The following is a 72,089-nucleotide window of genomic DNA, read 5'->3' on the forward strand; positions in this document are numbered from 1 at the left end:
GATCGCTATAAAAATCTAGAGTAAAATCGTGGACTTAAAATTAAGACTCGTGTACAGTATCTGATTAGCAGGAACACCTTCAACAAACCAATGTAAAGAGGTTTTATAATATGCAATAGCTTTACATATGCTATGATAGCTTCTAGATTTTGCTACTCTTTTACTAAAAGTACTTACTGTGAATGTAGTTTCATTTACCAAGAACTATGCCATATTTGTTTTTGAACTCCTGTTCTTCCTTAGTTTTAAAGACCTAACATATTCTAATGAAATGGGCACTTTTAAAAAGAAAAATCTGAATTTTGAAGTAAGAAAATCTGTAGGAAATTGGGGCACTGGCTAGCTTTGTAATTCGTATTTCAAATGTGTTGCAAAACAGTTAAGGCAAAGTTTACTTTTCATTTCACCCAAGGAAAAACTGATCTGGGAATTTTTGCCAATGTCTCTTAATTCAGCAACATTTCTGTAGGGATATTTATATGTAATCATTCCTTTTCTGATAGTTTCCCAATAATGCATATACTGGTACCAGCTCTCTGCAGGTGGTCATTTTGTATATTTATCCGACAACTTTGTTGTTACTTCTTTTCTACTTTAGGAAAACCATCACTACCCCATTTGGGAAGGGTAGATGAGATTTTCAGTATGGCATATTTTAAAATAATTTTATTTCCAGTCTTGTCCTGAGTCAGTATATATATATATATATATATATATATATATATATATGTACTTAAATATTTAATGAGAAATGCAATTAAAAGATTACACTGATGTAAAGAAATTTGAAATGCCTGCATTTTTTCCATAATGCACATTCTCAGTGAAGGTTTTTTTCTTTTCTTTTTAAAGATTTATTTACCTGAAAGATGTAGTTACAGAGAGGCAGAGGCAGAGGCAGAGAAAGAGAGAAGTCTTTCATCCGCTGGTTCACTCCCCAAATGGTTGCAATGGTCAGAGCTGGGCTGATCCAAATCCAGGAGCCAGGAGTTTCTTCCAGGTCTCCCACATGGGTGCAGGGGCCCAAAAACTTGGGCCATCTTCTACTGCTTTCCCAGGCCATAGCAGAGAGCTGGATCTGAAGTGGAGCAGCCGGGACTCAAACCCGCACTCATGGGAGGCCAGCATGGTAGGTGGTAGCTTTGCCTGCTATGCCATGGTGCTGGCTCCTGTGACTGTTTTGAAGTACTGTCATAAAGAAAGCACTCATTATGTGACAGGCAGAGTGACTTGTGTGTGGAAATAAATAAGATGTATTTCTTGTCCTTAAAGGGCTCAGAGTCTTGTGAAACATTACTAAAAGCTAAACAATAGCACTGTGCACAAAATTAAAGGGAGCTCTAATGAAAGAACAAGTTCTCTGCCTGAGGTTATAGGAAAGACATCACATAGGTGCTGACATTTGGGCTGTGTCTTGAAGAGTGGGCAAGAGTATGAAAGGCAAAAAGAGGAAGGAAACATTAGAAGGAGCGAACATAGTGTTCAAATGTGATGCTTTGTGAAAAGACATGGTGTGTTGAGAGAACAGTGTAGGAAAGCGTTTTTTTTTTCTCTTTTTTTATTAGAAAAAGAGTGAAATAAGGATGACAGCAACAGTGTGCAGGATACTTTGAAAAAAGAGACTATAGAAAAAGAGAACAGATCAGAAATAAATGTGGGTGGGATAGGATGTGGATTTGGAATAGGGTAGTGGCAATAATGAACACAATAGAATGTTTTAAAAATGTTGCTTAAGTATAATTAACAAGATTTTATAATGCTCTTAAAAGAGGTTATTTGGGCATAGAATAAATGTTTCAGGGTAAATTTTCTATTTTATTTATGGTTTAAGATGACTATAATGTAGACAGTAGGCTAATATGAGAAATGCAAATTCTTCTTTCATTCACAGTTTCCAAAAATGGCAGTTTTCAAATATTTTAAAGGGATTATGTTTATTTACAAGGATGTCTGATAAAAGAATAGTAGAAAAAGCAAAGCTATTTCTGTTTAGTTTATGATTAGAACATGAGTGATTAGAGCATGAAATACAAAGACGACATGAACAAGAACGGTTTATGTTATCGTCCTCCATCTTCAGCCTGTTAACAAGTTTCAGATCTGGTCCTGTGCAATGACTTCTTCTGATGCCATACCCCTCAAAAAATTTTGAATTATTAGGCCTTGAAAATGAGTGTTTGTGTGTTAATGGGCTTAAAGTTAATGAATGCAAAAGCCCAACTGCTTATAAAAATATGAGGTAGAGATCTAACAGATATAATCAAATTACCAAGTGATCAAACTCAGAAAGCAAAGACAAAAGTAGTTATACTACTTTTGTAAAATATAATGCTGATTATAATAAAATATAAGATGAAGACATTATCTACTCTATGATTTTGCATTTCTAGAAAAAGAGAGATGTATTCATGCTGCATGCATTAGGCTGGCAAATAGGTAAAAATACAAAGGCTGAGCTCAAAAGCATGTCAGTAGCTTCACCATGTAACACCTTGCAGACTACATTAAAATTTGCCTTTTGTCCCGAACACATTAGAAATACTTACTTCTGGGCTGGTGCAGCGGCTCAATAGGCTAATCCTCCACCTAGCAGTGCCGGCACACTGGGTTCTAGTCCCAGTCGGGGCGATGGATTCTGTCCCGGTTGCCTCTCTTCCAGGCCAGCTCTCTGCTATGGCCAGGGAGTGCAGTGGAGGATGGCCCAAGTGCTTGGGCCCTGCACCCCATGGGAGACCAGGAGAAGCACCTGGCTCCTGCCTTCAGATCAGGGCAGCCCACCAGCCACGGCGGCCATTGGAGGGTGAACCAACGGCAAAGGAAGACTTTTCTCTCTGTCTCTCTCACTGTCCGCTCTGCCTGTCAAACCAAAAAACAAAAAACAAAAACAAAAACTTACTCTTTGAAGAATCCTTGTAACACAATTATATTCATGACATAAAATTAACACTCTGCATTGAGGTTAACCTGGTAGGTAGAGTCATAGTGAATGATGGAGAAACCAGTCAGAGATATTTGGTTTCCTTTTTGTATTTTGAGTTTTTAACCAATTTCCATGTCTCAATTTAGTATGATGATCTTGGAGATAGAAAATAAAGCTTGTATTTGAAAGAAGTTTGTAACAATAGATAGGAATTGGTGATGAATTGAAGATGGGGCAAGGAAATTTTTGAAAGTGGTTGAGGAAAAAGAATGTCAAGATTTCCAATTTAAATGACTAAGGCCAATTAAATTGGCAAATAAAAGAGTGGACTGCACCTCAATGTTTATTGCAGCTCAATTCACAATAGCTAAGACCTGGAATCAACCTAAATGCCCATCAACAGTAGACTGGATAAAGAAATTACGGGATATGTACTCTATAAAATACTATACAGCAGTAAAAAACAATGAAATCTGGTCGTTTGCAACAGAATGGAGGAATCTGGAACCCATCATACTGAGTGGAATAAGCCAGTCCCAAAGGGACAAATATCATATGTTCTCCCTGATCGGTGACAACTAAATGAGCACCAAAAAGGAAACCTGTTGAAGTGAAATGGACACTATGAGAAACAGTGACTTGATCAGCCCTTCTCCTGACTGTTGATGAACAACTTAATTCTTTATCCCTTTTAGTATTTTTTTTTGTTCTACTTAATACTATTGGTTGAACTCTGTAATTAACACACAATTACTCTTAGGTGTTTAAATTTAATTGAAAAGTGATCCCTGTTAAATATAAAGAGTGGGGATAAGAGAGGGAGGAGATGTACAGTTTGGCACATGCTCAACTGGACTTGGCCCAAAGGGTAGAATTAGAAATGTGCCAGGGGATTCCAATTCAATGCCATCAAGGTGGCAAGTACCAAAGCCATCTCACTAGTCAAAGTGATCAGTTTTAGCTCATAATTGATCATAATGATAGGATCAGGAGTCAAAGGCATCACATAAACAAGGCTAGTGTTTGCTAATACTAAAAGAAAAAATTAAAAAAGAGAGAATGACCTAACATGGGAAGTGGGATACATAGCAGACTCATAGAATGGCAGATGTCCTAAATAGCACTCTGGCCTCAGAATCAGCCCTTAAGACATTCGCATCTGGCTAAAAAGCCCATGAGAGTATTTCAGGCATGGAAAGCCAAGACACTCTGGAAAAAAAAAAAAAAAAAAAAAAAAACCTAAATGAAAGATCTCTGCGTGTGAGATCCCAGCAGAAAGAATGGGCCATCAAAGAAGGAGGTACCTTTCTCTGAAGGGAGGAGAGAACTTCCACTTTGACCATGGCCATGTCTAAATAAGATCAGAGCTGGCGAACTCAAAAGGCTTCTATAGCCTTGGTAACTCACAACAAAAGCCTCAGGTGATTACTGATGCCATAAACAAGTGTCAATTGTTAAGTCAACAACAGGAGTCACTGTGCACTTACTCCCCATGTAGGATCTTTGTCCTTAATGTGTTGTACTATTTGAAGTAACGGTATAACTAGTACTCAAACAGTACTTTACACTTTATGTTCAATATGGGTGCAAACCGTTGAAATCTTCACTTAAAATATACTAAATTGATCTTCTGTTTATAAAGATAATTGAAAACGAACCTTGATGTGAATGGCATGGGAGAGGGAATGGGAGATGTGATAGTTGCAGGTGGGAGGGATGTTATGGGGGAAAAAAGCCACTGAAATCCAAAAGCTATACTTTGGAAATTTATATGTATTAAATAAAAGTTAAAAAATGAATTACTAAGGCAGTATGGGGTTTTTCATTGAGTTAAGGAAAGATAGGAAATGACTAGGTAGGTGGTAAAATAGGTGCAAGAGTGTAATTTTTATTTTGGAGCTATTGGAATAGGGATAACAAGTTTATTAAAATGGCTAAGATGGAGACATCAAATTGTAAGTATTCTGTTCATATATAGTTTTCAAATAAAGTTTCCTAGTACAAATTTTTAGTATAAAAAGAAAAAATATATATGTATACCTTTGAAAAAGTCTACATTTTAAATGGACAGTTTGAACACATGAGGCAAAAAGAATAAAACGAGACAGGCAGAGGTTAATTCAGGAATGTTTTGGGTCATGGAAGCTGAGTTAAAAGACAGTTTCTAGAATGAGGGAGTGGTCAAATGAATTAATTACTGCCAAGAGACACATTATATATGTCCATAGTGGTTAGTGGTGTGTTCACCCTTGGTGGCCGTACACAGAGCTGTTTCAAGAGAACAATGGAAGCCAGGCTGGAGTTATTGAACAGAAAGTAAGAGATTAAGAGATAAATAATGCGATCTAAAGCAAAGTCTTTCATGGCTTCTCAGCCTTCTGGCTAAGATCATGTGTAAAGCAAAGTCTTTCAAGAATATCTTTGTTAACAAAGAGCAGAAAGACAGATGAGAGAAAGAAAAATATAGACTTAAGGGAGGATTCATTTGTGTGGTTCCTGGGAGTTAATTATTTCATCAGAAAAAAAAGTACTCTGTTTTACTACTTGTAAGAATGGCCCAATTGAGAGTAAGATCCTTCAGAAAACATGGGAAAGTGATATTCTTAATCAAAGACGGTAAAGAGAAAATAGGACAAATGGTAGGCTCCTGGGAAACATTCCCACTGGTAAACCCAAAGATTTATGAAACGAATGCAGTTTTGAAGGAAAAATGAAGCACAAATAAAATACATGAATCATAGTTTGTGGTTGGATATGTTCAATTCCAACCAATTTCATTGGTGTGAAATTATTAGTAAACCTGTCTGTGTCACACTCAAGTAAGAAGTTTGAAATGAATGTAGGCTAAAGTGGGGCTGGTGCTGTGGTGTAATAGGCTAAGCCTTTGCCTGTGGCACTGGCATCTCATATGGGTGGGTGCTGGTTAGTGTTCTCGCTGCTCTTCTTCTGATTTAGCTCTTTGCTTATGGATTGGGAAAGCAGTAGAAGATGGCCCAAGTGCTTGGGTTCCTGCACCCTTGTGGAATACCAGAAGAATCTCCTGGCTCCTGGCTTCAGATTGGCCCAGCTTCAGCCATTGTGGCCGTTTGGGCAGTGAACCAGCAGATGGATGACTTTTCCTTTGTCTCTCCCTCTCTCTGTCTATAACTATACCTCTCAAATAAATAAATAAAAAATTGGGACAAAAATTTCTATTACATTACCCTTAACTATCCTGTTTATGCTGATTAAAAAGTGTCATTTAGCTCTATAAACTATTCTACTTAGATATTCCATTGTTCTTGGATGTGAGTCTCATGTTTGGATGATTTTGGATGTGTCTTTGCTTGAACAGATATTAACACCTCTACCTACTGGTATTACAGCTTTGTATATACTCATCCAAGAGAGAGGTTTTCTCAAAGTTACTAATAAGGAGTCAAATTCTACTAAGGGAGCCTTGATTTAGCATGGGTTAGAAGCTTATTTTTTCAGTTAGAATGCAAATAGTTTGCCCTTGAGCAGAAAGAAATCTCCATGATTACAAGATCTCATGACTTGACGCAGAATATTTTGATAGACTCTAAGTATTATGCAAAGAACTCAAAGACAGACCTTACCTTTATTTTTGCTTTTCATGATATCTAGACATATCTTTTACCTTACAGTCAAGCAAAGAAGCTAGACTTTATGGATAAAGCTCTCTTGTACTCAGTGATTATCAACTAACATACAGCTAAAATTAGAGACAAAGTTGTAGATTGATATCTTCCAGGCCACTGAAAAGATATGGAGATGGTGAGGGTTTCCAAGAAAAAAAAATTATACTGGCAGTTCTACAGGACTGAGGAGGACTAACATATCCAATTATGGTTGACTAAACTGAATTGTCCTACAGGACAAAGGGGATATACCACATCACCATTTCTGAAGACAATAGATGCTACGGTTCAAGCTCAATTATCTTTTCAACCTATTCTCTAGAAGCAGATGTGATGTAATACAGATTCTACCTACACAGAGGCAGCACAATAAAAGTAAATCACTTGTTAAGATATACAATTGGGGAACTGCAATGCTCTCTTTGTTAAGGGATTTTATCTAAGGATCTCAAAACACAGAGGAAAAGGACCAAGGACGAATGATGGAAAGTGTGGAATAGAGTTTTCAGTCTAGCTGAACTGTTGATCAAGTGGTTTAGCCAGTAATAGTGCTCTCAGGGAAAGCTTGAGAGAGAAAAATCCAGCCTTGAATTTTTCAAGAATTATTGTAATCTCTGAATTAAAAACTTAAAAGTCATTATCCATCAGAGATGAATCTGGTTTTTTATATTAGAAGGAAGCTACATTGATGGTTTTCTGGGGGTGGTGATGTCGTTTACACATACACCTTTGAGTTTTCTTGCCAGATATTCTTGGCAGAATTGTCAAAACCTCACTTCACATTTGAAGGAGTACATGAGTCAAGCTGAAAGTTGAAAATGGCAGATGTGCTTATGAAGGACTTTTTAAATAGATATAGTTCAGCATCATTGGTTTGTATTTTCTACTCTGGATGCATTTCTCATCATAAATAAATGTTCAGATATTGACTGGTGTCAAAGAAAAAGTTGAAAAATTAAAAGCTTTTACGAAGATGTTTATAGCGGATTTATTCCTGATCGCCCAAATTTAGAAGCAAACAAGACACATTTTAGCAGGTAAATTGGTAGTGTATTATCCAGACAATTGAGTTATTATTCATTGCCAAAAGGAAATGAGCTAACAAATCAGAAAAAGACTTGTTGCTACATGAAACAAGCCAGTCTGAAAATGACACAAACTATATGTTTCCAACTGCATGACAATCATTAAAAGATAAAATAATGTAGAAAATAAAACCAGTATTGATTGCCAGGAGGATGGGGAAAGGAGAGACACTAAAAAATGGAAAAATCTTTGGGGGTCAGTATTGTGGCATAGCAGATAAAGCCACTCATATGGGATGAATAAGGCGCTCTAATATGAAATGCTAGTGTCCCAAGAAGACAGTGGCTTGATCCCCTGTACCCCAATGCCTGCTGCAACATAGATTTATTATCTTTGACAATGTTTCATGATTTTCTCTATGGTAGAACTAAAGAATACTATTTAAACAGTCTAAGATCTCCAAAATTTAATCCTAAATATGAAAACACAACAAATAAATGAGCTACTATATTATGTTCATTTGCTAATACTACATCTGATTCAATGAATGCTTTCTACCAACTAGCCATAACCAGTGTTTTTCACTAAACATACTAGTTTATGCAGGCTATTCTCATTTCCATGTTACCTGTACCTTATAAATATTATATGATTGTTTGTAAAATTATACTCAATTTGAGATAAATTATATCAAGATAATCTTTCATCCCTCTTTTGTAAGATAGGAATAATTATTTAATCATGAAATAGTCCTCATAAATATTTAGAATATATATTCCTCATAAATATTTAGTATGTTATATATCACATAAAAAGTGCTGAATAAATATTAGTATTCTCAGTATTAGGGGGCATTCCATCTACAAACTTTGCCAATGTAGACAACACTACAATCACACTGTTTTACCATGTAGATCTTGATCTAGACCTTGATAGTAAGACATTCTTTTTGCATGAATCCATTTGTATCATCATTTATTTAGTACTTTGCTTTTGTTTGTTGAAATCTCACTCATTTCAAAGCATAGATTACAGTTTTCTGAAGAGTAGAAGCTATATAATATTCAGTTTTGTATCCCTTAACTAATTAGTGTATCACCCCACATATGAAATAGTTATTGTAAGGTGTCCGATGCATAACAAATCTTCCCAGGCAGACGAATCAATTAATTCACAGGCTTTTATTGGGGTTCCGCTCCTGGGCGAGGTTCACCGGCCCCAACAGAGCAACAGAGCGGGGGCCAGGGAAGTCGCGCGTCAGAGATTGGGAGTGCTCCTTTTATAGATTCAGGGCATGGGGGTTAAAGGTTGAGGCGGGTCTGATCCTCATTGGTTGACATTTAGGCACCCGCAGGGACCTTGACAAGGACTTTTCTTCCCTGGAAGTACAGGTAGGAACTTTCCAATCCCAGAAGTGTAGGCCTTCCCTCCTTGAGGATCCCAAAGCTACCAGTTATTACAATAAAATCTCATAAAAATAACAGAACAATCTAGAAGATATTTGAAATTCTTAATTGGAACTTTAGCATATTGTCTTTAGGAATATACACAATTTACAATTTACAGATAATTCCAAGTATACTAACTCCTTTACTCTTTAAGATTTTTGTAAGGAGAGTGGTATCATTATTCTCAATTTAAAATATTTATAAAGTCATTAGGAAAATAAAGGCTCCCTATATTTACTGACATAAAATTTAGATAGTGATTAATTGTTATTTGCGTACTCCTTCTTATTATGTGTTGTGTTCCATTTTGGAAACTGTTAGAAGTGACTGAACTAGATCTCATAAATCCTGGCATAGTATCCTATCACTAGACATCTCTGTTCTCTCCCTAATAAAAGAGATAAAGAAAAACATTGTGCAATTTTTATGACATTAAAATCCAAAAAATCATTAGCTTTTTGTAATTCGAGGAAGGCATACGATATAGAACGTTGAGATGTTTAAAAAGTACTAAGGATATAGGAGAGTGTATAATTCAGGACACCAAACTAGCAATTTTATTATTGTTTAAGCTCTGGAAGTTCTTTTGAGCTAACACATGTATTTGGTCATTTGATATTAGGAAATGGCAGCACCAGGACTGAAAATTAAGTTCTGTCACTAATTCTGTTTACCCTTGGCTAAATCATCGCCAGTTCCTATGCTTCAGTCTTTTCAAGAGCAGAATGATGCTGTCAATATTCTTTTCCAGGCTAGCATACTGCAATTCTTTGAAAATGCCTTTAAAACAAAATGAGCATATAAATAAAAAAAACAGTGGATATAAGAATTAGTAAAATATATATTAAGTGTTTTAAATCTCAGAATGACTTGCTGCTACAGTTTCTCAAATTTACAAGAAAGACTTATCAAATGTCAAAAAGAGAGAACTATTGCTCGTAACACTGTACCCATAAAGATAAAGATGTTTCTTTGAGTTGAAACAAAGACTTCATACTTGTGTGATGATTTCCATTGTGATAATCTTACATAAAAATTTCTTGTACTGCTTCTCTCTGAATTACAGTACTTTCTTACAATGCATTAAAAATAGTAATTTTAAACTTGAATCTCCCTTTGGATGATTGAACTCCAAAAGCATCTATAAGACTCAGAGGCTGCCAGAAGGAATGCTGTCAGCAAGGAGGAAGATTAATAGTGGTAAAAGCCGTCCAGATTTGCCCTCTTATAAACTGAATCCTCGATGGTAAAGCTACCCCAGAATTACTGTTCCCATTATGTGGTTTCAGAGAGGAACCAGGAAAATAATTTTCAAACTCTAGCAAAGAAGTCTGGAATTTAAATTTAGTCAATATTGAGAAAGATATTAAACCATGTACATTTTAATTTGAATCACACTTCTGGAAGTAATAAACAGATTATGTTATTATGGGAACAGTATAGTAGTTTATCAAAATTTTATTTTGAGGATACTTAAAAATAGTCTTATCACAGCAGTCTCTAGTAACACGAACAGTGAGAAAATGCCAAGGAACATCTCTGTTAAAAAAAAAAAAAATAAATCTTTAGGGCTTCAGTGTGCCATATGCCACTGCAGAATCTGCAGCTTTCAGAATGTTCATGGCCAAGGTATAAATAAATACAGCTTATTCATTCCAGCTACAGGGATTTCTATTTGTAGTAAAGCACTTAGTGTGAATCCCCAGCTCCAGATTTGATCTTCTTTCACAGGCATTGAATGGAAAGATTCCGCCAAGTATCAGACAAGATCCTGTGAGATTTTAGCAATGCATCCTCGGGAATCAGTGAAGACTCTGCAGGCTGCTGCTACTTTTGGAACTGTCTTGTTTTTCAGAGCATTTTCACTGTAAGGCTGAAACATATGTGAAAATTCTAATGATGGTACATAACTCTCCTCCCTGTTTATTTGTTATTTCTGTTTCTCAGACTGCCTCAGGATAGCACACAGCTGAGGGAAGAGGAACACAGAACTGTTAACAGCTTGACTTCAAGGTAACAGACAAAACACTTGCTTTCACAATCTCCTTTGACATTTGATAGGAGTCAGAAGTTAGAGGAGGAGTGTGGAGAAGAGGAAAGTTTAGTCTTTTGTTTCCAGATCACATGAGGAGGTGACAAAAGAATGCTAACTCTTTTTTAGTCATTTTTACAATAAAATTAGGACTGATGGAGCTATTCATTGCTCTTAATTATATGCGCAAGCATCTGGTGATTAGAACACACTCATAAATTAAGATACCTTTAAATTATACAAATTAGACAATATAGGATATGCTCTGAATACTTTATGAAATTGATAAAGACAAAAATATGTGGAAAGTAATGCACCCATTTTCTAAGGTGGTACTATAAGATTTTAAGAAATGTATGTTGGAAAATAAATAAAAGAAATTATACAAACTAATAAAATATTGCAATATTTGTATGGTTAGAGGTGTTTGGAAAGGTAAATAGAGACAAGATTTAGATATTGCATGACACATTATTTTATTATAGTTTGACCTTTCAATTGTGAGACATTCGGCCTTTGCCATTTAGGGCCTCCTATTATCCATTTTTTTACTATTAAATCATTAAAAAAGAAAGTCAAATTTTCCCTTCATCATGCCATTCCAGGATCTAAGAAAAAAGCATGATTTTAAAAATGCATCTATAGCAAATAAATATTTTATTATGGACTTAACGTTTTAAGCTACCTGTGAAGTCTATTAGATATCTTCAAAAAGTTCACAAAAATTTATAATATGAAAAAGTATGCATGGATTTCTAAAATTGTTTATGCATAAAAATAAATTCATACCAATTTTTTTTTTATTTTTTATTTATTTATTTATTTATTTTTTATTTTTTGACAGGCAGAGTGGACAGTGAGAGAGAGAGACAGAGAGAAAGGTCTTCCTTTGCCGTTGGTTCACCCTCCAATGGCCGCCACGGCTAGCGCGCTGCGGCCGGCGCACCGCGCTGATCTGATGGCAGGAGCCAGGAGCGAGGGGCAACCGGGACAGAATCCGGCGCCCCGACCGGGACTAGAACCCGGTGTGCTGGCGCCGCTAGGCGGAGGATTAGCCTAGTGAGCTGCAGCGCCGGCCCACCAATTTTTATAACATATTTGAAAAGGATCTACTTTGAGGCACTAGGAATTATAACATAGCAGTTTGAAAAGAGCCTGCTTTAGAGCAAAAGGAATTTTCCTAAAAATGAAGCAAGAAAAAAAAAAAATCAAGTCAATGCTGAACCTTGGTTGGAAGTGTAATGAAATCACTGATGTTTTAACAACATTTATGGGGAGATTGCCCCCAAAAATCATCAGTTTACAAATGGATAACTCATTTTAAGAAGGGATGAGACAATGTTGAGGATGAAGCCTATAATGGTAGATATTCCACATCAATTTTAGAGGAAAGGTTTATTTTTCATGCCCTAATTGAAGAGGAGCAATGATTACAGCAGACCAATGTCCAATATTGTAGACATCACAAGTGGTTTACTTTACCCAATTTTAACTGAAAAATTATAGATGAGAAAGCTTCTTGCTCCATGGATGCCAAAACTGCCCAGATCAGATACAGACAAGAGCAAAATTTCAGTGGAAATGTTAAACAAGTGAGACCAAGATCCTGAAGTATTTCCTTGGAGGACTGCAAGAGGAGATGAAACATGGCTTTGCCAACATGATCCTGGAGACAAAGTGCAATCAAACAAGGGGCTATATGCTAAGCAAAAATGGACTGATCAGGAGCTCAGGTCATAGCAGTGGTTCTTTGGGATGCCCAAGTTATTTGGTTTGTTGACTTTACAGAGGGCCAAAGAACAATGATGCTGTTTACTATGAGAGTATTTCGAGAGAATGAGAGTGTTTTGAGGAAGTTATCCAAAACGATGACATTAGCAGAAAAAACATTCACGGAAATTTCATTAGAGTCCTTCTCCACAATAACAATGTTCCTCCTCATTTCCCTCAGTGACTAAGGGAAATTTTCTGATTGTTTTGATGGGAAATTATTAGACATTCACCTTACAGTGCTGATTTCTCTCCTTTCTTCTATTCCTTAATTAAAAAAGTTTTAATGGATATCCATTTTTCCTGTTAAAAATTTTTAAAAGACTGAATAGGCATGATTAAATTCTCAGGTCCTTAAGTTCTTTAGAGATGGAAAAAAATGGCTTATATCTAAAAAGTGACCTAAATTTGACAAAGCTTTTGTAGAGAAATAAAGTTTATATTTTAGTTTTTTTCTCTTTTAATTTCATGTTTTCCATGAACTTTTTAAAGCCCTGCAGTATTTTTTATGTTTTTATGTATGAGAGCAATTTAAAAAGTTCATAGAACATTATATTATGAAAAAATATGCTTGAATTTTAAAATGTTTTTTTATCAATGTAAATATAGCTTTTAATTCCATTATACCATTAACTTTTTTAAGGTCTCTCACTTACATGCTATACCTTCATTAATAATAAAGATGTACACTTATACAATTTTCATGTTTGCTTGGAATCTGGCAATATGTTGGCTTCTCATATGAATTGTGTGCAACTTATTACTTACAAATTTATACTTTAAATGTAACTAAAAATAAATATTTGGAAATTTTTAAATTTCTCTGTAAAATTTTAATCAAATATTTACAATAATTGTTTTAAAAGATGTATTTATATACTTAAATTATTGTTTTTAGTTCCAAAATTAATTTTATAAGGTGTAAATTAAATTTTGCTTCCAAATAGTTATTTAAGAAACATTCTAGATAGTATTTCTTTTGATAGATCCATCAAATAATTTGAGGAATTAATATGCTTCTGAATTTTGTCTTCCAAGATTCCCATTCCTTAAAATATTTTTGGAGCATTTGTTATGTGTGTATAGCACTCATCTCTAGCTAGTACTGTGACACATCAACTCAGTTAACCCATGACCCTTAATCATCAGGACACTGCATGGAGGAGATAAGAGGTGAAACTCAGCTCATAGTCCTGCCTTGTATAAATGCAGACCATTGGAAGGAGGATAGCAAACTACAAGTAAAATAGGTATTTCAGATATTGACACAGAGGAGAAGAGCTTCTAAAATTAATGGTTAGTAAAGTAAAGAGAATAACCAAAACTAATAAATTAACATGTCTCAAGGAACATATTAAAAAAAAATCTTCTCTGCACTCATCCTATAATTTTATTGCCTTTGCTGTGCCTGCCTTTCAATGCAAACAGACAACAATTTGGGGAGACAGTAGATTTAGGTTGCTTCTGTATGTCTTTAGAAAACTTTAAATTTCTTAAATGTGGTTTCCTCTTAGAGGTGCATACAGAATCTATAGAGATCATCCTTTCACAGTATAATGTTTGCATTCTAATTATTCACAAAAATGTCAAAAAATCTAAATTTGATGAATATACTAGATAATTTTCAAGATGTAGTGACTATTCTTCCACAGGATGGTAGATCACGAAATCATCCTTCAACCACTCTCTTCCCTGATATAATGAGTTAATCCTACATTTATTTAGCAGGAATGTAATGAACACAGTGAATGAAATATTACAAGAAATGAGTTGGTTGGGGTCATCAAAGAAGGAGGTACCTTTCGCTGAAGAAAGGAGAGAACTTCCACTTTGACTATGACCTTGTATAGATATGAGAAGAGTTGGTGAACTCAAAAGGCTTCCATAGCCTTGGCAACTCATGACAAGAGCCTAGGGAGATTACTGATGCCATAAACAAGAGTGTCGAATTGTTAATTCAACAACAGGAGTCACTGTGTACTCCTCATGTAGGATCTCTGTCCTTAATGTGCTGTACATTGTGATTTAATGCTATAACTAGCACTCAAACAGTATTTTTCACTTTGTGATTCTATGTGGGTGCAAACTGTTGAAATCTTTACTTAATATATACTAAACTGATCTTCTGTATATAAGAGAAATGAAAATGAATCTTGATGTGAATGGAAGGGGAGAGGGAGCAGGAAAGGGAAGGGCTGCAGGTGGGAGGGAAGTTATGGGTGGGGGAGCCATTAAATAAAAGTTAAAAAAAAAAGAAATGAGTTGTTTGTTTAATTTTGTTATCCAATGCCAACACTACCTCCAATTTTTTGAATTATTTGATTTAACCTTCCATTTATGTCAGAGATTGACATCATATTGAGTATTCTTTATTTTATTAAAGACGTGTAATTTATTTGAAAGGCAGAGTGACAGAGTGGGAGAGGCAGAGAGGAAGAGATCTTTTATCTGCTGGTTTAGCCCTCAAATGCCCGCAACACCTGGGGCTGGGCCAAGGCTGGAGCCAGAAGCTGGGAACAACATCTGCTTAACCCATTTCTCTACAATGCTACTCCCCTTGCTTTAAAGAGAGAGAGAATGAGAGAAAGAGAGAGAAAGATAGAGATGAAGAGAGGAAAGAGAGAGAGGAAAGAGGAGGGAGAAGAGAGAGAGAGAAAGAGAGAGAGATATTTCATGTTCTTTCTGTCCATTACTAATGGATTGTTATGATTCATTTATTATTTCATTAATTTTAAAATTATTTTTATTTATTTGAAAGGCAGAGAGACAGAGAGACACACACATTGACAGACAAGACAGACAAATAGAAATCTTACATCCACTGGTTCACTCCCCAAATGCCCACAAAATCTGGGACTTGGCCAGGCAATTCAAAACTTTCACGTGGATGGCAGGAACCCAAGTACTTGAGCCACCATCTGTTGCCTCCCAGGGGTATGTATTATCAAGAAGCTGGAATCAGTGCAGAGTTAGCTTGGAAACCTAGGCACTGCAGTGTTGTGGGAAATTTGTATTCTAAGTAATGCTTTAATCACTGCACCCAATATCCATCTCTTGTTTCATTAATTCAGCATCCATTTATGAATATCTTTTGTACATAAACATTCATTTACAGTGAATAAAACACAATGCATGTATCTGAATTTACAGATAATTTCATGGAAACCAATATAAAAGCAATTTCCTTAGTAAATTCATTAAGGCATAAATATAAACAACTTCAGAAGAGAAACCAATTCTTATTTGTGGATCAGGTGTATTTTCAGAGGCTAGGGTTAGTATTCCTCAAAAGACAACAATTTCTTCCTGTAAAAGAAAAGTACTTAATAATCGCTCTCACACTTTTGGCTGAGATCAAGTCTAAAGAAAAGTACATAAAAGACATAAGAGTGTGAAATAACTATTACAGTTAGAGAATTGCAAGTCCTTTACCATAGGTGAGGTATAAGATGATGATTGAAGGACTTGTTAAGCATTACTTGGGGATATCTAATTACAGTTAAAATTAGCTGAAATATTTAGAAAAAAATTCTCTAAGGGACCTTCTCCTTACTATGCATTTTAACTTTTAGCTTAATTCAAATTACATGATAAAATCTTACATATTTGGATCACATTTTTTCTTTTCTCAGCTTGCATTTCTTTTTTGACTACATTCTTGGGTCTTATATAAATCATCAAAAATGTTTATGTAAGACAGGCTTTGCATTTGTGGTAAATTTATAATTGAGAATTTTTAAGGATGTACTTATTTATTTGAAAGACACAACTAGAGATAGAGAAGGACAGACAAAAGAAAGAGAGCTTCTACCCATGGTTTTCTCCCCAAATGGCCACAATAGCCAGGGTTGGGCCAGGCTGAAGCCAAGAGCCAGGAGCTTCCTTTGGGTCTCCCATATGGGGAAGGGACCCAAGTTCCTAAGCCATCCACTGCTGCCCTCCCAGGTGTTTTTCTGGGAGCTGGATCAGAAGAGCAGCTGGTACTCCAACTGGCTCCCGTATGGGATTCCAGTGTTGCAGGAGATGGCTTTACCTGCCATGCCACAACACTGGCCCCTATATTTGGAAATTTTATACTTTAAAAATCGTTTGCAGAGTTGGATGCGTAATCTAATGATTAAGCCACCAGTTAGGATGCCCACATCCTGCATCAGAATTCCTGGTTTAGATAACTAGCTCCAGCTCCTGAATACAACTTCTAGTTAATGTGGACCTGGGGAGTCTCTGTGATGGTTCAATAAATTGGGTTCCGGTCACTAGTGTGGGAGATGTGGATTGAGCTTCTGACTGCTAACTTCACATAACTGAGCTTTTGTAGGCTTTGTGTCAGAGAACCGGTAGATGAGATCCTCTCTTTCAAATAAATACATAAATAATCAGTTATGTATCATACCATAGTATTTACCATACCATAGTAGTTGTAATAAATTCTTTGCCTTTATAAAGTTATGGTAAATTGCCTCTTTGGTAATACAAATTTATCTAATTTACCATATCCTTATTTTTGCACAGAACCTCATGGTACTTAAATAATGCTTTGTAAATTAAGGCATTGATATCTTTCTGCTAGGATTTTTATTTTTCACATCACATTTGATGCTGTTTATTTTCTATGTTTTTTAAAGATTCATTTATTTATTCAGAGGGCAGAGGGAAACGGAGGGAGGGAGGGAGAGAGAAAAAGAGACATCTTTCATCTGCTAATATGGTCCCCAAATGGCTGCAACAGCTAACACTGGGTCAGGCCACAGCCAGGACCCCAGGGATTCCAGCTGGGTCTCCTACATGGATGGAAGAGACCCAAGGACTTGGTCATTTTCTATTACTTTCCAAGGCATGAGCAGGAAGCTGGATGGGAAGCGGAATAGTTGAGATGGAACCACCATTACCCTCCCCCTCCTTTTTTTTAAGATTTATTTCTTTGTTTGAAAGGCAGTGCTGACTCCTTCAAATTCTTTATGCAAATGGTCAAGGCATAGAAACAACATCGATACGATTGTATTATTACAATAACAGTGCTTTCCCAATGAAAAATTCATTTTCCATAATTTTTCAGTTTAAAATGTTGTACAAAAAATATCATGGTATTTATATATTTTCAAAGAAGAGTAATTATCCATATTTAAGTATATTTAATATCAGGACCCTTTTGAGTAAAGTTTTGTTTCAACAAAATGTAGCTAATATGTTTGAGTATGTTTTTCAAGTACTTTCTGATCTTTTAAATCTTGGAAAATTATAATATAATTATGCTGATATACATGTAACATAAGATATGAATAGCAATGTATAGTTTTCCATTTAACTGTTGTAGCAGACTGTGTTCTGTCTATGATCTAAGGATTTAATTAATGAATGTTTCCTTTTGTTTGCTCCTGCTTTCCCTTGCAGCCTTTCGCTGGCAAGATAATTTGAAGGGAGTAACAATTTAGCATTGAGAGTATGTATTATTTATATATATATAAATAATGAACAGAAATCATCTAGGTATATATAAAAGAGAATAAGCAAAACAAAAATTCTGTGTTGATGAGAAGCACAGAGTCAAGTAGTAGGGATGCAACACAGACCAGACTTTGACTCCAACAGGATGTTGGTACAACATAGTGTTAATATTTTGGTTTCTAGAGACAGATAATCCTGGCTTGGATCCCAGCTTTGTCAGTTACACATTTACCATTGGGTAAATTGTTTAACCTTTCTAATTCTCAGTGTCCTCATTGTAAATAAACAGAGTATTAGTATATTTCCTTTGGAGTTAGTGCAAATACTAAATGATAATTTGGTTTAAAGAGATTAATACTTTGTTGTTACTATTATAACAGGCATAGTGCAAGAGTCTTCAAAGACGACAGGAAAGGGACTGAAGTATGATAATTACTGTTGAGGAATTCAAGAGGAAGCAAATGAACTGGGCCATAGGAGTTTTACTTTTTGACAGATGACGATGGTGTTCTAGGCAATATGTTCCAAAGCTGTAAAACTGATATTCAACATCGCAATTTACTGCAATATAGGGTTCATGTAAAGAAACACTGGTCAATAGGTCTCAAAACATAGTTACAGTTCAGGATGTGGAGGGTTTCATGTGTCTGTCTCAAAGTTGATGTGATTATGGCTATCTCATATGTTGGATGCATTTCTCTGCAGATATTTGAGGATCTTATATTACTTCTAGTCACATCATGTTACAACAGACAGTAGACTTAAAGACCTACTAAGAATCCTGGGTCCTATACAGAAATATTTCAAAGCCAACATTTAGTAGCATAGTTTAAAATACTGGTAATGAAAATAATATTATGAAGAAAACAGGCTCGTGACCATATTTTGTGAGGGTATAGGAGTATTCTGCCCAAAACTCAGAAAGTCAGGATGAATTATTGCCTTATTTGTATAAATGGTCTTATTACTGATGCACCCTTTTCTCTGACATAGACTATAAATAGCAACATAGATGGATAATAATGTAATATATTCAGTGTTCCTTTGTACTGTTAAGCTCACAAGGTAAGAAAAACAACAATAAAAAGCTGTCTTCTAACAATTTGTTGTGTCAACTATAGTTTCTGTAGGAGATTAGAACATTCTATTTTGTATGTATCTACCTGGAATATCAAGTTTCCAATGCTTTAAGACTGCATAACTAATTTCAGTAAACTCTTTCAGATCATCCCTTCTAAACCAACTGCTGTGCTAGGCTCTGATGGATAGCACAAAGACAACAATGGGGTAGGCATTGGAATAGATGTTGGCACATCCACATCCCATATTGGAGTGTGTGGGTTTGAGTTATCGCTCTGTTTCTGATCCAGCTTCCTGCTAGTGCACATCCTGGGAGGCAGCAGATGATAGCCCAAACACTTGGGCCATTGTCATTCTCGTGGGAGACTAGATTGGGTTCTTAACTCCTGGCTTCAGCCTGTTCCAGTCCTGGCTGTTGTGAGTACCTGGGGCATGAATAAGTAGATGAAGGATTATCGCTCTCCATCACCCCCCTCTATCTCAGTATGCCTTTCAAATAAATAACAACAACAACAACAACAACAAAACCTTTACAATAGGACAAAATGAGAAAAGCTGTTGTCTCAGTCCTTTATGAACTCATACATCTCGTACATTTCTTCTGACTATGATGAGTGCTAGTAATAGGTACAGTGGAATCAGGAGGGAGGTTTATTCCTCAGTGGAAGGGCATAAATGCATTATAGAGTCACAAAGACTGGGTGTGCAGTGGAGGATGGCCCAAGTGCTTGAGCCCTGCACCCCATGGGAGACCAGGAGAAGCACCTGGCTCCTGCCTTCGGATCAGCGCAGTGCGCCAGCTGCAGCGCGCTGGCTGTGGTGGCCATTGGAGGGTGAACCAATGGCAAAGAAAGACCTTTCTCTCTGTCTCTCTCTCTCACTGTCCACTCTGCCTGTCAAAATAAAATAAGTTAGAATTTGAAGGGTTATTATGAATTTTAGTTTAAAATGCTTCACATATTGGCAATATTTCAAGAAATTGTTTAATTTGAAATTTTGTCAGGCAGAAAAATAACACCTAAAATTGGAGAAGTTCATGTATATTAAGAAATAAAGATAACAGGGCCATTCTAACTATAAGGTATTTAATAAATTATCTCCTTTCTGTCTCATAATATGTAAAATAAATATTATTTATATGTATCACTCAGAAAATGTGAAATGAGAAGTCTAAATGAGACAGTAGGAAATTGGGCCCTCTGTATCTTTCTTCAAAGTCTATTGTCTTATCCATGCTTCAGGCAGTCTCTAGAGGAGGAGAGGTGTGGGAACAAGATGAATGTGAAGGAGAGTAACCAGCATGAGTTGAAGATCATTGTTAGAGGATGATAATGGAGAGGACAAGAAAGGTGATTCTGGAAACTGAATTGCCGGGGATTCATTCTTTGCACATAATTGAGTTTTGTATAATTTTTAATAAGTGATTTAACCTTCTCAAATCTCCTTTTATCTTCTATTAAGTAAAGTTTATAATATTAAGAAGAATCTCCTAATGCTATTATGCTAATTAAATAGAAAATGTAAAATGTTTAGTTCAATGCCTGGACATTTCATAGAAATTAATAAATATTAGGCATCATTACCCTTATTAAAATTCTATTATCATTATTTCTGCAACTCATTTACAATGTAATAAAGTAATAGTGTTTATACTAGCTTTGGTGTTACCTTAAGAAACTTGAATGTGAAGTTTCCTCAACTAGGTGAGGAACTCCAGGACCCTCTCAAATGGTTTAATGCCTTGACATTTAGCATCCAAGTTAGCAATATGCCATTTGTAGCCCAAGAATCAGAAGAAATTTCTCATTAACAGCACACCATAATGTCTATACCCATTTACACCATATCTTTAATCCTTCCATATAGTTCTATTGTCTTAAGTGTGTGATAGTTTTACTCACCTCCACTGATGCTTAACTGAAAGCTCACTAGAGGCATGTACCAGGCTAAATTCATTTTGTAGGCATCTTCATTATTGATACATAGCAGATCTTCAACAGATATTTGCATAAGGACAAGCGTTGTGGCGCACCTGGTTAAGCTGCCAGCTTTGAAGCCAGCATCCCACATGGGAGTCAGTCTGTGACCTGGGTGCTTCACTTCCCATCCAGATGCCTGCTAATGTGCCTGGGAAAGCAGAGAGAGATGATGGCCCCTGAACCCACATCGGAGACCTGGATGAAGCTCCTGGTTCCTGGCTTCGGCCTGGTCCAGGCTTTCTCTCTCTCTCTTTCTCTGCCTTTCCCTCTTTCTTTGTAATTCTGCCTTCCGAATACATAAGTCTTTTTAAAAAAGAAAAACAAACAAACATCAAAAAAAAAAAAAAAAAACAACACAGACACCTTCTTAAAGAGCACCTCTAGGTGAATGGAGACATCAAATTTTAGAAAGTTCCCAAGAATTCTCATGTTTTTCACTTAAACATTTTTTTTTATTCCCTAGAAAAATTCTAGAAATTTTCATGGCCCAGTAATGTAAGTTCCCTCAGCTATTGCTGGGACAATTTTTATTCTCAAGGATTTTGTATGCTTAAAGAGCTTCTAATTTCAGCATGTAGAAATCACAACATTGTGTTCTTAGTTCAAAAACACTAGGTAAGTGTTAGATGATTTTTCAAGCGATGAGGACTTAAGTGTGTCCTTTATGTCTCAGCTAAAATATAGACAGATTCTCCAGCCCCAATGACATTATTATCTAATACCGCAGAAATGGCAGAATAGATTGTTTTTTGTCAGAGGTTAAAGAATGAGAATAGAGCATTGCACATGGAAGAGGGCAAGAATATGGATTTTTATTAGTTTTGCTTTCTGCACAGACTGAATTTTGAAAATAAATATAAATTATCATGCAAATATTTCATTTAATTCTCTGACAGAATTAGGCAGATTTAGATTTGTTATTTTTGTATTACAGTGGAGATGTGGAAGTAATGCACTGTCTTTGTATCTCCTTGAGTAGGTAGTCAGAAAAGTGGTGATCGGATAATAGTAAGATTAGTAAATTCTCAGTAGTGGACGTGTTGTAGACCTTTGGAGTAACAGAATGTCATTTTGTTTTACTGTGGAATGTCGTATTTCACTGATTCAATCCTTACATTGATACTATGTTGATTTTATGAGATTATATTAGAAGATTGTTACTTTCTGATAGTCATTTGTTTATTATATTTTTCTGAGAAAGAATGGGAATTACATTGAATTTACTGTATCCGGGCAGTCTGATGAATCTTATCTTACAGTAAAGAGCAATAATTCCACTAAGATAATAAGCCATCCTATTCTACCTTCTAGACCAGTTTTATAATTTATCTTTATGGTCAAATGCTTGTCCTAAAACCTGCTGAAGTGTAGAAAATGCCTTAAAATAATGTTTTGATTTTTTAATAGAAATTTTATTGAGCTCAAAATAGTGAATTCAGAAACAAAGCTAAGCAACATCAGTGTTTAGGCTTCACATATGAATTTCATTGATTTGAAACCCTTTGGTGATATTAATATTCAAATTAATGAGAGGATTTTATTTTTAGTTTAGTAGATTATTTTAATTTTATTAAATAAATATAGCACTTATTAACCAAATCAGGTAGGATTTTTGTCTGTGGTAAATAATAACAACCCAAGTTCAAGGTGGTTTATTTGCTATTTGACTTTTTAGTTCCTCTCATAAGTAGGTGAAATCTATTTTCCGATTCTTGAATTTGACTTGTTGGTCCAAATAGTGCGGCAGAAATGGAATAGTGTGAGTTTCAAATATAGACCTCAAGAGTTCTAGAATACATCTGCTTGTTTCTCAAGAGTTCTGCCTCTATCATGTGAGCAAGATCACATCAGACCCTAAGAGAATAAAAGACCATGTGTACTAGAGCCAAATCGTGCTGTTTGTTTTAGACAAGGTCTCAGAAATAAGAAAGCTTAGAGAAGAGCAGCAGAGCCTTGCTCACGGCTGACTACAAATGAATTCTAATTGAAAACAGAGGCACCAAATTGGACTTAGCATACATGGTTTACAATAGAACTGTGAACTAAATGCATAGCTTTTATTTTCACTATTAAGTTTTAGGAGGATTTCTGTTATGTGGGCATAGCTAACTGATATCCTCATATACCTGGAAATGCAGAAGCAAAGAAAGTTGAGTGGTTGATATGGTTGATACAGTTAATACAGGTCATCAAGGAATCAAGCTTTTTAATTCTTTTGTTTGAACTATTATCCCTGGTATCTCATTGCTGTGGTTTGAATATCCTTACCCACTCCTCATTGAACTCAAGAATTCATTCCCAAGACTTCTGTTAATGGTCAGAGAGTTAAAAACTTAATCTGATTATGGTTTTAGAGGCAGAGACTTTGCAAAGATATTAGACTGGATTAGGCCATTAAGATGGAGTCTCCAGAATTGAATCCTGGTGGATTTAGGAAAGAGCACATAGATGTAGACACACATGTTCTCTCTCTTTCCCTATGTGATGTTCTGCTACACATGGAGACTCCACTGAAAAAACTATTTACCACCAGAAGCTGAAAAGTGTGGCCTTCCAGGTCATGGACTCTGAACCTCCAGGAATGTGAGCCAAAGCAATCCTTTTCTCTTTATAAAGTTAGGCTGCCTGGATACTTTATTATAATGATCAAAGACTGACTAACACACTCAACAGCGGTGAACTGGTTAAGAGAAAATTTGTTGTTTCTTTAGGAGAAAAAAAAAAAAGCTCTTGAATTGTTTCAAGGTACTGTTTTCATATAGGAATTTATTTCTATATTTCTTAAGAAACCTCCATGTACTCTGTGAAATATCAATCAAGAGATTTGGAAAATGTAATATATATAATATACACACACACACATTGCTTTTTATGCAAGGAATAAAGCTAATAAAACACAGAGATGTTACTATGAAAAAAGTCTGATTACAAATCAAAAGCAAGGCGGGACTATTGACATATGCAGTCAAACTTCTGGCCAACATTTCTGAGATATGGAGTAGCAGTAACTAGGAGAGATAGTCCCAATCTCACTCATCAGTGTTGCCTGTGGCAACATGAAGCATGTATTTTTGGCCTTGCCTACTGCTAGCAATGAGCAGTTTTAGAGAATAAAATGAATGTCAATCTTTATATGAGTAGTGACCTTTACACCAATCCTATGAATGATGTTTCAAATAACAAGCTTTATCAACAAGATAAATCCTTTAATTGGCAATTCAATTCATAATTCTATGCACTGCAACTAACATCACTAGCAAATCAGAATGTTACTAAAATTCTACCTAGTTATGCTCTCCTGTGTTTTCTAGGGTTGGAATATTTGTTTTATGCTACAGATATTTTTGTTTTTGTTTTTGGTAAAACTATTAAATTTAATATTTCATTTGCTAACAATTTATAAGATATTCACAATAATGATTACAGCATGACAAATATTGGAAGAATAATTTATTTTTTAAATAGTTATTTATTTATTTGAAAGACAAGTTACACATAGGCAGAGACAGAGAGCGCACGAAAGATGTCTTCCATCTGCTGGTTCACTCCCCAAATGGCTGCAATAGCCAGAGCTGCATCAATCCAAAGCCAGGAACCAGGAGCTTCTTCCAGGTCTCCCACACGGGTGCAGGAGCCCAAGGACTTGAGCCATCTTCTGCTGCTTTCCCAGGCCATAGCAGAGAGCTGGATGGGAAGTGGAGCAGCTGGGACTTGAACTAGCGCCCATAAGTGATGCTAGCATTACAAGTGGCCACTTTACCTGTTGTATTTTTAAAGATTTATTTATTTGAGAGTCAGAGTGACAGGGATGGGAGAAGAGGGAGAGAGAGAGAGAGAGAGAGAGAGAGAGAGAGAAATCTTCCATCCATTGGTTTACTCCCAAATGGCCATAACAGCCAGATCTGGGCCAGGTTGGAGACAAGAGCCAGGAACTCCATTTGGGTCTCCCACATGGGTGACAGATTCTCAAATACTTGGACCTTCTGCCGTTGCCTTGCTAAGTGTAGCAGCAGGTAGCTGGATCAGAAGTGGTGCGTCCAGTAATGGAACCCAGAACTCCAATATGGAATGTGAGTGTCCCAAGAAGTGTCTTAACCTCCCATATCCCAACACAGTCTCTAAGGTTGATATTTTCTTCCTATGTATTTGTAAAATTCACTAATGAAGCTATTTCAGTTTGAAGTTTTTATTGTGAAAAGTTTCTTAATACTAAATTTGATTTCCTTATTCACATATCTTTACTTCTCTTTTGTCAACTTTGTCAAATGTGTGGAGGTATTTTGCCTCTGTTTAATTTTGAACATGTTTCAAGCTTCTCCCACTAAAATATCAAAAACCCTCAATATTAATTTATTTGAAAGTCAGAGTTACACAGAGAGAGGAGAGGCAGAGAGAGAGAGGTCTTCTAACTGCTGGTTCACTCCCCAATTGGCCACAACAGCCAGAGCTGCATCGTTCTGAAGCCAAGGGCCAGAAGCTTCCTCCAGATCTCCCACATGGGCGCAGGGGCCCAAGGACTTGGGCCATCTTCCACTGCTTTCCCAGGCAATAGCAAAGAGCTGGATGGGAAGTGGAGCAGCCAGGTATTGAACCGGCGCCACATGGAATGCGGGCGCTTCAGGCCAGGGCGTTAACTTGTGACACAGTGCAGGCCCCAACCCCTCAATATTTCAACAATTCAGTCTTTTTGCTTACCTCTTTCATAGATAAATTCTCAAAAAATAATCTATACTCATTCTCCATTTATTCAGTTCCCCATCAACCCAACCAAACATCATCTTGAACAATTTTGATAATTTTTTTTTTATTTGACAGGTAGAGTTATAGACAGTGAGAGAGAGAGAGACAGAGAGAAAGGTCTTCTCTCCGTTGGTTTACCCCCTAAATGGCTGCTACGGCCAGCACTGTGCCAATCCGAAACCAGGAGCCAGGTGTTTCTTTCTGGTCTCCCATGCGGGTGCAGGCCCAAACCCTTGGGCCATCCTCCACTGCCCTCCCAGGCCACAGCAGAGAGCTGGACTTGAAGAGGAGCAACTGGGACTAGAACCTGGCACCCATATGGGTTGCCGGCACCATAGGCAGAGGATTAACCAAGTGAGCCACGGCGCCGGCCCCTCATAAATGTTGACAATGATGCACATAGTTGGAACTCATGTGCTCATGCAAGTTTTTAGAAACTATTCAGTTCTGTCAACCATACTTTTTTTCAGATGACTTTCTTTTCTTACATTCCTTGACTCAACATTCTTTTAATTTTTTCCTCTATATCTGAAGATTCTCCATTCAAATGATTTTCACTTCATTTTCTCAAGCAAAAATATTAAACATTGAAGTTTCTTTCCAGAGCACTATATTTTAACTCCATATAATTTTTCCCTGATCAATTTTGTCTTCAACTATAACTTCATTAATTACCTACTGTGGATTACCCAGTCCTATGTCTCTAACCCAGAGTTTCTTAAGTTCAGTACCATTGCTATTTTGGGTCAAGTGATATTTTGTGGTGGTGCACAGTCCTAGGCACTGTAAGAAATCTATCAGCATCCTAGGCCCCTGTCCACTAGATGCCAATAACATCCCCACTCACTATAGTTTAGTACTACTTCCCTCTCAACTGTGACAACAAACACCATTTCCAATGTTGGTGAATATTTCAAGGGTGTAAGAAATTGAACACCCTGCCCCCCCAAATCTACTATTAGCCAAAGCTAATATCCTCTAAGTAGCACACTCATAAATCCTACTATCTACTTAATCTATCATTTTTGATAACTCAAAGACACTGCAAAATCAATGTGCCCCCTAATAGAATGTAAGCCCCTTTACAAATATTATTTTGTGTTTTTATATTGTAATTCCTCTTAACCTAAAATACATATGGCAGTTATTCAATAAAATAGATAATAATTTAAAAAGTAAAAGTTTGTTGGTGAAATAAGCACAGGGAAACTTTTTCAGAGCATAAAATCCTGACTCATACCCTTGGTTTTGAATCAGCGGCAGCAGTTTTTTTTTTTTTTCCTTTATTTTAAGCATAAATTCGATCTTGAAGAATAACAATTGACTCAGCATCCATATGGTGTCCAAGGCGGTAATCAAAGTGAGCAAGTTTTTATGCATTGTGTGATTAGAAAGATAGTACTATCTCTACACTGGAGCTGATTTTGTAACCCAAAAATTCTGAATAGAGTGCCTGGAGAGGAAATGCATTTAACAGTGGTAGAATAACTGGAATAATGAACTGTCTCCTAGAGAGAGTAATCTAAAACTTGTGTGTGTGTGTGTGTGTATGTGTGTATAAGAGGAGAGAAGGCAAGATGAGGGAACAAGAACCTAAAGTATAAGTATTTAAAAGGCTTTTTATCATAAACAATTCTAACTGGTTGAAGCAATAAATCACAAAATGTATGCATAAGCTTGTGGGGAAGAATTTAAACACATCCAACGCATAATGTTGTTTCAGCAAGTATGCCTCTACTGTGCAGTGCTCTGAAATAAAAATCGCTTAGTCAAATATGTTTCACTATTGGAACACTGCCTTTTAAATGATTTTGTTAGTATATTTGAGGCATGTAGGCATGTTATCTTGAGGAAATGATAGAAATGTTTCTATGAGAAAACTCATATCCTTTTACTAGTTGATAATTAATTTAATGTATTTAATGATGTATTTATTGATAAGGCAAACAATAAAACATTTTAAAAGGATAAAAATCAAATGTAGAAGCCTCCTTTTCACTTTCTGGGACTCTCCAACTCTCTGTTCTGCCTCAAGATATTCACTGTTAACAGATTATTACGTATTTCTCAGATCATTCACTATGAATGGTCTCTACCCCCTGCTTGCATCATTCTGTTTATCTATCTATCCATTTCCGTGCATCAGACCATTTTCTTAGAATTAGGATGCTTTTAAACTTGATATTATTTAAGATTTTTGGTGTGCATCGATGTAACATCACTTTGCATTGTTAATTTGGAATTCATGATATGAATATATTGTAACTCAAGACCAGTAATTTGTTTACACATTTCCTTAAATATATGCTTTGTAATGGACACTGGCTTACATAAATTTTTGTGTGCATTGTGATTATTTGTGCTTAATCCATTGTACCACAATACCATCACCTACTTAGTTCTGCTTGACCATCAAAAGCTGGCCATGTAGGATGCAAGCTGCCTATAAAACAACAAAGTGGAACTTAGGCTTTTTGTGATAGTCTATTTTCTAGTGATAAAGAAGATTGGAACTGAGTCTAACACACTGTGTTTATTTTTCTAATATTATCTAATCCTCTAGGTCTTTCTACCTTTCCTGAATACAATAAGTTAAAATTCAGAGAAAGACTGGAAATTGTGTTGATCAGTCCTTTGTAAGTGGAAAGAACTTTGTACTTTCTATGATCCAAATACTAAGCAATTTGTCTTCAAATTCACACATATGGCAGTTAATGCTAGGCATTTTCAGCAGTGTATCCTGGGTTGCTTCTCCTGGAGATCTGGCTTCCAAAAGCAGTGAGAGATAAAGAGAGAAAAAGAGAGAGAGATCTCGGATGCACACTCAGTTTTTAAGCCACTAATGTCACATTGCTAATATTTCAAACCACATAGCCAGGTCTAATTGATATGGGAATGAACAACATAGGATGGCATAATCTACCACAATGGGGATCCTTCAGTTACAAATATAAACTATTCCCATTGTGAAATTCCCAGGGAGAATTCAAAGTAACAAAAACAAAACTGAATGACCTAAAAATCTAAAGAAATCAATATCAAAATTCATAGGCACACCCTTTATTTCTTTCCAGGCCTCCCAGAATTGCAGTCATGGCTGTTCCCAACCTGTGCACTTAGAAACAGTAATAGTTTAAATACTACGTTGGTCAGATATTCATGAATAAGAAATTTGAAGCACATATTTCCACACCTTGTTTTTTACCATTGAAAAACAGCTCCAAGAACAGCTGCCAGAAAACAAAAAAGAGAGGAATAGATTTGAAGAGATCCAAGGTGGCTAAACAGAGTTAGCCAGTGTTCTACCCGGCTAATAAAAACCAAAGCAACAAGTGAATAGCCACACCTTGAGACGAATGCCTAAGAAAGAGCATTGGAACTCAGTAAGGGAGAAACAGAAATCCAGAGGGATGTGGAGAACACAGATGGCAGCAAAGAGAAAGAGACATTAGTAAAGCCAACTGGCAAGTGAATGGCTGGTCCCACACAAGAGGAGAATCCCTGTTACAGAACAAAGGGTGACCAGGAAAGTCTCAGCAGAGTCCATCTGCAGGAACACTTCATACAGGCAATCCTCACTAGAGAAATATAACTACTAAAGATCAGGGGCTCAATAAGGAGAGCTACTTGGAGGACTCAAGACCACTTGACTTCAGAAAAGGAGCTCAAGTCATCTCCACTCCCCAACCCCATAGCACTGGCCATAGCAGTGTAGAATGATCTTGAGAAAGAAGACACTGTTGGAAATCACACTACTCCAGGAGACAGAGCCTGTGCATATCTCTATTCCAGGGGCCCAAGAGACATTCTGGTATTCTAGCAAGGAAGTTTGCAATCTCACAGATCAAACTGGGCCTACAAAGAAACGGTTCCTCCAACATCCCAAACCACAACTACTTATAGTACCAGGTGATAGAATGTGCAGAGCAGCAGAGGGATTCAGCTGTTAAAACCCTAGAAGCTAGGGTCATTCCCCACAGATTTGGGGATGATCCTATCCCCGTAACTCTCCTCCCCAGCCAGTTGTATCATCACTCAATGTTGCTAAAACCCCTGCACACCATGATTCCAGGTCAAGATTCCTTTGACTCCAGCTGCTTTGACTAGTTCCAGTTGGACACCTTAGTGTAATCTTCCCATATGTTCTTTTGTAGTAGTTAGTGTAGCAGTAGTGGGCATCTGGGGCATATCTGGGGCCTTCTGGGATTGCTCAGATTTTGTCACACAGCACCTAACCACCTCCTGAAGAACAGAGTAGAGTCAGAAACTTCTGGTGTTGGGAGTAGACCCTGCTTGTGGCACAAGTTGTCCTGGCACAAAAACTCCCAGCCAGCACCCAAGTTAGGAGTTGGAGCTGTGACAGCTGTATTTATGCTAGAGTCAGGTTGGGATGGTGACAGCTGTACACTGGGTTCATAGACTCCCAGTCAGTGTGCAATTCTGGTGCTCTAAAAGCAGAACAGGCGTTGGACTGGATAGGAGATTCTCCCAGCTGCTGTCTGAGGAAGAGGCTACAGCCACGAGTTAGGTACCTGGAGTCATGGAGACCTCTGCTGATGTTCCTGGGAGGTCCTAAATGGTGTTTTAGGCCTCTCAAAGTGCTGGTGTCGGGAGTAAGGTGGTTGTGTGCACTGTCTACAACGTGTGTTCTATCCGCAATACATGCAGCAAACCTACTGCATTGAACAATGCCAAGTATGCACATAGTTCTGAACCACTGAGGAAAGACAAACTGGAGTCAAAGGAATCTTGACCTGGAATCCTGGTGTGCAAGGGTTTTAGCAGCAATAAGTTGCTGCCAAACCAGCAATACTATATTTTACAAACAAAGGAGAAATAAAGACTTCACAAAGGCAAGCAAAAACTGAGGGAGTTAATCACCACTCAACTATGATAGAAATGATACCTCAGTGTGTCATACAGACATACAGAAAGAATGTCCATCATAAAAATAGGTACAAGTATACAATCCACTAGAAAAAGAAGAATGTTAAGCATGGGCAGAAGAAATTTTTAATATTTATTTGATTTATTTGAAAGAGTGGTAGAGAGAGGGGGAGACAGAGGAAAAGGGGATCTTTCATCTGCTGGTTCATCCTCCGGCCTGGCCAAAGCCAGGAGCCTGGAATTCCATCCAGATCACCATGTGGATGGCAGGGGCCTAAGCCATTTTTTACTGCTTTCTGAGGTGCACTACTAGAGACAAAGATCACAAATGAAGCAGCTGGGACTTGAACCTGTGTTCTGATTTGTGATGCCAGCATCGCAGACAGAGGCTTTACCTACTTGCAATGTCATAACTCTGTCTCCAGAAGAAGTTTTAAAGAAAAAATTACAACACTAAGTCATTAATTATTGCTAATCACCTTGTATGTAAATTGAATAAATTCTCCAATTAAAAGAAATAGACTGGCTGAATGGCCACAAACCCAGATCCAACAATATAGTGCCTACAAGAAACTTATTTGACCAGTAGACATAGAAAGTGAAAGGATTGGGGCCGGCGTTCTGGCATTGTGGGTTAAGCTGCTGCTTCCTGCAGTGCCAGCATCCCATATGGGCACTGTTTTAAGTCCCGGCTGTTCCACTTCTGATCTAGCTCTCTGCCAAAGTCCCTGGGGAAGCAATGGGAGATGAGGCAAGTAGTTGGGCCCCTTCACCCATGTGAGAAACCAGGAAGAGGCTCCTGTGTCCTAGCTTTGGAAGGGTCCATCTCCAACCGTTGCAGCCATATGGGGTGTGAATCAGCAGATAAAAGATTTCTCTCTCTAACTCTCCCTGACTCTCCCTCTCTCTCTCTCCTCTCTTACCCTCTCTCTGTAATTCTTTCAAATAAGTGAAAAAAAAAGTAATGGGCTAGGAAAATATATCTCATGCAGACAAAAACCAAAAGTAACCATGAATCAATACACTTATAGCAGAAAAAAAATAGGCTTTAAAGCAAAGACTGCAAAAGGAAACAAAGAAAATCTCTGTATGATTATTGAGGGAATCAATTTAACAAGAAGATACAACCACTCTAGATGCTTGTACTATCTAATATTGGGGCAGCTGATATTGTAAAGCAAATGTTATTAGATCTAACAGGAGATATGAGCACCAAGACAACAATAATAGGTGATTTCAACACAGGACTTTCAAAAATGGACAGATCATTCAGAGAAAAATTCAACAAAGACACAATAGAGATAAACTGTACTGTTGGACAAATGGATCTAGTAAGCATTTACAGATGATCCCACCCAATAGCTGAATACACATTGATTTCATCAGCACATGGAAAATTCTCTAGGATAAACCATATACCAGGCCATAAAGCAAGCCTTAACACATTTTTAAAAATTTGAACATATTATGTTATCTATTTTATCTGACCACATGGAAAAAATTAGAAATAATGACCAAAAAAACCCCTAGAAATTATAGAAGTATGTGGACATTAAGCAACATGCTCTGGATGAACAATGGGTCACTGAATAAATCAAAATGTAAATTTAAGGGCTGGTGCAGTGACATAATAGGTTAAGCCCTCTCCTGTGGTACAGGCATCCCATAAGGCACTAGTTCAAGTACTGGGTGCTACACATCCAATCCAGCTCCCTGTTGATGGCCTGGGAAAGCAGTGGAAGATGGTCCAAGTGATTGGACCCCTACACCCACATGGGAGACCCAGAAGAAGCTCCCAGCTCCTGCCTTTGGATCATCACAGCTCCTGCTGTTGCGGCCATCTGGGGAGTGTACCAGTGGATGGAAGATGCTCTCTCACTCTCTCTCTCTGCCTTTCAGATAAAATCAATAAATCTTTTTTTTTTTTTTTAAAGTATTGGTTTCATCATCACCAATGTATGTGAATCACACCAGATATCCAGTGATTTGTGAGGAAAGTTTTTTTTTAACTTTTATTTAGTAAATATAAATTTTCAAAGTACAGTTTATGGATTACAATGGCTTCCCCCCCATAATTTCCCTTCCACTCACACCCCTCCCATCTCCCACTCCCTCTCCCATTCCATTCAAATCAAGATTCATTTTCAATTATCTTTATATTCAGATCGACTCAGTATATATTAAGTAAAGATTTCATCAGTTTGCACCCACACAGAAACACAAAGTGTAAAATACTGTTTTAGTACTAGTTATAGCATTACTTTACATTGAACAACACATTAAGGACAGATCCCACATGAGAAGTAAGTACACAGTGACTCCTGTTGTTGACTTTACAAATTGACACTCTTGTTTATGGCGTCAGTAATCTCCCTAGGCTCTAGTCATGAGTTGCCAAGGCTATGGAAGCCTTTTGAGTTCGCCGACTTTGATCTTATTCTGACAGGGTCATAGTCAAAGTGGAAGTTCTCTCCTCCCTTCAGAGAAATGTACCTCCTTCTTTGATGGCCCCGTTCTTTCCACTGGGATCTCACTCACAGAGATCTTTCATTTAGGTATTCTTCCTTTTTTTTTCCAGGGTGTCTTGGCTTTCCATGGCTAAAATACTCTCATGGGCTCTTCAGCCAGATCCGAATGCCTTAAGGGCTGATTCTGAGGCCAGAGTGCTATTTAGGACATCTGCCATTCTATGAGTCTGCTGTGTATCCCGCTTACCATGTTGGATCATTCTCTCCCTTTTTGATTCTATCAGTTAGTATTAGTAGACACTAGTCTTGTTTGTGTGATCCCTTTGACTCTTAGACCTATCAGTGTGATCAATTGTGAACTGAAATTGATCACTTGTGCTAAGAATTTGTCACCACTCATCCAGCCCTGCAAAAGATGCTTAGAGATGTGTTACACACAGAAACACAGAAACACAGTCATCAATATGAAAGAAGATAAAGGAAGGTAACCTCACAGCAAAAGATCACAGGAAGTTCAAAGTATATATTAGAAAATATCTTTGACAAATGGCAGGGCAAAGTTACTACTTATCAATAGTCACATTGAACATTAATGGCCTTAACTGTCCAGTTAAAAGACACAGAATGGCTGATTGGGTTAAGGAACAAAACCCGTCTATTTGCTGCTTACAAGAAACACATCTTTCCAACAAAGATCCATACAGACTGAAAATGAAAGGCTGGAAAAAGATATGCCATGCTACTACATGGACTATAAGGGCTTGTATGGCAGCAAACAGGGAAATCTATCAGAAATGGATAGATTCCTGGACACATGCAACCTACCTAAATTGACATCGAAAACCTAAACAGACCCATAACTGAGACAGAAATTGAAACAGGAATAAAGGCCCTCCCAACAAAGAAAAGCCCAGGACCAGATGGATTCACTGTTGAATTCTACCAGACATTTAAAGAAGAACTGACTCCAATACTTCTCAAACCATTCAGAACAATAGAAAAAGAGGGAGTCCTCCCAAATTCTTTCTATGAAGCCAGCATCACCTTAATTCCTAAGCCGGAAAAAGATGCAGCATTGAAAGAGAATTACAGACCAATATCCCTGATGAACATAGATGCAAAAATCCTCAATAAAATTCTGGCCAATAGAATGCAACAACACATCAGAAAGATCATCCACCCAGACCAAGTGGGATTTATCCCTGGTATGCAGGGATGGTTCAATGTGTGCAAAACAATCAATGTGATACACCACATTAACAGACTGCAGAAGAAAAACCATATGATTATCTCAATAGATGCCGAGAAAGCATTTGATAAAATACAACACCGTTTCATGATGAAAACTCTAAGCAAATTGGGTATGGAAGGAACATTCCTCAACAAAATCAAAGCAATTTATGAAAACCCATGGCCAATATCCTATTGAATGGGGAAAAGTTGGAAGCATTTATGCCCACTCTCACTGCTGCTATTCAATGTAGTTCTGGAAGTTTTAGCCAGAGCTATTAGGCAAGAAAAAGAAATTAAAGGGATATGAATTGGGAAGGAAGAAGTCAAAGTATCCCTCTTTGCAGATGATATGATTCTTTATTTAGGGGATCCAAAGAACTCTACTAAGAGATTATTGGAACTCATAGAAGAGTTTGGCAAAGTAGCAGGGTATAAAATCAATGCACAAAAATCAACAGCCTTTCTATGCACAGGAAAGTTTTTATCAGCAGTTTCACATCAGAAAATGGCTGTGTGGCTAGGATTACAATGAATTCGATTATGAGTGAGTATGGGCTTTTCTGGTAACTTTGCTTTTAGTCTCGCTTATGATCACAAATTTTTGCTTTATACCACTGTGGCTAATTCCACATCCTGTAGTACTGAAAGTGTAAACTGTTGCAAAAACAAACAAAAATGGTGTCTTAGGGGAATGCCACTTACTGGTCTACAGCTGCCTTTTTGATTCCAAAGGTATGGATGTCAGAATTAAGGTAAAACTTTCAAATATTTCTAATCTCTTACAAAAGCAAGGACACTCATCTGTACTGCCGAGGAACAGTTTTCTTAGTTCGTTCGTTCGTTCTTTCTTTCTTTCTTTCTCTCTCTCTCTCTCTCTCTCTCTCTTTCTTTCTCTCTATTTCTTTCTCTCTCTCTTTCTCTCTTTTTCTTTATTTCTTTCTTTCCTTCTTCCTTCCTTCCTTCCTTCCTTTCTTTTCTTTTGCTTTCTTAGACTAAACAGCAGAGGGAAGAGGTAGAGGGGTGGAAGAACAGGTGGGGAGAATTACTATGTTCCAAGATACATACAAATAAAAAAATAAAAAAGCAAGGATAATTTTATAATAAAATATTTTCTGATAGTGTAGTTTCCCCATAATAAACAAAATGATTTATTATAAATATTTCTTTCTATACAGCTTGACTATTTAGGGAATAGATATTACAATATTCATAAGAAAGCTGAAAATTCACTGTAGACTGGTGTTACATTCTGGACTTAATTTCATGATCAGCTCTGGGTAGTGACTAAAAGGAGTAGAATTTACATATGCAAATCCAACTGAAGAACTAGCCAGGTATCTTGTTCAGAAAGTTCAGTTCTACTCATTGAGTACAAAAAAATTTCTCACCTAAAACGATTTTTATTTAAAAATATATTACTAAACTATCTTTATTGTTATGTTAACCTTTTGGCAATAGTATCATCGTGACTTGTTTTGGAATTTTGTATTACTTTAATTTTAAAAATTGACTAATTTCTGTTTATTTTTAGAGAAATGGGAAAATTTTAAAAATTATTGTGCTGAAAGTTGACAAAAATTTATTTACTACTGCAAAAACTTGAATAAAATAAAAGTATAATTGTCAGTGACTCATAAAATTCTCATAGGAATGTGACAACATGATATATCTCATTAATTTCAGTCATATTGTTTATCTGTATGAATGAAGATAAATTATGGGAAGTGCTATAATTTATTGCTATTAATCTTGAAAACTTAAGGACATTCTAAGAACCTGAATTGTATATTGTGTAATGAGGCTTTTTAATTTTTTATTATTGCTAATACACTAGAAAGCTATCAATTTTTCTATATTTATTTGGAATCAAATACCTTCATTCTTTTTAACTGCAAGTATTTTTTGTGGATTCCTAAGGTAGTCAAATGCAAATAGATTTAATTTTACATACTCCCAGAATTTCCTGAAAATTATGCATACCAAAATAATACAATATCATTGACAGTTAGCATTTCAAATTCTTATTATTTAAATATGATCATCTCTACACTTATCTACTATTAATAGTGTATTTCTCAATGAACATTAAGAAAATTGTTTCTTAAAATTAACAATAAATAATATCATTCATAATGTTTTCATTGATGGTCTTACAAACTAAATTCTTTTGTAGAAATTTAATAAAAAAATTTAAAAAGCAAGGAATTGTTCTGCCTTTTATTTTAAAATAGAAAAAATCTTCAAACACAAAAAAAGCACAGAACAGTGTAATAAAGCTGTATTTTCATATTGAAGAATTAAAAATATTTACATTGAAGGAGTATAATCATTGTGCTCTAGCTGATTAATTAGAATATGTACACATAATGAAAAAATCAGCAAGCCAAATGACATTATGACTCAACATTCTAGATGCAGCTCTGAAAAGGAAAAAGATTTAAACATTTTATAACAGGGCTGACATGGTGGCTTGGTGAGTAAAGACTCTGCCTGTGACATCGAAATCCTATATGGGTGCTGATTCAAGTCCAGGATGCTCCACTTCCAATCCAGCTCCCTGTTGAATCTCCTGGGAAAGCAGCAGGGGTTGTCCCAAGTGTTTGGGCACCTGCATCCTGTGGGAGAACAGGAAAAGCTCCTGGCTGGCTCCTGGCTTCCGCTTGGCCCAGCCCTGTTCGTGAGAGCCATTTGGGGCAGTGACCAGCGGATGGAAGACTCTCTCTCTCTCTCTCTCTCTCTCTCTCTCTCTCTCTCTCTTCCCTTGCAAATAAATAGAATAAATCTTAAACGAAGAGAAAAACTATATTACTCATTTGTTTTCATTTTATTTGAAAGTGATAGAGAGAGAGTGTGTGTGTGAGAGAGAGAGAGGGAGAAATCTTATTTCAACAGATTCACTCTCCAGATGCCCACAACAGCCAAGGCTGGGACAGGCCAAAGCCAGGAGCCTGGAACTCAGGTTTCGGTCTCCTATGTGGGTAGCAAGGACTTTAATACTTGAGTTATCATCTGCTGCCTCCCCAGGGTATACAGTAGCAAGAAGCTGGATGGGAACCAGAGCTGGGACTGAAACTCAGACACTCAATATGAGATGTGGGCATCCTAAGTGGAAATTTAATCACTATGCCAAACGTCTGCCCCTAAAAAAAAAACGTTTTATACATAATTACAACATTAATTCTCTAATTTAATATGAACAATAATAATTCTCCAGGTGAATTTTTATAATTATTATACAAATTTCTTATAGACTTTAAAATAAATTCCAAAATACTCCACACACTTGGTTAATATTTATATTTCTTAGATTTCTTTATTTTTGACTACTCAAAAAACTCCTAATTTCAGTGAGATAGCTTGCAAGCATTACCAACTGTGCTTTGTTAAAGTAAAGCCAACAAGATAGATTCTCTATAGCATGATATTTGAAATAATATTGCTTTCTTTACCAAAGAATGCCAACCAACCTACCAACAAAAGTATTGACCACATTATCTACCAGGGATAAAAAAAAATTCAAAGTGATAACTAAAAGATTTGAAACAAGCAGGTTATAATGGAGGGTCTGTATACCTTTGAAAACAAATGATTCCATTGCAGACATGAGGAGTAGCTAAAGTTGCTATCTAGTGTTTATTTTTCAAATTAATTAATGTATTTATTTATTGACAGGCAGAGTGGACAGTGAGAGAGAGAGAGACAGAGAGAAAGGTCTTCCTTTTTCCGTTGGTTCACCCCCAATGGCTGCTGCGGCCGGTGCACTGCGGCCAGTGCACTGCGCTGATCCGAAGCCAGGAGCCAGGTGCTTCCTCCTGGTCTCCCATGCAGGTGCAGGGCCCAAGCACTTGGGCCATCCTCCACTGCCTTCCCGGGCCACAGCAGAGAGCTGGACTGGAAGAGGAGCAACTGGGACAGAATCCGGTGCCTTGACCAGGACTAGAACCCGGGTGCCAGCGCTGCAGGGGGAGGATTAGCCTATTGAGCCGCGGTGCCGGCGCTAGTGCTTATTTTGAGCATTATGATTTTCACATGATAACATTATTAGTCCAGAAAAGCTATCTTATGTACAAGTTTGCTAATTCATCTTGTTTCCATTTAAGTACTATATTACTGAAACTAGGTTATGCCAAAGTAAAAAATAAAATAAAAATTCAGTATTTTAATGCAATCTGATGTGGCTCAGACATCTCAAGAAAAAAAAATCCAGACCAATATCATTCAGAAGTCTATATATTAGAATCTTCAATAAAATATTTGAAAATTTATTCCAGTAAATATTTTACAAGGTACAATACATTGTGACCACATACAGTTTACCCTAGGAATAAGAAATTGATATGTTATAATGAAGCAATGTAAGTTAATACAGTAACAGACCAAAAATTAGCAAATAGTAATATAAGTAAAGATAGAAACAAGAAAGTATAGCAGAAAAGCCACATCTCAGAAACTAGTAGCTCTTACCTTTTTTTTTATTATCAATTCATGATAGACTAAGAGGTATAAGTCAAAAACCTAGAACAATTATTCTTTCCCTTCTTTCTCTTGTGAAAATTCAAGAAATGTATGTATTTATTTTATATTCAACAACTAATGACAGCCTGTTCTGGGAAAATGAGCTAAACTGGAGAAGTTGCGAGCATAATAATGTTTTCCCCTGGTACAGTCATCTGTTGATTGCCTTGGGCATATACCATGAAATACTGGATCTATTATTATAATGAAAAATTAAATGATTGTGAAGGTCACTGTTAACATTCTCTGTTACTGTGCTTGATAAACACATGTTTTATTCATCCTACAGGATCCCAGTCCATCCTTTGAGATAAGCTTGTGTATCTGAATTAGAAAGTAGAATCCATGTTAATGTTATTTGTAGTTAGATCATTTATTCTTAGTACATGAAAAACCAGCTTTTATAGAAATATATGACAGTACCCATAAAGTGTGACATGTCCTGAAACACCTTTCTTATAGGGTGGTGGTTGTGCTTGTCTTTGGTTGGAAGGTTTAAATTCACAATTAAAGACCACAGTCAACGAGAGTTAGAGCTGAGAGGCACAGAAAATCATTATCTTTTCCATCCCTCTAAATTCTCTAAGTGACCTCACTAGTAATGCTTTAATTAATAATAACCATGAAATCCCAGAGGCATTGAACCCTCTTCTCTCTGGTTTGGCTGATGTTTGGCAGAACAAGCTGTGCTTCACACTGCGGAAGGAGGTAGGTCTATGTTATCACACTCAGTGGTTAGCTGAACAGTTCTGTGTAATGCATCTTGTCTGATCAGCCAGCTCACTGCAGATGTTCTAAGGATAAGGGAGGAAGCAAAATGAATCTTGATGTGAATGGAAGGGAAGAGGGAGTGGGAAATGGGAGGGTTGCGGGTGGGAGGGACGTTATGGAGGGGGGGAAGCCATTGTAATCCATAAGCTGTACTTTGGAAATTTATAGTCATTAAATAAAAGTTAAAAAAAAAAGGGAGGAAGCATAAGAGAGCACGCAAAAACAAGCAAGTTTTTGACTCAGAAATGGCATGCTTTCACTTTTACACTTTGGCTAACACCAAATGATATCAAAACAACCACCAGAGGACAGACAAGTACTCGTTCCAAAGAGACCATGGATGGCATGGGTATGGAGAATGAGGCTAATAATTTAATCTGAAAAAATGAAAAAAATAACTTTTCCCAGGAGTACACTGAATCACATATACTGCAATACTGGTTTCTAAAAGGTATGTTTAAAATGTGTGTCTCAGTGCTGAGTTGGTGTGTGGCATGTTAAGCCCCTGCTTCAAGTACTGGTTATTCTGCTTCTGATCCAACTTCCTGTTAATATACCTGGGAAGGCAGTGCAAGATGGCCCAATAACATAGTCCCCTGATATCCGTATGGGAGACCAGCACCACATTCCTAGCCTTTGGCTTTGGCCTGTGCCTAATCTGGCTGTTGTGGTCAATTGAGGAGTGAACCATATGCTATAGGATCTCTCCCTCCCTCTTTCTCTCTCTCTCTCCCCTTTTCTCCTCTTTCAAACCTATTACTTAATTGAACAAATCTTTTAAAAATGCATAGCTCCAGCCTTATGGAAAGGTATCACTTAGCACTAGCTCAGATGTACAATAGATACTACAATTTTCTCCTGGTAACTAAAATTGTTGGCCTTGGATGTCTAGATTAAGGTCCTAACTCTTGTCACTAATGACCTGAATGGCTTAGGACAGTGGTTCTCACATATTAATATGTGTTATAATCACTGAATGGACTTGTTAAAATCGAAATTACTGGACCCTACTTCCAGCAGCTGACGTGTGTGTTTGGGTGGGGTTACCCTGCCTAAGTAGGTACCACACTCAGAAGTAATTGATTTAAGACGTTCAGAAAGTGAATCAATAATAACAATCTGATACTTGGTTTCTGTAAAGAAGGTCCCAGAATTCTATTTGCTTCATTTTCATGGCTTTCAATTTTGAAGGTAAATTGTTTTCCTGACCTTTTCTTCTTACTCCACCTTCTATTCACTCACAACAATAAATCTGAGGGGATTTTGTACTTCAGCTGACTTTGGGTGATTTACAAAAGGCGGTTTTCAATCCTTTGTGGATTTCAAATGAGCTTGTTTGCCTCATCAGCCACTGAGCAAATTTTAAAAAAGGGATCAGCCTCCATATTAATTAAGAACTTCTCATATTTAGATGCATCAACCTAAATATGATTCAATTTAGTCAACAAATATTGAGCTCCCACTCTGACCTCTTCAGCTAAATAAGAATAGAGGAAAGATAAAGAAAAGTTATCTACTAATATTTACACCTAGTAGTGAAATCCCTAATGTAGCAGACAATAACTACCACGACTAGGACATTTAATGCCTGGTAGCGAAAATTATTCGTTTCTTGAAGTGCTTTTAGGGAATGGCAAAGGACAGAAGTGGTGAGCACTTTTCAGAAAGGAATATGGAAATACGCATGGAAAAGCATGGAATGGCAGTGATAGGAATAAATTCACAACTTGTTATTCAAGTCACAGAGATAACAAACAACACCAAAGTTTATTTATAGGAGCAACATGACTTCAAATTAACAATGCATTTAAAAATACTTTCTATTATGATATTAACATAACTGAATCTAATATTTAAGAATGTTAAAAATAGAAAATATTATCTTTTATACAAGCAGATAAACCTAGCCAGGGGAAAAATATTTTTAAGGTTACAGACCAACTCAGCAAGTGAGATGGGACTGACATAAGTGATCTGTGATTCCTTCTGTGAATCTCAGGCTGATTCACTGAAAGCATTCCCGTCTTTCCCTCCCAGTGGAAAAGGGACAGTTATTTAAAATATTAATGTCAAAAGAATCTTTAATCAGTAATGCTAAGGAAAACAGAAAGGATGTTAAAAAAAGAGTTCACTTTCTTTTCTAATAGTTTTTTCTTTAAGCATATGACCATAGATATTCATAAAAGCAATCTGGTTTTTCTTATTTTAATTTTTCTGGTATGCTCTGATTTAGCCCTGCTGCACTAATTCCCATCGTATTCATAGCTGTCTGAAAAATAATATATATTTATAAAGCAAACCCATTTATTTAAAAAAAAATGGACTCTTTGTAACCTCAGATCAACATCCCCACCCCTATCCTCTGGCTCCCTCTGTAAATACTACTCTACTGTCTACTTCTATGAGTTCAAATGTTGTAGATTCCCCATGTAAGTGTTCATGCAGTACTTGTTCTCTCAGGGCCTGGCTTATTTCAGTAAACACAATATCCTCCAGGTACATCCAGATTGTTGCAAATAACACATTCTTTTTTTTCCATTTGAATAGTACTCCAACTGTATATATCTTAGTTTATTTCTATTGCTATAAAAATATATCATCGACTGGTTCTGGGGTTGGGAAGTCCAAGATCAAGGGGCTGGTAGGTTCATGTCCGAATAGAACCTGTTTCATGGAGGGTGTCTTCTCAAGGCAGCATCCTTGGAGGAAGAAAAGGAGAAGGGGAAGAAAGGCGAGAAGTTCCCCTAGGCCTCTTTGATATGGGTGTTATCCCCATTAAAGAGAAGTGGCCTTAAATATTTTTCAAAGGTCTCACCTCTTATTATCACCATCACATTGGCAATTAAACATTTACATAAAAATTTTAGGGAAATGTATTCAGATTATAGCAATATATATTCCACAGTTTCTTTATCTGTTTATAATACATATAATCATTACTTGCCAGTTAAAAATAAAATTTTAAAGATACAGTGAATAGGCCAGCGCTGCGGCTCAATAGGCTAATCCTCTGCCTGCGGTGCCGGCACACCGAGTTCTAGTCCCAGTCGGGGCGCTGGATTATGTCCCTGTTGCCCTCTTCCAGGCCGGCTCTCTGCTGTGGCCCAGGAGTGCAGTGGAGGATGGCCCAAATATTTGGGCCCTGCACCCGCATGGGAGACCAGGAGAAACACCTGGCTCCTGGCTTCAGATCAGCGCGATGCACCAGCCGCAGTGCGCCAGCCGCGGCAGCCTTTGGAGGGTGAACCAACTGCAAAGGAAGACCTTTCTCTCTGTCTCTCTCTCGCTGTCCACTCTGCCTGTCAAAAAAAAATATACAGTGAATAAAATAACATGGTATTAGAAATCTACTATACGTATGCTCCAAGTTTTGAATAAAACAGGAAACATGCATTTTTTGAGTTGACAGAAAGTACTAACGATTTAAAATATTAGATACTGAAAGGCCATTAAAGCTATTTAAGTCAAAACTCTTAACCTATACATAAGAATAATCAAAACTATAAAGGAGAAAAAAGACTCAACCATGATAACATAATCACATAGTCAATTTGTATTTTATTTGGAACTTGCCTTACATACTTTGCTTGAATTAAATTTAACAGAAAAATCATTTAGGATTTTGATACTCCCAGGCCAGTGAGACATGTAAATATGAAATGGATACAGTCTTTAGCTTACAGCCTATAGAAGACAAGTTAAGGAACATACACAAATGGTCTTGGAATGTCCTTTCACAGGGAACACAGTAGATGACAATAGTACAGAATGGAGTAAGGGATGAAATGTAAATGTTATTCACTTTCTGAGCATGGAATTAAGTAAATCTAGTAAACAGTGAGGAGAAAGATTTGGAAGTACTCTGTGCATCAGATTTGGAGGAAATATTTTAAAGACAAGTGTGAGCAAAATTATGCAGGCAAAATATTGAGGTATATACAGAAAAATAAAATACTTTCTTCTGTATAAATAGTGGGACATAGACTTTAATTAAAAATTAGACAGTATATAGATGTTGAAAAGAAATTTGCCATGTAGGAACTATATTCTTGCATCTCTCCATACCTTTGCAGTGCTATGGTTAGAAATTGAGCTCAAGGGGCCAGCACCATGGCACAGTAGATTGACCCTCCACTTGCAGTGCTGCCATCACATATGGGTGCCAGTTCTAGTCCTGGCTGTTCCTCTTCCATTCCAGCTCTCTGATCTGGCCTGGGAAAGCAGTAAAAGATGGCTCAAGTGCTTGGGTCCCTAGACCCATGTGGATGAAGGGAGGAAGCACCTGGCTCCTGGCTTCAGATCAGCGTAGCTCCAGCCGTTGCGTCCATTTGGGGAGTGAACCAGCAGATGGAAGACCTCTCTCTCTCTCTGCCTCTCACTGTCTGTAGCTCTACCTCTCAAATAAATAAATAAAATCTTAAAAAAAAGAAATTGAGCCGGCGCCGTGGCTCACTAGGCTAATCATCCACCTTGTGGCGCTGGCACACCGGGTTCTAGTCCCAGTCAGGGCGCCAGATTCTGTCCCAGTTGCCCCTCTTCCAGGCCAGCTCTCTGCTGTGGCCAGGGAGTGCAGTGGAGGATGGCCCAAGTCCTTGGGCCTTGCACCCCATAGGAGACCAGGAGAAGCACCTGGCTCCTGCCATCGGATCAGCACGGTGCTCCCTCCGCAGCGCGCTGGCCGCGGCGGCCATTAGAAGGTGAACCAACGGCAAAGGAAGACCTTTCTCTCTGTCTCTCTCTCTCTCACTGTCCACTCTGCCTGTCAAAAAAAAAAAAAAAAAAAAAAAAAAAAAAAAAAAAAAAAAAGAAAAGAAAGAAAAAGAAAAAAAAAAAGAAATTGAGCTCAATAAACCTCTTACTAATTCAGTCAACATGTTTGTCCTTTGTTTAGGTTTTTCACTTTGTTGTCCAAAGCTGTGATTCTGCCATTTGATAAGAACTATATCAAATGCACTAGGTTAGGTTATGAGACCATAAGGATTTATATGATATGGCTCCTTTCCTAGAGGAACCTGTAGTTCTTTGAGGAATTGTCCAATGGACAGCTGTATAAGAAAGCTGTATAATAAAATAGTTAAAATAGGTAGGTGGGTAGGTAGAGAGAGAGAGAGAGAGAGAGAGAGAAATTGATTAATTTACAGAGAGACAGAGACAGAGACAGAGAGAAGCATTCCCATCTCCCAGTTCAGTCCCCAAATGCCTGCAACAGGCAGGGCTTATCCATGCTGAAGACAGGATCTGAGGATTCAATTCAGATGTCTCAATTCCTTGGGCCACCATCCACACTGCCTCCTGAGGTCCACATTGGAAGGAATCTGTAATTAGAACTAGATTTACAATTGGACCGCAAGTACTCTGAGGTGATATTGACATCTTAATTGCTAGCTTAAATGCTTGCTCCAAAATACAATTTAATACAAACTAAAATATGCAGCTTTGTATGGGCAGCTGAGAAACTATTACTTTTTCCTGGACAACTTCCCATAGTATGCTATGTCTAAGATAATGAATGAAGAAGGAAGGAATAGGAGTTTTCCAATTGGATAAATGGGGAAGAACATCCCAACAGTGTTTGTAAAGGGGCTTGTATTTACGGCCAATTGAAGATAGCATAGTATATACAATTATGATGATGCTAAGTAGCTAACTACCAATAGTGAGGAAGTGTTAGGAATATGTGTATACTTCCCTGAGGCAAAAGGACTGTTGTTTCTCTTAGCATTCCTGTAGGAAAGAAATGTACAGAGAAACAAGGATCAGTAAAGGCACACTTTCTGTGGTAGAATGAGAAGGTTATGTCAAGATGGCCGCTGGCAACGGAAACTGCCTAGCAACAGGCTATGATTGGATGGATTCGGAAAACGCATGACAATGGAGCCTGACTGGCAATAGGCTGTGATTGGTTAGGGCATAGACCGCCCTTTGACTAGATTGGTTGCCTTGGCTATTTAAGCTGCTGTACCAACGGAAATAAATGAGTCTGCAGGCTGCTCGCCTCTGGACTGCTTTCACCCGACTCCCAGGGTCTGTGTGGTGACTCTGCAACTCTTGCCCCCACCACACTCCTCCTCTTAGAATGAATCCACAGCAACATCTGGCACCCAACGTGGCTGAGAGAGATACAGCGTGTTGGACTCGGTGAGGTCCCCCCTTGATTTTGGCAAGTAGGCCCCTCGGTGTTTTGGGTGCTGTTTGGTTCTGTGAGGGTGAGCACAGAACCCCCTCCTACACCCCTTTCCTTGTCCTTGTCTTCAGTCTAAGTGACCCCAGGTTAGGCACACACCGCCCAGAAGTGTAACATTGCTTCTCAGATCCTCCTTTTACTTTTGGTTCGCTTGGCAAGTTCACATAAGGGACTGATCATCCCAGAATTTGGAACCAAGTCATTTTCCCTCACTTGAGAGAGGTGACACTCTAGAGACACTGTGTGAGCATACGGCCTTGACCTAACAAATCAAGGAATTCCCTCACTAAGCACAGGATCTGATACACCACTGCTTGTCTAACGTAGGGAACCCCCTGCATAACGCCATCAGCCACTGAGGTGCTAAGAATTTGTTTTGTTATGGCAGCAGTGTTGTGTGTGTCTTTCCTTTGGCTAGAGTTGGCATGGTGTGCTGCTCTTAAACACTCAAACATGGAAAAGATACCCCCCTCTCAGAAGCGCACACATATTACCAAACATAATGAATCTGTGAGTGATAAGAGCCTGTCACTGCAGGCCTCTGCCTCACAGGCAACAGTTGACGACTTAGGGAGAGAGAGCTCCAACAATGAAAATGACATGACAGCAGATTACACAGCAATGCTTAAGTTAGCCACCCCCTAAATACCTGTGGGTTAATCTTAGACGACCTTGAGGCAATAACCCATGCAAGGTCATCCCATCCGCACCCAATGAGGATCCTCACATTTGTGGCAGTCCCCAGGCACCCCAGGCTCTCAGGGCAGCTGCTAGACTGCATCCCACCCATATGTTTGCCGTTAATGTAGGAGTGGATGCAGAATTAAGGCCCTGGGTTCCAACACCCATAAATGCCCTTACTATGCTAAAAAAGGCTTCTCATGGTTCAGGCTCCAACTCTCCCAACTTTGAGCAGGTGCTCACACATGGGCAGCGAACCTTCAAACTCATTTTGACTGGGTTACACTGCTCAAAGCATGTTTGTCAAGGGCACAGTTCTTACAGTGGAAAGACTCCTATGAGGAAGAGGCTGAAACTGTGGCAAGAAATAATGCTGCCTATGGAATTGCAGTAAACTTTGATATGCTTACAAGCCACGGCACCTACAAATATCCTCATGAACAGGCCCACATTGGAGTAGTTGCCTATTTTGATCAGGTCAGAGATTTGGCACTTAGAGCCTTAAAAAATATAAATCCTCCTAATTATAGTCAGCTCTTTAGAAACCTAGTTCAAGGCCCAGGAGAATGGTTCCCTGATTTCCATGCCAGAGTCTTGGAGGCAGTAGAGAAAAGATTACTGCCTGGTCCTGATCAAGACAATCTGGTCAAACAATTAGCTTGGGAAGGTGCTTCCAAAGAAGCAAAAGCTGCAATTGCCCCAGTCCATAATGAAGACATTTCTAAATGGATAGTAGCTACAAAGGAGGCAAACCATGCTGATACACCCATACAAGCCCTAACTGCAGCCATTAACAAACTGAACACAAAGAAGTCTAATGATCCTCCGATTTGTTGGAGATGTCAGGAAACGGGACACCTACGGCAAAACTGCCCAAATACTGAAAGATGGTATAAGCCCAAAACACTGTATCCCAGATGTAAAAAAGGCTTTCACTGGGCAAAAGATTGCAAGACCAAGCCTTTAAACTCCCAGAGGGGCGGCCCTCAGCCCAGCAAGTAAGAGAGAGTCCCACCACAATTAACTGGTGGATGCCTATCTTCAACCTGAGGCCAAAATTGACCCTATATTTAGATGACATTGTCTTTGTGGGTTTAACTGATACGGGGGTAGATGCCACTGTCTTAAAAGCTAGGGACACAAGAAAAATACAACATTGGAAGAAAGCGCCCAGGCCCAACCTCCAAGGCGTTGGAGGATTAAAATTGGCTGATCAGGCCATCACGTTCGTAACATGGTGAGATGACAATGGAGATACGGGAACCATCATTCCACTAATTGCTTAGGTTTCCATGACCTTATGGGGGAGAGATGTGCTCTCACAAATGCAAGCGGCCCTTACTATGGATCACAAATCTGCACAAGCCAACAGCTTTAATGGAGAGCCTACAAGTAAGATTCACCCCCAATTCTATGGGCCACTACTCACCTCATACAAAAGCCAGACCCAATCCCCATTGAATGGGAAAAAACAGGAAACATCTGGGTAGAGCAGTGGCCAATATTACAACCCAAGCTTGGCATCCTTAGAGAATTGGTACAGGAACAATTGGAAAAGGGACACATAGAGCCCTCCACTGGCCCTCACAATATGCCCATTTTTGTGATACCAAAGAAACAGGGAAAATATAGGCTACTACAGGATTTGAGAGCCATCAACAAAATCATAAAAAAGATGGAAATATTCCAGGCTGGCATCCCCCATCCAGGGGCCATTCCTAACAGACACCACATAGTTACCATTGATATCAAAGATCGCTTCTTTTCCATTCCCATTGCGGAGCAGGATAAGGCCTACTTCACTTTTACAGTATGGGAGCCTAATTTCCAGCTCCCCGCAAAAAGATTTCAGTGGACAGTACTCCCACAATGCATGAAAAATAGCCCTGCCATTTGCCAAAGATACGTTTTCTCATGCGATCAGCACACTTAAAGATCAGTGCTTGGTCATACATTATGTGGATGATATCTTACTTGCTCATTAGAATGTGGCAGCTCTGAAGGCCTGCCTAAATGATATAGTAAGAAATTTACAATTCCTGGGTTTGTCTATTGCCACAGAAAAGGTATAACATTTTCCTCCTTTTCAATTCTTGGGTTATCAAATCTCCTCCCATATATCTCCAATGGGCCCAAACCTAAAAGTCAAGTATAAATACTCACTTAATGAACTTCAGCAACTATGCAGCCAAATCAATTGGCTGAAGCCCTTACTTCCCCTAACACCTGCAGAGCTCAGACCGCTATTTGATTTACTAAGAGGAACAGCCCTTCTTCAAAAATCACATTGACACCAGCAGCCAAATCCACTATAGAAAAGATCAACACCCAGTTGTCAAATTTAAAAACCTTAGAAAAGACCCTCAGGTACCTCTATTTGCCATAACCATATCTACCCTCAAGGCCCCCTTAGGAGTTAGTTGGCAATAACACGGACCACTTTTTTAGGTGCATATAGCCTGGAACGAGTGTCGTAAAATAGTTAACAAAGTAGATGCCATCCTTATGATGGGACTTAAATTAAGATATTATGCCAATAAGATATTTAACACAGAGCCAGACATAGTGGTCCTACCCCTATCACAATTAGAACTATCCACATTGATGCAGAATAGCACGCTCTTTCAAACTTTAATGATAAATTTCCCAGGACAGGTTGACAAACACCTGCCAGCGGACAGGCTACTCCAGACGTTACAAACCTTAGAAATAGACTATACCCATGGCACCGTGTGCATTTACAGATGCCAACAAGTCACTGTTTGGAATCCCTTTCACTATCAATTTTCTTATTTTTGATTCCCAAGGGATCAGTCCAGCTTATAAACACTGGAAATCCTTTCCATCCCAGAACCCAGCCCCTATGGTTAGGTGGAAAGACCCCCTGACTGGAGAATGGAAGGGACTACACCCTCTGCTAACCAAGGTTTGAGGATATACTTGTGTCTTTCCAGAGAATGTGGGACAGCTCATTTGTGCACCAGCCAGAAACATCAAGCCTGCAACTGACAGTCAACCAGAATCAGCTGAACAAGACTGAGAGCCTGCCTTGTTAGCAGACGCACCTGCCTTGTCCTACCTTGAGAAACTGCCCATAGACACATCCGCTACTGTTTTATACCCCACTAGCTCTGGTCAACCTCTCAAATGGCCCACAGCCTGTGTACAGTCATGCCATTCCTGATTGCTATTGTTTCTCATTCCTACCCCCATTTGAGCAAGCACTCCTGTGGTCTCCCATTTTGAGCGCTGGTTAGTCAATAACAGGTAAGATCCCCTGGGGGACAACCTAAGACAGACACAGTCATGTACATGGAAATAGGGTCAACAATGATATGGCCAAGAATCATGCCTCCCATTGCTCAAAAATAAACAAAAAGGGGGAAACGTGATGGAATGAGAAGGCCATGCCAAGATGGCCACTGGCAACAGAAACTGTCTGGCAAGAGGCTGTGATTGGATGGCTTACAAAACCACATGACAATGGGGCCTGCCTGGCTACAGGCTGTGATTGGATGGTTTCCAAAACCACATGACAATGGGGCCTTCCTGGCTACAGGCTGTGATTGGATGGTTTCAGAAAACACATGACAATGGAGCCTGACTGGCAACAGGCTGTGATTGGATGGATTCGGAAATTGCCTGGCAACACGCTGTGATTGGTTAGGGCATAGACTGCCCCTTGACCAGATTGGCTGCCTTGGCTATATAAGCTGCTGTACCAACTGAAATAAATAAGTCTGTGGGCTGCTCACCTCTGGCCTGCTTTCACCCAACTCCCAGGGTCTTTGTAGTGACTCCACGCCTCTTGCCCCCACCAAGCTCCTCCTCTCAGAATGAATCCACAGCAACAACTTTCTTGTTAGGTCTTTTTTTTTTTTTTTTTTTTTTTTTTTTTTTTTTGACAGGCAGAGTGGACAGTGAGAGAGAGAGACAGAGAGAAAGGTCTTCCTTTGCCGTTGGTTCACCCTCCAATGGCCGCCGCGGCCGGCGCGCTGTGGCCGGCGCACCGCGCTGATCCGATGGCAGGAGCCAGGAGCCAGGTGCTTTTCCTGGTCTCCTGTGGGGTGCAGGGCCCAAGCACCTGGGCCATCCTCCACTGCACTCCCTGGCCACAGCAGAGGGCTGGCCTGGAAGAGGGGCAACCGGGACAGAATCCGGCGCCCCGACCGGGACTAGAACCCGGTGTGCCGGCGCCGCTAGGCGGAGGATTAGCCTAGTGAGCCGCGGCGCTGGCCTTTGTTAGGTCTTTGACTCCATGCTCTAGTACTCTATAATGCTCTTCTGTATTATACACATTAAGTGATTCATTTACCTGGCCTAAGAACTGAATCATTTTCCCACCCAATATGTTCAGACCAGAATATTAGCATTTACCCACAACTAGATAAAACACCATGCCTGCTTTCACTAGAGGAATAGAAACAGAGAACAATAGAGAACCCAAAGGAAGCCCTCTGCCCATGTGTTGCTGTTGATTTCTTAACAATGTTGCAGTGGATTCATTTCTGAGAGGAGGAGCGTGGTGGGGGCAAGAGGCGTGGAGTCACCACACAGACCCCGGGAGCCAGGTGAAAGCAGGCCTGAGGCAAGCAGCCCACAGACTCGTTTATTCCAGTTGGTACAACAGCTTATATAGCGAAGACCAGCCAATCCGGTCAAGGGGCTGTCTATGCCCCAACCAATCACAGCCTGTTGCCAGGCAGTTTCCTAAGCTATCCAATCACAGCCTGTTGCCAGTCAGGCTCTTGTTGCCAGGCAGTTTCTGAAAACATCCAGTCGTGGCCTGCTGTCAGTCAAGCTCTGTTGTCATGTGGTTTCCAAAACCATCCAATCACGGCCTGTTGCCAGGCAGTTTCTGTTGTCAGCAGCCATCTTGGCATGACCTTTTCACCTCAGTGGCCATCTTGATATGAACTTTTCACCTCATTCCACCACACCCATGGTTTAGCACTGAGCTCACCAACACAGTCTGCCCTTGTGGTTCTATGCAGAGGGTCATTCCCCTGCCTAGATGGGCACAAAGGAAGAAGAGAGAATCTTTGGAAAACAGAAGGATCCTGGCTTGCAGGAGCCCATGACACTTAGTGAAGCTGCATAGGAGGTAGGAACTGCTTATCTTTGGCTTTGATCCACTCTTCATTTACCTTGAAATAATCAGATTTGTTTTTTAAAAAGAACACTCAGGTACCAATGTGGAGGTTAAATAGTTTTAAAAGTATAGCAAGCTATAGGGACTTCTGTAAGAAATATTTGAAATAGTCAGTAATGTCACTCAGGACACTTTTTGTCAAGAGGGTTGCAAACATTACTTATCAGGCTAGAGTACCGCAAGCTGGTATCTCTGGGGATTGTTAGCCCCATGCAGCCTCATGAACATATTCAAAGGTTTAGCATATGAGACCATCATGCCACCTCTAATTTAATGCATCACAAAATTAAATTGTTGCAAAAATCTATTGACATTTACTGTAAATGCGACTTTGTAGAGAGCCTTCAAAATTTAATTGCCCATGATCTAGTTTGTTCTTACTGCTTAACTGAATATTCAAAATTGGAGTGAGTTTGAAAATTAGAATACACATTTTATTCTTAGGTGCCTTTAGTTTTTCTTTTAAAAAGAAAAATAACAAAAACTAAATTCACTATTTATTTGCCAAAGTTCCAATGTATAATAAACATTTTTATAATAAATCAATAAATCTTATTCCTTCATCAATTTTATCCTATATCTGAATAATTCAGTTATTTTTAGCATTCAAAGTTGTAAATCACCACTATCTAATTTCAGAATATTTTCATTACCCTGAAACAAAACCTGTACCCATTAGCAGTCATTATTAATTTGCTCCCCCCCCAGTGGCCCAGACAACCTCCAATCTACTCAGTGTCTCTCTGATTTTGCATATAATGAATGTTTCATATAAATGAAATAGAGCAATACGTGACCTTTTTTTACCTGATTTCTTTTACTAAGAATAAAGTTTTCAAGGTTCATCAGTATTTTAGCATATAGCACTATTTTATTCATTTCTTAATAATATTATATTTGTGTGGGCATGACACATTTTGATTATTCATTTATCAGATGGGCATTTGGGTTGTGTCCATTTTTTAAGCTTTTATTTCTTTATTTGAGAGGCAGAGTTATAGACAGAGAACGGGAGAGACAGAGAGAAAGGCTTTCCATCCTCTGGTTCACTCCCCAAATGGCTGCCACGATCAGAGCAGGGCAGATGGGAAGCCAGGAGACAGGAACTTTCCCCAGATCCTCCATGTTGGTGCAGGAGTCCAAGAACTTAGACTGCCTTATGCTATTTCCCAGGCCATAAGCAGAGAGCTGGATTAGAAGAGGAGCATCTGGGACATGAACCAGCACTCACTGAGTTAAAGTAGAAGTGTGTCTTAGACTTTGGATATTCCAACTTGTTTCAGATCTATTATTTCGTTCTACGTTTTCTTGCCAGCTTCTCCCTCTATTGCATTAACATTTGCATATATGTATATGTAAGTGTACATTGCTTTAGTAGACATGATAGCTATATTTCAAATCCTGAGTTGGGGATTTAGTAAACACTGACTGTGACATTTATCTTTATACTAGGGTCCTCAGGTTTTGCAACTTAAAATCAAAAGCCCTCTTCGGTCCTGCGCCGTGGCTCACTTGGTTAATCCTCCACCTGCGGCACTGGCATCCCATATGGGTGCCGGGTTCTGGTCCCTGTTGCTCCTCTTCCAGTCCAGCTCTCTGCTGTGGCCCAGGAGTGCAGTGGAGGATGGCCCAAGTGCTTGGGCCCCTGCATGCACATGGGAGACCAGGAGGAAGCACCTGGCTCCTGGCTTCAGATCGGCGTAGTTCCAGCCATAGCGGCCATTTGGGGGGTGAACCAACGGAAAAAGGAAGACCTTTCTCTCTGTCTCTCTCTCTCTGTCAGATAAATTAAAAAAAAATTTATAAAGCCCTCTTCATCTTACAATATTGTAGGATTTTGGTAAACAAATCTCAGTGCTATCAGCATTAAAGTTGTTGGAAGTTTTGTTACCTTATACATGCTTTCTGTTGCATCTTATTACCTCATCATGGAATTAGAAAAGTAAAGGAATCAAGACCATCTAAAGATATATCTTCTTCTTGTTATAAAAATCTATGAATAAATGATTCTTTTTACTCTTGCTGTTGCTAAGCAGGAAACTTTGACACTCAACTAGCATTTTAGGGTGTCATGAGAGCAAGATAATTTTGAGAGCCACCAGAAATTGGGATGTCATTGAAATTTAAGTCATTTGCTTTGAATGAGGTTTTTTTTTTTTTTTTTTTTTTTTTGACAGGTAGAGTTATAGACAGTGAGAGAGAGAGAGAGAGAGACAGAGAGAAAGATCTTCCTTCTCTTGGTTCACTCCCCAAATGGCTGCCACTGCTGGCACTTAGCTGAGCCGAAGCCAGAAGCCAGGTGCTTCTTCCTGGTCTGCCATGTGGGTGCAGGGCCCAAGCACCTGAGCTGTCCTCCACTGCCCTCCTGGGCCACAGCAGAGAGCTGGACTTGAAGAGGAGCAACCGTGATTAGAACCCAGTGCCTGTATGGGATGTTGATGCCACAGGCGGAGAATTAACCAAGTGAGCCACAGGGCCAGCCCCTGTATGAGAGTTTATAAAGCACAGAAAAACAAATGAAAATGGTTAGTTTATATTCAGGTTAACTCTAAGTTTTTAAACATTTTAAAGAAAAACTTCATAAATCTCGCAGCAGTAATTAACTTAGGTTATACCTGTGACACAGAAATAGTTAATTCACTTCAATTGTTTAAAATATAGATAATGCAGAAATTTGTTTTTATGACACCAGAAAGTTTGAATGTCATGCATGGATTGATTTTCCTTTTCCATCTTTAAGTAGATTTGCCATACTTAGAGGGAAAATGAATTTTGCTATCTTTTTCAGTGGAAAATGTAGTCTTTCAGAATCCTCATCTCAATGCTGATAGAATTAAACCATATTGGAAAGAATTGATTAAACATTTTAATTAATGAAAATTAGAAAATATATGAATCTACATTTTGACACATTGAAAATTGTAAAAATGATCTCCATAAGAATAAGCAGAAACATCTGTTCTCTAGGTTGCTAAAATATATGGATGATAGAATATAAGAAAAAGTCTTGACTTCATAATGTCACACATTTATACAGTTTGCTCACTTTAGTTTTTCTTTTGAAGTTTATTATTTACAGACTTGAAACCCACCCAAAGGAGATGTTGTACAATGAATTTCATTTTTGTAAGTACCATGAGTAATAGTAGAAGTGAATATTGCACAATGATAAAAATTTTAGCAACTAAAAATAAAAGCCAAAAATATTAAAAATATCATATAGCAAGCATCATATTAATGGCAGACTATTGAAAGCTTTTCCTCTGAAACAGTAAGATCAGCAGTAAGAACCAGTTTTTAAAAAGATTTATTTATTTCAAAGGCAAGGTTATAAAGAGGGAGATACAGAGAAAAAGCTAGAGAGATCTATCTGACAGTTCACTGACAAATTGGCTGTAACAACCAGGGCTGGGTCATGCCTAAGTCAGGAGCTTCTTCCAGGTCTCCCACGTGGATGTAGAGACATAGGCACATGGGCCATTTTCTCCTGCCTTTCCAAGCACAACAGCAGAGGAGCTGGATCAGAAGTGGATCAGCTGGTACTCCAATCTGTGCCCATAAGGGATACCTTCACAACAGCTTAGCCCTGTATGCCACAATGTGCTTGAGAACCACTTTTTAACTCTTCTTTAAAGGTTCTAGTGACTACAACTAGAAAAGGAAATAATAAAAGACATAAGCATAGAAAAGGAGAAAACATTGCTATAATCTATAGATTATATTCTTTTGGATGTATGAAATAAAAAAAATTACAATCTGTGTATCAGAACTAATGAGTGAATGTATAAAAAAGTTTCTAGACATAAAGTTGGTCAAAGTTAATTACAGAAGAGTTGCAAAAAGAGTACCAAAACATAATTAGATAAGGGGAATACGTGTTAGTGTTCTACTGCACAGTAGGGTGACCACAGTTTAAAAAAATAATCTATTAGATTTTTAGAAGGCAGGGATTTGAAGGCTTCCAACAAAATGAAATGGTACATATATAAGAAGATGGAAATAATAATTAACTTGATTTGATCATTATATGTTGTATACCTGTATCAAATAAACATACTACCAAATAAATATGTACAATTTATACACACACACACACACACATATATATATATATATAAATTTAAAAAGATATGCAAGATCTCAGGGCCCAAATTAGTGGCAAAAAAGGATAACTGCAGGGGCCAGTGCTGTGCGGCAGTGGGTTAACACCCTGGCCTGAAGCGCTGGTATCCCACATGGGCACCTGTTCTAATTCCGGCTGCTCCTCTTCCAATCCAGCTCTCTGCTATGGCCTGGGAAAGCAGTACAAGATGGCCCAAATCCTTGGGCCCCTGCACCCGCGTGGGAGGCCTGGAAGAAGCTCCTGGCTTCAGGTGGGTGCAGCTCTGGCCGTTGCGGCCTTCTGGAGAGTGAACCATTGCATGGAAGACATCTCTCTCTCTCTCTCTGCCTCTCCTCTCTCTGTGTAACCCTGACTTTCAGATAGATAGATAAGTAAATCTTAAAGAAAAGGATAACTGCATTCAGCTACAGTGATAATGCCTTTTAAAAATTAAGAACTGGGCATTACTAAAATAAAAGCACTTAAGAATACACTTCACAAATGCTGTGCATGAATATTTCCAGAAAACTACAAAATATTATATACAAAAATGAAAGAGAATCCAAAGAAATGTAATGCATTACTATGTTTATGCATTAGAAGACATAATGTATAAAAATGTCAGTTGCCCACAATTTGATCCCGAAACTAAACATAAATTTATCAATCAGAAGCCTAGAATTAGACAGTAGAATAGTGCTTACAGATAGAACCTGATGATGATTTCAGGTAGACACAGACTCGTAAACAGGACTTGCAAAATTCAGTAGCCAAAAAATTACATATGAATTCAACAAATTACAGTGAGGTCTTGTATCTGTTCATTCAAAGGCAATTCCTTAAAAACTAGAAAAGGGAAAAGGGAAACATTTGCAATATATATATATATATATATACATATATATAAACATATTATAAATTTCTTAGGTCACAAGTATATAAGTCAAAGCAAAAGCTAAAAGTAACCAAGGAGAAAAATAAGCAAAGGATTGAGAAGTAATTTTACAGTAGATGTGTAAATGAAAAGATATTCAATATTTAATGTTCAAGAAATGCAACATAAAACCAGAATGCAATAATAATTACAACTACCAAAATGCATTGATTTTACAAAGAAAAAGACATTAACCATTAGTCATGTTATGAACAACCGGGAATCTTTTCCCCTGCTCGTTAAAGGGATCAGTTTGTACATTGTGTAAAACTGTACAACTCCCTGAAATCTAGGAACTTCTTGTGTAGGTATGTATACAATATGCATTCATCTTTTTCATTGCTGTGGTGAAATATCTAAAACAAGGTATTATGAATGGAGGAGATTTATTTCTGCTTGGGAAGCTGGAAGTTCTCAAGCTAAGATCAGGTAGCTTCACTGGTTGGCTGTTTGCTGAGACTACAAGAGGGTGATGAGGCAATGATGAAGCATGTGCGGAGGAAGGATCACATGAGGTTTCAGCAATGCTGATTTCAAAAATGTACATGATGGCACTGGCATTGGGGATTAGCAGATAAAGCTGCCTCCTCAAATGTTGACATCCCGTATAGGCACTGGTTTGAGTTCTGGCTCCTCCACTTCTGATTCATCTCCCTGCTAATAGACCTGGGAAAGCAGTGGAAGATGGCCCAAGTCCTTGGGCCCCTGCACCCATGTGGGAGACCTGGAGGAAGCTCCTGGCTCCTGGCTTGAGACCAGCCAGCTCTGGCTGTTGCAGTCATTTGGGGAGTGAGCAAATGGGTGGAAGACCTCTCTGTAACTTCACCTTTCAAATAAATAATTTAAAAAAAAGTACATGAATGCTTATAGTAACACTCTTTGTTAAAATATATGCCAAAACTGCTGTATAAAACATGAACATGTATATACAGCACCTCTTTTATAATCTCATTTATGGCACAAGATTTTGAAAATATTTAAAAAATAACTCATTTTAAAGCTTTTAACACTTATTTTGTCCTTATGCAGATATGATTAGAGTGAGCAGACTATCCAAGAGGTTCTGAGTCTGCACTTACTCTAATTTTATTGTCTTTATTAAATTTGAGGATTCATCTCTTAAGTGGGTTGTTTGTTTTGTTTTTGTGGAGTTTCTTGATCTCTTTGTAGATTCTGGTTATTAACCCTTTATCTGTTGCATAGTTTGCAAATATATTTTCCCATTCTGTCGGTTGTCTCTTCACTTTCCTGTTTCTTTTGCAGTACAGAAGAGATGGGCCAAGGACCTCAATAGACATTTTTCAAAAGAGGAAATCCAAATGGCCAACAGGCACATGAAAAAATGTTCAAGGTCACTAGCAATCAGGGAAATGCAAATCAAAACCACAATGAGGTTTCACCTCACCCCAGTTAGAATGGCTCACATACGGAAATCTACCAACAATAGATGCTGTCGAGGATGTGGGGAAAAAGGGACACTAACCCACTGTTGGTGGGAATGCAAACTGGTCAAGCCACTATGGAAGTCAGTCTGGAGATTGCTCAGAAACCTGAATATAACCCTACCGTTTGATCCAGCCATCCCACTCCTTGGAATTTACCCAAAGGAAATGAAATTGGCAAAGAAAAAAGCGGTCTGCACCCTAATGTTTATTACAGCACAATTCACAATAGCCAAGACCTGGAACCAACCTAAATGCCCATCAATGGTAGACTGGATAAAGAAATTATGGGATATAATATGGCATATTATATAGTCATGAAAATGGCAAGTTTCAGTTATGTACAACATACACAATTCTAACAAATAAAATATGACCGAAGAGAAGGCAATTGCAAAAGAGTAAACACTGTTTTTCTTTATATAAAATTATGTTGAAAATCAAGATTGTTAATCTTTTGCACTGTACTAACTGGCAGGGAAAACTTATTAGTGGCTCTTAATGCTGTGCATCTTAATGTAGGTACTGATTATATATCTGCTTAGCTTATGAAAAAAATGATTTTATATTTAAGACTTCCCTACATTTCCCTATTATACTATAATAGAAGTACCTTTTTCTAAAAGATTTATTTATTTTATTCAAAAGAGTTACAGAGAGACAGAGAGGGAGAGGCTGAGAGAAATCTTCTGCCCATTTGTTCACTCGCCAAATGACCTCAATGGCCAGAGCTCTGCATCTGAAGCCTGGAGCCAGGAGCTTATTCGGGATCTCCTTTGTGGGTACAGGGCCCAAGAGCTTGGACTGACTTCCGCTGGTTTCTCAGGTATGTTAGCAGAGAGCTGGATTGGAAGTGGAGAAGCAGGGACATGAACTAGTCCCTCCATGGGATGTATGTGCTACAGGCGGTGTCTTAATCCATTATGCCACAGTGCTGGCCCCTAGAAGGGTATTTTAAAATGATCTAGCTGCATGAAGAATATGCATTAGAAATGTCATCACCAATGCGTGCCTTTATCCATATAATTCTAACTTTTAAAATAATTTCTTAAGATAAATTATCAACAGTGATTTTCTAGATGGAAGACGTAAATGATATTGAACTCTTCATGACAATATTACCTGACTATTCTTCAAAAAGAAAAATGTCTTTCAAACTTACATCATAAAGAATGTAGTTACATCTCTTTAGCCTTATATTTATTTGATTTTATTATATTTTCTGTTATGAAATGAAATCTATTATTTTTAAAATTTTATTTAACTTTACATATTGGCTTACTCTTTATTTTTGGAAGAATTATTCATATATTTTCATAAATAGGCTATGAATTTAGCCCCACGTTTAAATTCCAGTCTGCAAAAATATCCCTGCCCTCATCTTCCAACAGAAGGTGTACACTGTGTCACACAGTTCTCAGATAGTCATAAACTGTGAAGTAATCTGATATATGTAATTATTAGTTCCTACCTGCTGAGTCAGAGTTCATTAGAGAACACATTAGGGGGCTTCACGTCTCTCACTGATTGTGTGTGAAACATCTATGAACTTTAATGGGATTTCCATGCACAGTCAAGAGATTTTCAATAGGCAAATTTAAAAATAGCCATTTTCCAACTGCAGTGATCCACTGCAGGTTTTCCACTTGTATGGAACTCTAGGGGATGAGAATCATTTAGCCTTTGACTTCATTTAGCACAGTATACCCACAGGAAAGCTTTATGGAAAAAAGTGTGTTTGCTGTCTTGTATTGCTGCTTACACAAACAGAGTTATGCTTGCATGCTCAGTTTCTTAGGTTATAATATTTTTCAGCTTTTATTATCGAATTTTTATGCACTTGCATAGAAAGGAAAAATTGCTTTTATAATTGAAATAAGACTCAAGTTTTCCAGAAATCTTGTATTTTAATCAAATAATTTTTATATGTCTGATTAAAAGTGTTACAGAAAAAAAGGAAAGCTTAATTCTTTCTCCCTGGGCATCTAGATACTGGTCTTTGTGTTGGCTAAGGAGCTGGCCAAAAAATCTGGGCCTCCAACCTGGCTTTCTCATTTTCAGTGTGATCGTTGGTGGTTGTCCAAGAAGGTCATGATTTCTCTGTCCCTCCTTTTGTTCACCAGTGGCTCTCCTTAGCAAAGACAAGGGCAGGAACAGTGGAATGTATCTTTTGGACAAAAAGGTGCAGCACCACATGCAATTATCCAAAGTTTTAAGAGGCACAAGTTTTTAGAGAAATAAAACTAATGGTTTTGCATGCTTAAATTTTTAAGATGAGTTCATGAAAGAATTTTGTAAGTGCTCACATAATAAAAGTATATTCAATCAGGTAGTCACAATAGACTTATAGATTGCTTGTTCTCTAATTCTTTGATATGCATCAGAATCACTTATAGGGTTTATTAGAAAACAGTTTCTGTTTTATTAGGTCTACCTGAAAATTTGCAATTCTAATAAGATTTTAGTTAATGCTGATGCCTGTAGTCTTGAGGTTTCACTTGGAGAACCCCTGAGACAGACAAAACATTTGTACAAAAATAATTGACAGCCTCACTTCTATTCAAGAAACCCTATTGCATGCAAGTTTTGAATGCATTTATACATTGGGACAGACATTTGGTGCAGCAACTTAGACACTGCTTGGGATACCTGGATTCCATACTGGGTTCAAATCCTGGCTTCACTCCTGATCCCAGGTTCATGCTACTGTACATCAGATGTTGGTTCCCGTACTTGGATCTTGCCACTCATTTGGGAGACCCAGATTGAATTCTGGGCTTCAGGTTGGCATAGCCCTGACTATTGCAGGCATTTGGGGAGTCAACCAGCAGTTGGAAACTTTTCTCTATCTGACTCTATCTCTCTGCATATAAATAAAAAGAAAGTAAATAAATAACAATTTTTAAAAGAAAAATCTTATATTAATTTTATTTTGCTTTTTAAAGTCATGTTATGACACAAAATTAAGCTCTCATTAGATGTAACCACCTGATCTTGAACTTCCCTACTTCCCAAACTTTGAGCTAAATAAACAATTTTACTTTATTAAAGAATGCATTTAATAGTTTAATAGGTTTTTTTTTTCTTTGGTAATCAGTGTGACCACACTTCATGTGTACTTGTACATAGCATTGGAGATGGGCTCCTATAATGACTCTCCAGGGAAACAATTTCTAGTTGCCTCCCTCCATTTAGCCCCTATTTTTCTCTTCATCCCATATCTCTATTGTTTCTAGCCTCGTTATTCCTTGTAGTCATTTCTCTGACTCCTACCCCCTACCCCACATATTCTTCACATACACAATGCTTTTTCATTTTACATTTATTTATTATATTTATTTAAAAGGCATAAAGACAGGGAGATGTAGAAAGGGACGGAGATATATCTCCCATCTATTGGTTCATTACCTAAATACTCAGTTGAAACTGAATAAACAGTTGGGGCTGACACCAGGACCCTGGAACCAATTCAGGTCTTCTACTTGGGTGGCAGAGAACCATCATCGCTGCTTCCTAGAGTGTGCATTATCAAGAAGCTGGAATCAGAAGCGAAGTCAGAATTTGAACACAAGCACTCTGATATGGGAGGTAAGGGTTTCAAATGACATTTTTTTTTCTTTTGACAGGCAGAGCTAGACAGTGAGAAAGAGAGACAGAGAGAAAGGTCTTTCTTTTTCCGTTGGTTCACCCCACAAATGGCTGCTACAGCCAGTGCGCTGAGCTGATCCGAAGCCAGGAGCCAAGTGCTTCCTCCTGGTCTCCCATGTGGGTGCAGGGCCCAAGCACTTGGTCCATCCTCCACTGCCTTCCCAGGCCACAGCAAAGAGCCGGACTGGAAGAGGAGCAACTGGGACAGAATCCTGTGCCCCAACTGGGACTAGAACCTGGGGTGCCGGCGCCGCAGGCGGAGGATTAGCCAAGTGAGCCATGGCGCCAGCCACAAAATGGCATCTTAAGCAATATAGCAATTGCCTGCACTTTGCATGCAGAGCGTTTAACATTTTTCTGTCTGTCTGAATGATGCAGTGCCTTCTCTATTTTCTCAACAAGGTCACTACCAAATAGAATGGAGATTGTTTTTAATGCATCCGTATCGTATTAATCAATACTTTACACCCTTCTATACACTTTCTTTGCCTTTTCACACAGCTTCTTTGTTGCTTGGTTACTTGACTATCTCTAGGTCATTGAATTTCTACCTAATTGACAAAAGTCACTTCACCATAGTGTCTCTTATAGCCTGTTAAGGTAATTTTTGTGAAGGTACTTGGGCAGGTCATTCTGAAGATGATACCAAGCAGGCTGGTCCAACGTATAGAGGCCACCAAAACACTCCTGCTCAATACTGAGTTGTACATCTTTTGATATTTCTGGGCTATGGCATGGAATCCAGAGAGGTGCTCATCATCTCATTTGGAAGACTCTCAATTCAACATAAATAGCACAGTATGAGGAGAGGCCCCTTCTGATCTCCTCTCCCCAGAGGAAAAGTTTAATATGCAAAGTTGAGCATGCCTCTTCATAATTCTCAGTGCCAATATTCATGACTCTGAATTAATAACATAAACTTGTGCATGCGATTTTCACACCCAGCTACTTGTTGTTTTAAGTAAGAAAGTCTAATGCATGCTGTCCTGATGTTATTCTGCTTTCCTTGAGAAGTTGTCTGAGTTTTCATACATTAATTCCAAACTACACTAAACACATTTGTGCTCTCAGAGGGTTGTCTCCAGTTTTAATCTACTTTAATACATTATACATTGCTTCCCCCTAAACCATGCTGCTTTATTTACATTTAATAGAATTTACCTTTAACTCAGTTCAGTCTGGGTATCCTGCTGTTTTCTTGGGCTGAAATGCCCTTGTGTCTCTCCCTTCTTCCCCATTCCTTCTGATCCTTTGAGATACAAGGCAGGCTGCTTTTCTGGTTATTCTTTCCATCCTCACATTTGTTGCTACCTAATGGTAGATTTTAAAGCACTTAGCCTTGCCTGAGTCATTGGTTTTCTATTAGTGCCTGGCAATGTACTTCACTTATAGAGGGACAAATGATTTGCTAATAAAAATCACGAATTCATGAAGTAGTTATTGAGGGTTAATTTGGTTTCAGGCCCTTTGGACATCCCTGGCAATGTAGAGACAAACAAGACATGGTTTCTTTTCCACAGAGAGGATGCAGGTTTGCAACCCAAAAAGTGTGAAGCAATGGAGAAATGTGTAGTACACACACCTCCAGAGTACTCTGACAGCATCCATAAAGGTGCAACTCTTTAGGAAATTAGGGAGGGCTTTGCATAGGAGGTGTTAAAAATAGAAAAACAAAGAGAGGTCAGGGTGGGCGCTGTGGTGTAGAAGATTAAGCCTTTGACTGCCATGCTGGCATCCCACTAAGGGCAACCATTCAAGAACGGGTTTTCTACTTCCAATCCAGCTCCCTGTTAATGTGCCTGGGATAGCAGTGGAGGATTCTCTGAGTGCTTGGGTACTCATGTAGGAGACCAAGATGAAGCTCCTCAATTCCGGCTTTGGCCTGGCCAAATCCTGGCAATTGAGGCCAGCTGGTGAGTGAACCAGTGAGTGAGAGGACTTCTCTCTTTGTCTCTCCATCTCTCATACTCTGTAACTCTACCTTTCAAATAAATAAAAATAATTTTTTAACTTTTATTTAGTAAATATAATTTTCCAAAGTATAGTTAATGGATTACAATGGCTTTCCTCCCCCATAACTTCCCTCCCACTTGCACCCCTCCCATCTCCTGCTCCCTCTCCCCTTCCATTCACATCAAGATTCATTTTCGATTCTCTTTATATACAGAAGGTCAATTTAGTATATATTAAGTAAAGATTTCATCAGTTTGCACCCACACAGAACATAAAGAGTAAAATACTCTTTGAGTACTAGTTATAACATTAATTCACATTGTACAGCACATGAAGGACAGATCCCATATGAGGAGTAAATACACAGTGACTCCTGTTGTGGGCTTAACAATTTGACACTCTTGTTTATGGTGTCAGTAATCTCCCTAGGCTCTAGTTATGAGTTGCCAAGGCTATGGAAGCCTTTTGAGTTCGCCGATTTCTATCTTATTCAGACAGGGTCATAGTCAAAGTGGAAGCTCTCTCCTCCCTTCAGAGAAAGGTACCTCCTTCTTTGATGGCCCCATTCTTTCCACTGGGATCTCACTCGCAGAGATCTTTCATTTAGGTCTTCTTTTTTTTTTTTTTTTTAAGTAAAGGTTAAAATAGAAAAACAAATCACCAGCTAGAAGGGGAAAGGAAATATCTAGAAGAGATGGCATATATAAATCACAAAGTTGTGATTGGACATTCTGTTTCCAGGAAAGAGAAAGATGTTTATTTGTTGGAATGTGCCTTGCAACAGGGAGAGTGGGAGGAGTGGAGTGTAGGCCTGCAGCATCAAATACTTGTCTCCTATTTGTGTCTTTCCAAATGTGTAGTTCTCTCTAATGAAAGTGCACAGGATAAGAATTAATGAGTGGAAAACAATACCCCTACCAGTCAAGAAAGCATTCATTATCACTGCCATTAATCACTCATTAATTGCATGTCTAAAAATAAAGATAAATCAATCAAGCTACTTGAGATTCCAAGCAATAAGCATATATTTTGGAATATGGCATCATTTCTCCTTTTCTTTCACACAATTAGAACTTACTGAGAGTCAACAATTTACACAAAAATGGTTGGGTCACTACTGAAGACACAAAGTTCAATCAATGAGTGATAGTGAAAAGCAGGTAACAATGTTATACAGTACATTATAAGATGTTGCACAACAACATTATACAATACAGATGCATAGTCTTATACAGACAATCTGTTCAGTGTAGGAGTGGGGAGCAGCAAATGAGTCACTGCAGGAGCAGCATGAGAACTCTTCAAGAGGAAAATAGCAACTTCAGTGGATTTTACATGGAGGAATACCTTTGAAATGCCGGAAGGGAATCTTAACTGGGGAAATTAGAACAAAACAATGTTGGCTGTCAAATATAAATGAATCCAACATTCCAGAAGTTCACTTTGTTTCATTATAAGACACCTTGCCTAACCTCTCAGGGGTAATGCACTAGTTAAAGAAAATACTATTTTTCCACAGACTAATACTGCAGCATTTAGAGACTGATGAGATTAAGAGCAGCTGAAAGATCAAATTCAATGTCATCCAACAAAAACTCAGAAAGACTAAATAAGCAACTTTAAAAGATGAAAAAAAGTTTCTGTGAGGTTTGTAGAGCTTCACAGTAACTGTTCTCCTCTGTTGGAGCCAGTGAGACATAAATTATTTAAAGTAGATTGTTTAGATTTATCTTAATAAGAATAAATGAGGACATCATTATGTGGAGTAGGAGCTTCTTCTATAACTGGCTGCATCAGCATCATTAGAGTTCCAGAGAAGCCATCCTTAGGTAAATTTTGTTTGAGAGCTTATTTATTTATGGTCAAGCTTCCGTAGGTTTGGAAGCACTGAGGCAATATGTTGACAGGTCAGATCAACAGTACACACTGAGTAAGCTGACCTTTGCTATTCCTTGGAGTGAGAAATATTTATGAGGCTAAATTTTCTCTTAGAGTGAAAGCCTAGAGGAGAACTGTTACTCAGATCCTGTCACTCAATAGAAAGAACAAGGGCGTGGAATTGGGATTCAGAAGGCCTGAAATGGAGTTGTAGTTCTATCATTCATAAACTAACTCTGACCAAGGCTCTCAAAAAAATACTTCGTTGTTTTTTTTTTTGTCTTTTGAATATAGATAAAGAATGTCTGCATTGTTAATCTATAATCTGTGAGGATGATGAAAACAATTTTATCAGGTGTATTACATAAGGTTTATAATTTCCAAATTCATATTACTATTACCTTTATAGCTGAAAACTCTGTAAAATGAAGTATTGCTATAACTAAATGGGAAGAAACCAAAGGTGTTCTCACCTTTCTTTTCTTACTACCTGTTAAAATTATATGCCCGGAGTGCTCGATGGGTTTTGCCTCTTTGTATTCACATTTTCTTTATTGTTCTTAAACTTTTTCTAAAAAAAAAAAAAAAAAACCATTCAAAGTGACAGTTTCTCACTCCTAGGGCTTTTGCCATTTCCTCACATTACAGACTTCTCACATTAGCCCATCTGGTATTTGATGTAAAATATACGCCCCCATAATGTGCTAATTGTCTTAAGAATGCAGCCTCACAATTGTAATTAGTTCTTTTTCCAGTTTCTTGCTGCCTCAGATAGTATTTTCTGAGTAAATGATAATGTAGGATTGTCTGTGTCACAGCAACAGCCCTTTGTTTAGGAAATGATGCATCTCCAGAGCCAGGGGAAGGTTTGTCTTCTGTAAAGGGCAGCATCTCCCCTCGTCACTGCATGGCCACTCCCTCTGTGGAAGCAATCACAAAATGCACCCAGTGCTATGGCCTGAGAGAATGAATCTGCATCTGACATAGAAAGCAATTAAGGTGACAAACATTCCTTCATCTCACTCAAGAAATAACTACACAAGTTAAATATAAATGAGCTATTCAAATATTAATGCAGAAGTAATTAGAAGTATGAATTTAGCATGTCTTAATATGTTTTGCTTTATTGTAGTATATAGTACCTATATATAGTATTCAAATACTATATGCTTTTGTGTAATACTTCACATATACTTTAAGCTGTGGTTTGTTATTTAATTGATAAAAAAGAGAATATTCTGACAATGAGTTTGCAAAGATCTTAGCAATATTTGGAATGGGAAAGAAGGATTTGGGAGCTAGTTTTCCAGGCATAGTAAGAAACTCACCTCTTAAACTCTAATTCATCTGGGCAAAAAAGTGTCAATGAAGGCAAGTAAATGCAAAATCGAAGCATGTGAAACCAGTGGTATCGGAGATACAGGCAACATCTTAAAAGAATAAGAAATTGTGAACTAAGGCTGTGACATTGGAAGTAGAGAGGATGTATAGAAGAGAAATTGAGAGAAAGAGTGGGTGGGAAAGGTTTAAGCTGCAGGTGGAATACTCTTACACTATATCAAAATGCCTGAAATCAGATGAGGCTGCAATCCAGCTTCCTGGGAGGCAGCAGACAATGGCTGAGATCAGGGTCCACTCCACCCATGTGGACGACTTGGCTCCTGGCTTCAGCCTAACCTAGCCTGAGCTGTTGGTAGGGATTGGGGAATGAGCCAACAGATGAAAGATTCTCTCCTTCAGGCTTTCCCTCTCTATATATTCCTCTTTCTCTTTCTGTCTCTCTGTCATTCTGTCTTTCAAAAAGATAAAATAAATACATTTGCAAAAGATGAAATAGTAGGGAAACAAAACAGACAAGAATGAATAAACATTCAGGTAGGCAAGCAGGGGGAAACATAAGTAGTAAAGAATAAATCCAGGACTGGTGCTGTGGTGTAGTGGGTAAAGCCACCACCTGCAGTGCCAGCATCCCATATGGGTGCCAGTTCTAGTCCCAGGTGCTCCACTTCCAATCCAGCTCTCTACTATGATCTGGGAAAGCAGTAGAAGATGGCCCAAGTCCTTGGGCCCCTGCACCCATGTGAGAGACCCAAAAGAAGCTCCTGGCTCCTGGCTTCAGAACCGCAGAGCTCCAGCTGTTGCGGCCATCTTGGGAGTGAATCAGAGGATTGAAGACCTCTTTCCCTCTCTCTCTCTGATTCTCCTTCTCCCTCTGTGTAACTCTGACTTTCAAGTAAATACATAAATCTTTAAAACAAAAAGAATAATTTTATTTTATGAGCTTCCCCTACTATGTGGTACTAATAATTCACATGAGAATTATGGTGGAAAGCAAGTTGTGAAAAGGACAAACAGAATATTCATAACTTGAATATCCTGAAAACGATAGCTTTTGGATTATTCAGGAAGAAGATCCAGTGTGTGAAGTACATGTACATAATACTTGGAGACATTTCAAGGTTGAATTTACATATTCATGGAGTCATTGATACATATTTTCTAATTAAAAGTATAAAGTGAAAGAGCCTAGAAAATGAAACATACCTCACTGGAAGAATAGGGAAAAAGTGGAAAATACCTCTTAAGAATACCAAGAGTAGGTGGAAATAGGAAGTTTAGTGACAGAAGATTAAAGAGAAAATTTATGCAAAAAATTAAGAAATTGGGAAACAAATGATGTTGCTGAATTCAATAGTATAAATAAGGTTAAAGAGAAAAAGACTGACCAATAACATTGTCAAATTAGACAAAGATTATAGAGAATTCACTGACTCTAGCATTTATTGTGTCTTTGTTGATAAAATGGAAACCATTTGTTTCATTTGAGTGGTTTTAGCACAGCTATCAGTGAGCTATGGGTTGGGGAAAAATGCTTTTAGAAATTCAAAGTCTAGGCACCACTGGCAAGAGAGAGAAAAGATGGTGATTATCTGGGGAGGATCATGAGGTTCAAAAACTGTTTTTCTGGATGAGGAAAAAATTTGAGAACCAGTATATTCAAAGGAAAACAAATCAATGGAAAGGGCGTTTGGAGGCAAAGCAGACGGAGGAGATAATGGTGGAATAAGAATCCTGTGATGTTAAAGAGAGGTTGACAGAGGACTAGTGTTTAAAACTTACATTTCATATAAACAGAGACAGGGTTTCCTTGGAAAATGTAATGGAGGAAGTGAAATTCCAGTGTAGATAAGTTAAGGGAATTTTCATGGGAAGCCAAGGCTCTCCAAATACATCTATTCATGTCCAGATATATTTACATGTTAGGAAAACCTGACTGTGATACTTGACTGCGCATGTACACAAAATAGCTTTGGTAGAAAGAAATATGTGCAAACTAGGGTTGATTAAATTTAAAATATTGCCTTGCTTGCTATGTTTTTCTTGCATTATCTGGATACTCTGAAGCATTTTTCTGTTCCCATCTCTTGGATTTGAGGCCTGAATCAAGCAACTAGCACAGTTATAAATTATCTTCTCCTCCTCCTGATAAATCTTTATGGATTTACTTTCCTTAACAAATCCAATGCATGGAATAAAATGTCCAATAGATTCTGAGGTAGAAGTCCTCGCTGGCACATTAAAATACTATTGGCAGATAACTTTCTGGAGATAAATCTTAATAGTTTCAAGAGGAGTAGAGATGCATTTGTTTTCATACCAAGAAGAATGTGCCTTCAGAGAGGTCTATTGATTTCATAGAGATTTCAGAAAGAATAATAGCTGACTAAAAATAGAAGAGGGCATGAGAAATGGAACTGCTGTAACTGCTTAGTAAACATAAGAATTTAAATTAGTCAATTAGGGCCAAATGAGCCTGATTCTTGCTTTCCTACAGCAAAAACACCCTTTGCAATAGATACAGTGATGCCATTACACCTACTTCATTTCTAACACTCCAGAGTTTGGCAAGAAGAGATGGACAAACACTTGTGGGATAATCTGATGAATACTGAAAATAGTATTGGGATTTCTAAGGAATAGAACAGAACAAGCTGTATCTGTTTGTGGAAACCAACTACAGAGGGTTGATTCTGTGACATGACTCACTTTGTGGCACCTTTTCATCAATGGTCTTTACAATGGTGTATCTACTCATTTATTCCCTTTATTCCACTAACATGACCCACTGTTATTCTATCTCATAACCATGTTTAATATGAATATTCTCTTTCCATTCTTGAAACGCGTGTGGGGACAGCATTGTGGCAAAGCAGGTAAAGCTGCCTTTTGTGACAATGGCATTTGATTTGGTTGCTGGTTCCTATCCTGGCTGTTCTGCTTCAGATCCAGCTCCCTGCAAATGGCTTGGGAAAGGCATCAGAAGATAGCCCAATTCCTTGGGCCCTGGCCACCCATGTGAGAGACCCAGATTTCTGGCTCCTAGATTCATGTACCTTAGGATCTAGGAGAGTCAGTGCTATTTACTTTCTCTGTCCTATTTTCAAACTCTTTCTCCACAACTTCAGCATATACCACTTAACTACTTGCAAAACCTCACGGCAACTTGCGCCTTCTTTCTTACTCTGGCTACTCCCCTTAATGACTTTAGTTCCTCAATTATTATTTTGTTTTTATCACTTCATATTTTTTTTCCAAATTTCAAAGCTTTGTCTTTCTGTTCTTAAACTTCCTAATCAATGAACAGTAAGATTTTTTTAACACCCACTTCTGCCATTTGGTTAACACCAAATACTTTGTGATCACTGACAAATTCATCTCTTCACATACCTCATACCTTCTTTTCTGTGAAAAACACCCTTACATACACAATTTGTGTATGTAAAATATTAATATATAAAACATATTTATTATATATATTTTATATCTTCTACTTTATCTTTGAAATTCTCATATAACAACATCCTCCTAAAACTCTGAGTCTGACCTTGCCAAATACTTCCTTGATAAGGCATAAGCAATCAAGAAGGGAAAGGCTCCATCTTACCACATCAGTATTTATTGCCTTCCTTCTGTTTCTAAGATGAAAAGTCCAATTCTCTTTCAAGGCACGACTTGTCCTCCTGTGCTCCAGATCCACTGACATCCCATATGTGGAAGCCATGGTCATATATTTCCTTGACTCCTGCAATGGACCCCCCGCTCAGCTTTACTCCTCTTTCTCTCCATGTTTTTCTTTCTTTTGACCTGATATAACCCATTCACTGCCCAAAATCCAGTGTTCATTAATACATTCTCATAAAATTGCTTAAAATTATCCAGTACATAATTTCAAATGTTGATTTTGATTTAAGGATATATATCCTTGATATTCTTCTTCACCTTTTATCATTCTCTGTCCACTTCTCTCTAGTGGTGACATCTAGGCTAGTTCCCACTGAGAGACCATGTGTTTATTATTACTTCTGCCAGGAAAGTCTGTGTCCTCCATATTCACATAGATTGCTCCTCCTTGTCCTTCAGATGTTGGCTTTAAAAATCATTATTCAGAAAGTTCTTCACAGACTACCTCCACTATAAAATAAACTATCTATTTTCAATCTCTTCAGGGAAATGCTTCCTTCTGAAATCCAGAAGAAAAATACAAGGAGAGTAGATACTCAGCATCCTGTTGTCTAGTGCCAAGTGACAGACAATTCACAGCCCTCACAGACTATGAGCAAGGAATAAACCATGGATTTTGTTAAGCAAGTTATTGGATGGTTTGTTTTCATAGAAAAGCTGACTAATGACACATTGTATTAGTGCAAGTGAAAGGAAAACCACAGCAATTACTCTCTTTCCTAAACTCAGCATGGACTCAGTTACAGAGGAGTGAATAATTGTGTAAATATTAAAGAAATGGTTTGTGGAATGGAGACATGGAATATAATATCCTAAGCAGAGGAATATCATATGCAATAGTCAGGGCACTAGAAAGTAGGGAAAAGTTCAAAATCCTGTAAGTAGTTCAGTGGGAATGCAGTGTGAAAGTGATAAGAAAAACAGCAAAAATATAAACAAAATGAAAACCTGAATTTTGAAAAAGAAAGAAAATAGACAAACTTTTAGCCAGATATCAATACAGAAAAAATAGAAAAAAAAACCTCAAATAAAATTATAGAGGAAAAAGAACACACTACAACTTCTACCACAAGAAATGTAAAGACCTTAATATACTAGTGTGAAGCACTCAATGCTAACAAATTGGAAAACTGTGAAG

Source organism: Oryctolagus cuniculus, chromosome 4, assembly GCF_051225735.1.
Source record: "Oryctolagus cuniculus isolate XC-2025 breed Fujian yellow rabbit chromosome 4, ASM5122573v1, whole genome shotgun sequence".
Taxonomy (NCBI): domain Eukaryota; kingdom Metazoa; phylum Chordata; class Mammalia; order Lagomorpha; family Leporidae; genus Oryctolagus; species Oryctolagus cuniculus.